This window comes from Argiope bruennichi, chromosome 8, assembly GCF_947563725.1.
Source record: "Argiope bruennichi chromosome 8, qqArgBrue1.1, whole genome shotgun sequence".
NCBI lineage: Eukaryota > Metazoa > Arthropoda > Arachnida > Araneae > Araneidae > Argiope > Argiope bruennichi.
The window spans coordinates 73,036,404-73,097,351 of record NC_079158.1 but is presented as its reverse complement, the minus strand read 5'-3'; the positions used below and the strand labels follow the sequence as shown (position 1 = coordinate 73,097,351).

At 28.8% G+C, this 60,948-nt stretch overlaps 2 protein-coding genes across 2 annotated transcripts; both read left to right on the top strand.

Moving 5' to 3' along the window:
* Window positions 1-428: 428 nt before the first annotated feature.
* On the top strand, window positions 429-33,124 carry LOC129981717 (cytochrome P450 4V2-like). Its single transcript, XM_056092670.1, has 11 exons — window positions 429-650; window positions 8,795-8,907; window positions 10,139-10,224; window positions 10,732-10,919; window positions 15,422-15,491; window positions 17,599-17,725; window positions 19,216-19,374; window positions 21,441-21,614; window positions 23,462-23,528; window positions 29,151-29,330; window positions 32,873-33,124. The coding sequence occupies exons 1-11, from the start codon at window positions 464-466 to the stop codon at window positions 33,043-33,045; spliced, it is 1,524 nt and encodes a 507-aa protein (XP_055948645.1). The 5' UTR covers window positions 429-463; the 3' UTR covers window positions 33,046-33,124.
* A 4,174-nt stretch (window positions 33,125-37,298) lies between these two features.
* LOC129980666 (cytochrome P450 4V2-like) lies at window positions 37,299-50,883 on the top strand. The gene is made up of 4 exons (XM_056091046.1): window positions 37,299-37,304; window positions 41,202-41,298; window positions 46,842-47,021; window positions 50,560-50,883. The coding sequence occupies exons 1-4, from the start codon at window positions 37,299-37,301 to the stop codon at window positions 50,730-50,732; spliced, it is 456 nt and encodes a 151-aa protein (XP_055947021.1). The 3' UTR covers window positions 50,733-50,883.
* Window positions 50,884-60,948: the final 10,065 nt, after the last annotated feature.

Genomic DNA, 60,948 nt, shown 5'->3' with positions numbered 1-60,948 from the left:
AGACAAAGGAATTAACATTAACTTTCTACGTTTATTATATATAAACGCTTCATTTTTATTAAAAAAATGCATCTTGCTACATTTAAATTGAATAGTTATTTGCAACATGGCTAAATTATAGAAAAGATTAGGTAAAATTTAGTTAAATGAGGTAAAACTTCCTTAATTTAGAAGCACTTCGAATAGTTAGAAATGTAATTATCTTTAAATTTCATTATTTATATTTTAAAATCAAAAGTTTAGATCTATTACATTTAATACGAACAATACAAAAGATTGCATATGACTCTTTTATAAAATTTTCCGCTTCCCTTAAGATTACAGTTTGTGTCACGTTAATCGAGTCTAAGATACATAATTTTCCCTTACTTTATGTTATGAAATATTATATTATAAAAGAGAACAATATTAAAGAAGTATACATTAAGAGTTAGTTTGAAATCTTGTGTGCAAGATATATAAAATGCTGCTGCTTATAATTTACATATTTATAGGGATGTTTTTCGCGTTCTTTTTAAAATGTTCTTTTTGGAGATATAAGTATAGCAGGTTGATGCCAGGAAGAAAACCGAGTGTCTTTAATATTCTTGGAGATATTGGGGAATTGATAGATTTTAGACATTTAGGATCTACAGACTCGATACATCTCAGTAAGTATTTTTTTTATTTTGGAAGTTGAACAAAGGTTTCATTTATTAATTAAATCAGTATGAACTTTGAATTTAAATTAGACTAATCTGCACTCAATAATTTTAATATCTTATACTTATTTGGATATTTCATGTAAAAATAATTACATAATTTTTAATCCATTTAAAAATAAATTCTGTTCAGTACTTTGCTACCAACGCGCCAAGTTGGCAAGCGCCCATTCTAGGGTTGCTCCTTTTTTGTAACTGCGCGGGGTCATGACCCGCCAGAACTGTTAAGAACTCGGAACGCGATGCTTACCGTTGGTAGTGGGGTTGACTCCATGCCCCTTCTCATAGAAATAAACCGCATTTTATAGAAGCATCGTTTTCATCCTTATAGCTACACCGCAATTCCTTAGTTTATTTAAATTAGTTACACCGCATTATTTAGTTCTCAATCTCAATTGTGGAGCCATCATAGACCTCCACAACATTTTTGGTCCGTCGGAGCCTGAGCGCACTGGATTTCGATTTGATATCCATTCAAATTAGTTATGGCAAGTGATTTAGTTGTCTTAAATAGAAGAAAGGGGAGTATTAGAGCACAGTTGACAAAATTGCGAACATTCATTGAAAAAAGAGAGCATTTAACTGAATCGACAGTGATTACCCAACTGGATATTCTTTCGAGAACAAGTACAAGATTTGAAGAACTGAGAAACGAATATTATAGGACTGTGTCGGACAATGACTTTGATCAAGTGGAATCCAATCTATCCGAACTCGAGGATGAAATTTTGAAAATAGAGGTAAGCCTCAAATCCATTTTACATGATCTCAAATCTACTTCTGTTTCTAATTCTACAAATGGTGCTATTATTAAAGAGTCCATAGATAAAGTTACTTCAATTAGATTACCGGAAATACCTCTTCCATTGTTTAACGGTAAAATAGAAGAATGGAATTCCTTTAAGCAACAATTCCTAAATTTAATAAATGATAATCCCAATTTAACTGAAAACCAAAAGTGCTACTATTTACGTTCATGTTTGAGAAACGATGCAAAATTGATAGAAACGTCTGAAGATACATATGATTCCCTTCTGAAAGCTTTAGTAGAAAGATTCGAAAATAAACGTGTAATTGTAGACACCCATATCAAAAATATAATTAATCAAGAAAAAATTGTTCATGAATCCGCGAAAGACTTACGCAATTTAATAGATTGTATTCTTAAAAATTTAAGAGCATTAAATGTTTTAAAATATGAACGTAATGAATTGTCAGATGCTATTTTAATAAATATAATTTTGCAAAAATTAGACCGCGAATCTCGAAAGCAGTTTGAACTTTCCTTAGTAAACAAGGAAGTTCCTGATTTTGATGATTTCATAGAATTTTTAGAAAGAAGATATCAAGTTTTAAATGCCATTGGGCACAATATTCCATACAAATCTAAATATTCGGATGTTAGTGAACAGAAAAATAAAGCACGAACTCTATTTGTTAAGCCATCGAATAATCCCAAGTATTGTATACTGTGTAGAAACGCTGATCATCCATTGCATAAATGCGATCAGTTTTTGCAATTATCCCCGCAAAAGCGATATGAAACTGTTCGAGAAAAACATTTATGTTTAAATTGTTTCGGATCTCACAAAATCGCTCAATGTAAATCGAAACACACTTGTTTCACTTGCAAAGCAAAGCATCATACTCTATTACACCGGATGCAGGTGTCCACAGTAAGCGATGACTCATCCTCAATAAATTCAAGGCAGACTCCCTCAGTTGCTGACCCCTGTTCGTCGTGCAACCCTTCCCCCCTGACTTCCTGTTTCGTTACGCAGGAGAAAAGAGTCATTCTAGCTACGGCTGTTGTTTATGTTTTGGATAGTTTCGGAACTGTCAGAAAGGGTAGGGCTTTATTAGATTCTGGAAGCATGTGTAATTTGATGACATCTGATTTCGCCAATGCACTTGGTTTAAAGAAAGAAAAAATAAATGTTCCAATATCAGGGATTTCCGATACTACTCTTAATGTGAAAAGAAAAAGTACCTCCACTACTTTGAACTCGGATGGTTCTTTTACTGCAACACTAGATTTCTTGGTCATTCCGAAAATCACAGATCTAATGCCATCCACATTTATTGATTTAGAAGGAATAGAAATTCCGCCTTACGTCCAATTAGCAGATTCGGAATTCTTTTCCCCCAAAAAAGTGGATATATTAATAGGGGCAGAAATATTCTTTCGTATCTTAAAAGAAAATAGATTTGATATAAATAATTCCTTAATTTTGCAAGAAACTGTATTTGGACATATACTAAGTGGAACAATTCAAGGTAAACAGGAATCACATCATTGTGGTTTAATCTCTCAAATAGATAACTTAGATAATTTGTTAAAGAAATTTTGGGAAGTTGAAAATATTTTAGATACACCTACATCTAAAAACAAAGAAGAATTAGAATGCGAAGAAAATTTCGTGCAAACTTATCGTAGGGATGAGCAAGGTAAATATATTGTTAACCTTCCTCTTAAGAAGAATATGCAATTAGGCAATTCCATTCAAACTGCAAAACAAAGATTAGATAGTCTCTGGAAGCGATTAAATAATGATCCGAATTTTTCTAATCTTTATTGTAATTTTATGAAAGAATATGAACAATTGGGTCATATGCAAAAATTAGATAATAGTGACAATGTAAAATATGTCATGCCTCATCATGGCATTTACAAGGCTGATAGTACTACAACAAAGTTACGTGTAGTTTTCGATGCCTCAGCTGCATCTACTTCAGGTGTATCTTTGAATAACTGTTTGCTAAAAGGAGGTGTTGTTCAAGATGACTTGTTTTCAATCTTATTGAGATTCCGAAAGCACAAGGTTGCATTTACTGCTGATGTCAAGAAAATGTACAGACAGATTTGGGTTAATCCTGAGCAGTGTAATTTTCAATGCATTCTTTGGAAAACTAGGAGTTCTGAGGAACCTTCATTTTATAAGCTTCTTACAGTTACATACGGCACCAAATCTGCTCCCTACTTAGCTACGAGAGTGCTAAACCAATTAGCAATAGATGAGCAACACAAATTTCCTTTAGCATCTGCTGTAACCTTAAAAGATTTTTATGTTGATGATGTTCTCTCTGGTGCAGATGACGTTTCTACTGCAATAAAATTACAGCAAGAATTGATTTCTCTTCTAAAAGCTGGTGGCATGGATTTGCACAAATGGTGTGCAAACAATGAAATGCTTTTAGAATCTGTTCCATCTGAAGATCAAGGTTATCAGTTTGGTGATTCTGATAAAAATACAATTAAAACACTTGGCTTGAAATGGAACCCAAAAGAAGACTGCTTTGGTTTCAATGTCACTCCATCAACTAGCATTCCCACAAAGCGAACTGTTTTGACTGATATAGCTAAACTTTTTGACCCACTTGGTCTTCTAGGACCAGTGACAGTAAAGGCAAAGATCTTCCTCCAGAGATTGTGGCTACGCAAAATTGAATGGGATCAAGTGTTACCACATCAGGAAAAGCACGAATGGGAAATATTCAGATATTGTTTAGGGGATATTACAAAGATGCAGATTCCTCGTTGCATTCTAACTGACTCCATCAAGGAAGTTGAACTACATGGTTTTGCTGACGCATCGAAAGATGCTTATGGTGCAGTCATCTATCTTCGTTGTGTTACTATATTGAATCATGTGAAGGTTTCTCTACTATGCAGCAAATCTAAAGTTGCTCCTATTAAGGTGATGACAATACCCCGTCTTGAGCTATGTGCTGCTGAGCTTCTTGCTAAGCTCGCTTCTAAAACTGTGTCATCTCTTAACCTGAAAATAGATAAAATTTGCCTCTACTCAGATTCGACTATAGTGCTGGCCTGGATTAATACTTCATTGCATCTGCTTAAGGTGTTTGTGTCAAATAGAATTTCCCGCATCCAAGAGCTGGCGAAAGAATTTTCCTGGCACCATGTAAAAACTTGTGAAAATCCTGCTGATATTATTTCCCGTGGTATGACTCCTCATCACCTTATGAACAATCATTTGTGGTGGAATGGTCCACAGTTTCTTCAACAAGTTACTGTTGAACTTAGTGATGAAAGTAACATTCCTACTGATGACGAATATTTTCATGAACTGAAAGGAGAGACTACTAAGACTCTAACTTTAAGTGTGGATGCTACATTTTTAGATTTACTTTTATGTATTACTAACAAATATTCTAAATTAATTCGTATTGTAAGTTTTCTTTTTAGGTTTTGTAACAATTTAAGAAATCCTAAGAATAGGTTGTATGGACCTCTTTCTACAGTAGAATTACAAAGGGGTAAATCATTCTTGGTAAAATCTGTGCAAGAAATTGCATTTCAGAGTGATATAAATTTACTTCTTCATGGAAAACAACCCACAGGTAAGATTAAAAATCTAAATCCTTTTCTTGATGAAGATGGATTTTTGAGAGTAGGAGGTCGTATTCAACACAGCAGTGTAAATTTTGACCAGAGACATCCAGTTATCTTACCTGACAAAAGTAATTTAACAAAAAGTATTGTTATGTATTTTCATTTGAAAAATTTGCATATTGGGCCACAAAATTTATTGTATTGTGTTCGTAGAGAATTCTGGCCCTTAAATGGAAGGAATGTTTGTAGAAAAATTGTCCACAGTTGTATTACCTGTTTCAAAGCAAAACCTTTGACTAATGAACAAATTATGGGCAATTTGCCAAAAGAACGTGTGAATGTAAATTCTCCTTTTAACTGTACAGGTATCGACTTCTGTGGACCGTTTTTCATAAAGTATAAAGGTCAAAGGAAAGGTTTATATCATAAAATTTATGTTTGTATATTTATCTGTATGGTTACTAAATGTATTCACTTAGATATTGTTTCTGATCTAACTTCTGAAGCATTCATTGCATGCCTCAAAAGGTTCTTTTCAAGACGAGGTAAATCGCAATTTATTTTTAGTGATAATGGTAAGAATTTTGTAAGTGGTAATTCTGAATTAAAGAGATTAGCTCTTATTGTAACTAAACATGATGAATATTTATCAAATTTTTTATCTGAAGAGGGCATTCAATGGAAATTTCTTCCACCCAGAGCACCTAACTTTGGTGGCTTATGGGAGGCAGGTGTCAAATCCTTCAAATACCATCTCAAACGTGTTGTTGGAGTTTCAAAGTTAACATATGAGGAATTTTTTACTATTCTGCATCAGATCGAAGGAATTTTGAATTCCCGTCCTATTACTCCTTTGTCTAGTGACATGGACGATCTGGAAATTCTGACACCTGGACATTTTCTCATTGGTAGGCCAATCACATCCATTGTTGAATCAAATTTAACAAACACGGAAAATAATAGATTGAATTTATGGCAAAGAACCTCAAAAATGGTACAAGTCATATGGAAAAGATGGCAAAATAATTATTTAAGTACTTTGCAACAAAGACATAAATGGATAATTAAGAACCAAAATTTAAAAATTGGTGACATGGTTTTGCTCAAAGAAGAAAATCTTCCATGTTGTAAATGGATTTTAGGTAGAATTGTAAATGTATTCTATGGTAAAGACAATGTAGTAAGAGTAGTAAATGTTAAAACTCATTCTGGTATCTATAAACGATCCATTTCTAAAATTGCACTTTTGCCATTGGAAGTCTAATTTCACCTTACATAATTCATTTCTAAATGTGTACCTTGAAATCTGTAAGATTCTCTTTAATATTTGTAGCGAATATTATATCTAAAAACTGCAATATTCATTGTTATTTATCTTTATTTGTATTTTCTTTTCAGTGCTAGTGCAACTATTTGTATTTCTTAAGAATTATTAATGTCATTTTGTTATTTTCATATATTTACTGCATTAATTGCCTCCCTTGTTTTTACAAAAAATGTAATTGATGTAATTATTGAAATGTATATTTCAACGGGGGCGGCATGTTCAGTACTTTGCTACCAACGCGCCAAGTTGGCAAGCGCCCATTCTAGGGTTGCTCCTTTTTTGTAACTGCGCGGGGTCATGACCCGCCAGAACTGTTAAGAACTCGGAACGCGATGCTTACCGTTGGTAGTGGGGTTGACTCCATGCCCCTTCTCATAGAAATAAACCGCATTTTATAGAAGCATCGTTTTCATCCTTATAGCTACACCGCAATTCCTTAGTTTATTTAAATTAGTTACACCGCATTATTTAGTTCTCAATCTCAATTGTGGAGCCATCATAGACCTCCACAACAAATTCATTCCATATTTCCATTTTAAAGGTTCCATATTTCCATTTTTTTCCTTCGTATATAACTTCAAAATGTCTCTGTCTAATTTCATATTATTCATTACTTACAGTTCTGAATATATGTTCATTTATAACATTGATTTTATAAATAGACTAACTGAAGATTACATGCTTTGGTTGTGTGATATATGCGCACACTCATTAAATAGTACCATTTTAGCTCAAGCTTTAAAATGGTTGCCACATTATAATCTTCATCTTTACATGCAAGATTTATTGCTTTAAAAATGTACGTCAAGTGGTAATCAATCACTGTCAAAGTGAGAATGATAATCCATGCCAATTGTAATGTTTTGAGAAAGAAAACATAGTTTTAAAAACACACAAGACATTTATTCACAGACATAGACACAATTAAAATTAAGCATAAATAAAAAAACAGGTTTAACAATTTAAAATCTCTAGGGTTTTCAAAATCAACTAATTAAAAATCTCTAAATGCAACGAGAGTTCAGGATTCGTCCATTACACAGTGAAAAAACCAAAGCTCTCCTCTCTCTCGTCTCACCCTTTCTTTTTATATCAACGAAGCCCAGCTCCCTTCAGTTGAAGTTCCAATAAGGCCGAAGAGGTTCGAACAAATTCGGCTCCAGAGCGACTTGATTTAAATTGAACGGAGGACGGTATACACGAAACGAAGCAACCGTCAAAAAAATTCTGAATACACCTACAGCGTTTCAGACGTGCGTTAAAAATAATAGATAAAATGTTGGACATTTGATTTAATAATTTATTATAAACGAACGCGTTTATAATTTTCCCACACAGAAGACGCTTATAAAAATTATAATTTTGACGGTTATAATACAAATATAATCTAATAAAGCGAAGTAAAATTTTCGGTATTATGATTTTATTTTTATATCTCTTAAAGATTAAGTTTATTTAAAAGAATAAAACAAAATACAAAGAAAGTACTTTAAATTCAAATTCAAATGAATATCAAGAATGCTTAGTTCTAACAATACGTACGTGTGCATGTATGTATACATATTCCACAAGCTGGTACTTGAAATGTGCTAATGTTGAAGTTAAATCGAAGAAATGTCAATTTCACTTTTTTAGCAAAATAATAAGCATTTGGTTAAAAGAAATGAGATAGAAATCAAATGAATCATTTTAAAAACAATTCCGGGTTGATTCGCAGGTAAACAAAGTTTCGATAAAAAATGCTGATAATTACGGAAATTCGTTGAAATCTGAAAAATATTACTTCATTTTCTAACTAATATACTGTTATATTTAAATGAACGACACGTAATTTCAATATCTATACATACTACATTAAAACGCTTAATTCTCAGCTAAAGTATCATGAGCTAAACTTGTATTTAAATGTAAGAGATAGAAACAGTAGAAAAATAAAATTAGTATAAGATTTATGAGGTATTTCAGTTCATAATATGATAAATAAAGATATATGATATGAAAATCCATTTTATGCGTATAACTAAAACTAACATTAATGCTGCGTTATATTTTCTTACAGACATTCAAAACAGTAGAATTTACTACAAATGATTTAAGTTTATATTCTTGTTTTCCTATTAATTATGTGCTGATTTCCTTTAGTATATATAATATATTTTCATTAATAATTTAGTATGGAAATACGATTGTTTAAGATTAAGATATAATTGAGTTGATGAATTTTATAGATATTCCATTTTGAATGCCTATGAAATGCATCAACTCATAATTACTTCCAGCAGAATCTTAGGTAAGAACAGAAAATTAATTAACATGGCATCTCATTTTACTAAATTCTGAAAACAAACAAAAACAATCTTTTTTACAGTATTTGAATAATAATTGGGTTTTTTCCCTTTTTTCTCCCTACAGAATTTATGGAAACAATGAGAAATCTAAATAAAACTTATCAGAAGGACCATTTGTTCTGTACCTGGATTTTATACACGCCTTTTGTATTTCTTGTCAAAGCTGAGGCTGTAAAGGTTCGTATTATATAATTTTGTTGGGGAAGTAAAACCTCTAAGATTTATCAAACTAACATGATTTTCTTTTCAAAAGTATCAAATTTTTAATATAAACTGTTGCCTTATTGTTCTTAATCAATATAAATTACTACTCATTTCAGAATTACGTGTTTATCACTGCTGCACGATTTTATTCCGTATAGAGGTAATACGTAGAGAGTAAGAATGGCATTTCTTTGGAGGCCATTGCTTATCGCACTTTCTCATTTAGCGATTCTACTAGGACGCTGATTTTCTATTTTTTTTAATAATTGTTCTATTTTTCTGTAATTTGAATTTGCCTGATGTTTCTATATATTGCTCAGTATAAAATAAACACTTCCTTCATTTATTATCTACTCTCTTTTCCTAGTAAAATCATATCCGACTTATGCTTATAAGCGAAGAAAGTTTTGGCGTCTGAAAACAGACAATATGCCGAATTTTTACATATTGTCTAATTATTTTAATTAACATATATAATTGCAATAAATCATAAGTGTGTTACAGCAGTAAAGAGTCGTTCAAAAATTTTAAATAATCAAATATATTATATGAATTGAAATTTTATATTATTGAATTATGGATTTAGAACAAAAGTAAGTTTAGAAGAATATCTTCTCCTGAACAATAAGAAATCTTTTTCTTCATCTTCAGAGACGACACATGGGTGGTGGTGGTCTGGTGGTAAGGTCTCGGCTTCGAAACCGGCGGATTTCAGTTTCTAGATCCGATTCCATCGAAGAACCGTGGTGTGAGTGGGTCTGGTGCACGTTAAAATCGTCGGTATCAAACTTCTACCTACGGATGTGGTGCGGAAGTTTGGAGCGTGGGTGCCAGCTAAGGAGTCATCTGCCCTCGGCACAAAATTACGTCCCAAAATAGCCCTTGTGTTGCTTTTAAACGGGTCATTAATATTACGAAACTTACTGTGAACTGAAATCTAATTTTAGGTTATTCGTCAATGTAATTTTTGGAATAATCATATTTTTCATAATTGAGTGAAAATAACAACGACTACTAATTTTTTCTAAGTTAAGTTAAAGAAGACATAACAAATGAACTGGAGATCAGAAAAACTGAGATCTGGCATATAATTTTATAACTGTAACATGAACTGTAAAATAAACATTTCAAAGACAAATATATATTGATAGCAAAGTTAGTTACTTAAATAAATGGTGACAGATTATTCGTTTTTATTCTGTAGGAAGCCCTGAGTGGAAATAAGATGAAAGAAAAGAGTTGGGTTTATAAATTCGCAAAACATTTATTTGGTTATGGTTTAGCTACGAGGTAAGTGCTTTATAAATTCCATATATTATCTTAGATTTAGCAACTCATTTTGAGATATCTTTTATTTCAGTTAGAACTATTCTTTTAGATTTAAAATTATTCGAATTTTAGATTTAAAATTATTTGAATTAAATTTTGTCAGTTATACGAATTCCCCAAATTTTGTATGCTTTTATGAAATATATCATGTGTTCCTTGTCTAAGCTGCGTTTATAATATTAGAAAGGCACTTTAATAAATATACACTGAATTTGTTTATTCTATGAATACCACTTTTTTTATTTATTTGTGAAAAGAATGGCCCGTATTATATTTGAAAAGCGTATTAATAATTTCACATGCAAAAAATTATTAATTATTATGGTATTAATAATTGGCAATTAGCTTTTAACTAAAATATATGCTCTTAAATATGTATCACGATTTCATCTATTTTTTGTAATAAATTCAAGAATAAAAAAAAATAAAAAACTTTGTAAACATTTTATTTAATTGTTTCCTTTCCAGTCCACATGTTATATGGAAGCCACGACGCAAGCTGCTAAACCGTTGTTTCCATCCTGATATTTTGAGAGGCTTCTTGCCGGTTTTTAATGAACATGCTCAAGAACTCGTTAAGGTTTTTCGAGAATCTGAAAATGAATTCACTGAAATATCTCATACGATAGCCCTTTGTGCTCTGGATACAATTTGTGGTATGCAAACAAAAGCCTTTTTTTTTGCATTTACCAGCTGAAAATGTATATGGTTCACATATTAACCGTATTCATATTCAGGTGGTTTCCAGGAAAAACTGGCTATGCTTATCTTCATTTATCTCTAATGTACAACTTAATATTTTTTTATTCTTATATGCATTGAATTATGACAGGATTATAGCAATGTTATTTTATTAGACTGACACCTTTTCTCACCTACAGTATATATGAATACTACGGAATGAATAGTGAATAAAGTCCCATAACCTACAAGATATAAAAATGTGAGCGCAAAATTTATTTACATTTTCACTTCCGAGGTATTGCAACTTCATTTTTTTATTTATTCAAATTTCACAGATAATTATTAGATTCATTTTCTACTAATCGCCAGCAATGGAAGAAAATCATGCAATCATATATATTATGAAACAATTAAAACAATTTAAATTCCGTTTAAATATTGAAATCTATTATTAAAGATATGCAAAAATATAAATGCTAATCTAAACAAAAATAATAATAATGTTATTTTTTGCAAATTCGTTAGCTCTAAGCCACAAAAGTGTTCTGAAGTGCGTCAAACTTATGGAAACTTATAAAAGTATGAATATCAGTATTTACAATCAGCATAAAACCAATGGATTTCCAAGTGTGGCATCCGGATTTTGTGTGGATACAGATAGATACATAGATAGATTCTGTATAGATTTGAAGATCCAGATGTTTTGAAGGAAACATTAATTGTAATTTATTTCATTTATGATTATTATATATTAATTTATGATAACTATTTCCCCTACCCCAATATTTATTACCCACAGATTGCTTTAAAGATTTTCTACTTCTGTAATTTCACATCTTAGTCTTATATCCGTTTCCTTTTGTTTTGACTCGATATTTTAATTTTTCTGTCATATTTCTCGTACAAACTACAAAGCAAAATGCCGAGAATACTTTCATATTTATATTTTCGTATCATTATGATGCTAAAAACTTATTATTGATAGAACTCAAATAAAAATAAAAAGAACCCTTCAAGTCTGATAATAATTCTAACTATTCTAAGTTACATCTGATTTCCCATCCAAAGGCTGAAATAGGTGAATTCCCGCTAAATCAGGTACGACATTTTCAGCATTTAGTACACAAAGAGTACAGAAATATCTAGCAATTATTAACCAAATCATGCTCATTAAGAAAAATATTATAATATCCCTGCTTCAAAGTTCAACAATTTTATTTTGATTTTATTCATTTTTTATTAAGGTTTGTTATTTCCTTTCATCAAAATAAATAGCAAGTACAGGGTTACCAAGAAAAAGGTTTATCATTTCCGGCGCCCAAGAGTAGCCCGTGTTCCCTATAATGCTGACGTCCTTGGTTCAAGTGCTGGCGTGGGCATGATTATTCTCTACTCTGTGTCTATCTTTGAAGTGTGTGAAAAAGTCACCCCCCATGTAAAATGGAGTTGTGCAAGTGAATGCTTGTGTATCATCTTCATATGAGCTAAAAGTCAGACATCTGCCTTCGGGTATTCAGGGGGATTTGCCCTGAGAAGCCATTGAACAGTCGGTTTAAATCGCGGACAGTTCATCCGTTGGCTTGTAAACAGCCATAAATAACAACAAGAAGAATGCTTCTCAATTCAGAGGATTTTAGAATTCCTTATGAGTGCGAAATTATGCTAAATTCTGTTCACATATAGAGTAGCATTGAATTTAAATGAAATGTTGTGAACATAACTTCATGTGTAATTCTAGTTCCAACATGAAATGACTTAAAGGTGAGAAACTACTTCTTACGAGACATATTTTCCATCCATGCCCAATTAATTGTTTCTAAATTTGAGATCGCGTATTGAATCTCAAGTTGATATTTTCGAAAAGCGTTAAATAATACATTGATTAATAAATCAGTCTTAGAACACTCAAAAATCTAAGCTTTTCTGGTAGAATTAATACACCTAGTTTTTAAAAGTAATTGCTAGGAGTGAAATCCAGAAAGAATGAGATTATTTGAACGTTAACTATTTTCTTGCAATTTAATTTTAATCTTTCAGTTAGAATTTAAAAAAATTCCCAGTTACTTGAGAAAAAAATTAATTAAGCGGTCTATTAAACACTAATAAAAAATGAAGATGGCTTCATGTCCATTTTCTAATTGTTTCATGACATACTATAAAAGCGAATAATGGAAACAAAAGTGAATATTTGTGTAAGGGAATTTTTGAAAATTTTAATTATAATCATTTATGAACACAACCTGTGCTTTCGTACGCAATTGATGTTGCACTAGAATTTTTTTTTGCTTGAATCACCCATAAACGGTTACTCTAAATACTATTTCGCTTTTCTACAATTGTAATAATATACATAAAAAAGGAACATTTGAGAAAAGAAGAATATATTCTTATGATATAAAACTGAAACATGCATTATTTTTCTGCATAATCCCCCAGGACTTCAAACCATTTCCCTCAACGTTTCACACGTTGTTGTTTTTTTTAATTTATTCGATAAAAATGTTTTTCGTTTATATCTGAAACCAATTTTGCACCGCTTCAATGACTTCTTCATTGGATGCAAATCTTCTTCCCTTAAAGCTTTCCTTAATGCTCCAAATATATAAAAATTACTTGGAGCCAGGTATAGACTGTATGTTGTGTTTCTTATACTCCGAATCCCATTTCCTTTATTTTTTCAAATATCCGTTCCTTTATTGTTTCAATGTTACCGAGCGTTATCTTGCCGGATGACAGACTTTTGCAGTTTTTCCCCGATTGTTTGTATCTGATTGCAGATTTCAATTTCTGAAGGTTCAACAGCTTGCGTAAACAAAAAGCGAATAACAACTCCATTTCCACCTTGGTGCAGATGGACAATTGAGCTTCCATAACGATTCTTAACTCTTGACTGGCGAGGTGCGGTATGTGAGACTGCTGACGATGGACTTCTGGTCACCCCTATTCTATTTTTAACTGAATAAAATTGATTGACTGTGCAGCTTCCTGTTTCTTGACCTTCAATACACGTGTACTTTATCAACCGGTTTTAGCAAATGATTTTTTAAATAATTCAGCTAATTCTTTGAGCGACGATAGTAAGATCTCACCTCCCTTTTAGTGTTCCATTACTAAACACGGCTTAGCAGACGACTCTAAAACTTGGTGCGCGAAACCTCATCAAACCTATTGATCCTCGTTATGAAGCAGAGCTCCAGAGACTTTTAAAAGTGTCAGAAAGTGAACTGAGTGATGAGGATAATTGTATAGAATATTTTTTCAATTAAAGTTCGCATTGGGGTGACTCCAATATATATTTTCGAATATAATTAATTTTTCTAGTGACAATAGATTAAGAAAAATTTCCAAATTTGTTAATATACCAAGATAAATATTTACAGAATTTATAGGCTGATTTTTATTATAGTACTTAGCCTGTATGTTCAAAATGGCCTCGAAAACCGATGATGGCGAAAAAAAACAAAAAGTTAATTTTACACATTGTCGTTTTTTTTTATTTTTAATATAATTGTTGAATTTCCCCTTATATTGTTTTCTATATAGCTTTATATACTGTAAAAATATATACGATTTAAAAAATAATAAGTTATTTGTCTTGATAGAATATTGTTTGTTGTAATAAGTAATTTGAGAAAAAAATGTAGGTTCAAACGCAATTACTTTTTTCACTGATAAAATATTTAGAAAAAAATTTCTAAAACATATTTATATATCAAGAAAAAATATATTTAGAATATATTGGCAGGTTTTCATACTGATACTTCCAATAGAATATTAAATTTGAGAATAATTATCGCACCACCCCAGTTAAGTCCTGAATTTTCACCTCTCCAGTTAAAGGTTTAATATCTGCTGCACTTCGATCAATAATGTGGGAATAAAAGTGACACGTTGTATAGAAGTGTTGCCGATTACATTAATTCAACTCTACATACCCGCAAAAATCCTGAAAATAGAAACTACAAAAGTCCATTGAAATTTTAATTTTCCTTAATAAATATAGAAGTGCTGTAATTTAAAACTGTCTTCTGTGGGAACTTGAATGTACTAAACCATATGTAAAATATACACCTTCTACATCGATCCTGCAGAAATTTACATTTTTGTCATTACGTATATCATGAGAAATAGAAACAGTTAACATAATGTCGTATTTTGTGACTTTTTTACACCTACATGATCCTTCACTTCCCTCGAGCATTAAATCTTATTAGAATAAAACATATGATTAAAATATAACTAATATATTTGACATTATAAGAGTCTTAAAGTTATCTCCCCTGCCTTACAATTTGGTACAAAAATACTCTTACAATAATTCCCTAATTATTCTTTTTGAAATCCCCATACACTATTCCTTTTATGATTAATTTTTTATATAATAGAGAAAAGAACATGCACTTTTTATGTGTTAATTTTATATGATGAATAAAATTCTTTTTTTTTATGTAATATATATATATTTTTTATTTAGAAACTGCTTTCGATGTAAAGCTTAATACTCTTGGAAATAACGAATCACAATATGCGAATGCAGTTCGAAGGTAAGTGAGAAATATTGAAAAACTTGTTCGATGATAGCACCATTTATCTCCAATAGTGATTGTTCTAAGAGCTACTTTTATTTCATGTGTTATATTTTCTCCACTGAACATGTTTGCCGTGGTAAAGTCTTGGTTGTGGAGTCAGTGGGTTTCAGGTTCGAGTCGTGATTCCACCGAAGAATTGTCTTGTAAGCGGGACTGTAGCACGCCAAGTCCCTCGTGTACGAATATCCTCCCGCTGCTGTGGCGTGTAGTCGTGGAGAGGGTGTCTTACCTACATGAAAAAACCGTTGAATTTCATCTAGATAGAATTTATCTACTGTACAGCTCATTCATTTAAATAGAGGTTTATCTAATTTCTTGAATAAACAAATGTGCAGCAAAAAATATTTGTAAATTCGAAGTAGTTTAGTGTAAAGAGCAATTTTAATTCTTCAAATTTTTGAATTATTTAAAATATTTGAATAAAATATAACATCAAAGTTGAGCGAAAATATCAATTTTGATGGATTTCCTCAGTATTTAATTATATTATAGAAGTACATGAAATTATAAAATATATATATATTCAGATCATTTGATACTATTGGACATTAGGTAGCTACATCTATCTTTCATAGAATATCGATTCCATCTATTTATAAGAGAAATATCTAACAAATAAAACATTTTTTTGTTTTCGGATTTGCGATCAGAAAGCTACTTTTTCCAATCTCTCGTTTTCTTTCAATAAACACTATACGTCTGTTATTCTGTCTGATTTTTATTTATTGTAAAACCACGCATTATTTTGCTATATTCATTTAAGTATATATACCATAGCCTATTTATATCTCGCAACTATTTTATGTCTTGCATGGTCTTTTCAGATTAATAAACATTCAATGTTAAAAAAATATAATAAATTTAGCAAGATCAATATCAATGTTCTTCATGATTACTCGGAATGCGATCACCTCTTTTTGAATACCCTTCAATTTCAAGAAAGAATATGAATACAATTTCTCTATATGAAATAATAGGATATATTTTCATAAGAATAAACATACAAGACAAACATACACATACATTTACATATATATGTTTGTGTTTGGTTTAAAGATATAATATATGTGTAAGACCCATAAAATATTTTAAATTGTTAAATTATTCAATTTTTATGATTATTATTTTAGTTACATATATAAATATTTCAATTTTAATTTCTAGGTTAAACTTTTTTTTCTTCTTATGAATATTTTTTTATCTAATTTAATCAGTAAAATGTTTTAGTAAATAGTTTTTCGGGATTTAAAACCTTGGTAGAAAAAATATTATACAATATACGCATCTCAACTTTGTTGAATTTGCTCTTTAAATAAATACTTCAAAATTTTCCCAATTTGTATGTAGTAATCCTATATTTTAATAAATAGATAAGTTTTGAAATTATTTAATATAAATTTTTCAAGAAAATCATAAAATGTGCATAAATAATTAAAAGTAAATTATGTATTAAATGAATTTATATTCAGAAATAAATAACGTTTATTCAAGTTTCTGTTTTTCTAAAAGTAGCCCAAACCCCAGAAAAAAAATAAAGCACCTGAATGAACTACTTAATGAACTACTTAAAAATTAGAAGCCTGATTGAAATATAATTGGTATCTAGTAAAATAAATTTATAAGCTTTCAATAAATAAATAACAACTTTCAATAATCCAAATCGATTTTCATTATTTTATTTTTGATCTATACGTTTCCTTAAAAGACTTTCTGCATCGGTTAAAATTGTTTTTGGGTAGAGAGAAAGATTTAAAATAATTTTTAGTCACTATTGTGCCCAAAGATGTCTGCATTGACATATTTTCTCTATTTCATTCATCGTTATAATGTATATTTTATTTTATTAAAGATAATTATTATTGCTTTAGTAACACAATACATAACTTTTTGGTTCTAATTTTTAATGTTGAATTTATTTCCAAATTTAAAAAATGTATATATATTGCAATTGGTTTATCTTAATTATGTAAAGTATTAACAATTAAATTTGGAGAAATATATAGCTTTATATAGGAAAATTTTTCTATCTAATATTTTCTAAGCAAATTTATTTTCTGTACAGGTTGTGCGATATTGTTCTGTACAGACTGTATTCATTTTGGCTGTGGCCAGAGGTCATAGCTTGGAATACGCCACTCGGTAAAGAAGCCAAAGTTCACCTTAAATTCTTGAGCGAATTCACAGAAAAGGTATTAAACGAACTGAAATTGTCTCTTTACTTTCCGGATATTTTTTAAATATTTTAGGTTTTAATAAACCTTTTAGTTTTTCTTAGATGTAATTAAAAGAATTTTCTGCCTTTAAAATAAATAAAAATATACCCTTAATTTTAAGAATAATTCATAATAAATAGTTTCAAATTTAACTAGTTTTTTCAAAAATAATCCATTCAAAAGTAAAAAGGTTTCAAACTCGATGCATTAAAACATAATATATTGAAAGAAAATATCTATATATATAAATTTATCTATCTATATTTTTATATATTACATACAACTGTGCGCGTTCATAGATCATTAATCTTAAAAAAAGTAAAATAAGGAGTCACGACACAGATATTGAATTAATAAACCTGAAAATGTAAAGTGTATATCAATAATTACTATAAAATATCCTTCATTTATTCCCTTTAATGACTGTAAAATATGAAGTAATAATATAAAAAAAGTAGTGGAAATCAAATAAACACATTTTTGATAAAGTATTATGTAAGAAAGTAAAGGAAATCAAATGTACAAGAATGTAAAGGAAATCAAATAAACACATTTTTGATAAAGTATTATGTAAGAAAGTAAAGGAAATCAAATGTACAAGAATGTAAAGGAAATCAAATAAACTTTGATTAAGTATTTGGCTATAAAAAGTACTTGAAGTGTTAGATGCCAATGTTATGATTGATAGTTGATCGTTCTTGCTTAAAAGAATAGATATGTTTCATGATTACCGAAACCACTAAATTTCATATGTATAATTTTATTCACAATTTAGGATCTTTATCACTATAAATTTCGTTAATTTTACACAAAGTATAGTAATTGAGTAATGCAAATCAATACCTGCGACGGAATAGAAAATTTTATATACCTGCTTGATTTGAGGATCATTTTCGTTCATCGAATAATTAAAATATTTAGTTTGCTTGCATATGAAACTTTTTCTAAACCAAGCTTTCCTATTCTATTTGATTTTCAACCACACCATTTTGGTAAAAATATTTATTAAAAAATATCTACTTTCGATTTTGACTTTCGTTATACATTTTTATGTATTCTTCAAAGTTTTCCTAACATATTTAAAAATGTTTTCTTGATATATTAATATCAATCAATGTTAGTAACTCTTCAAATGAAAATAAATATATTTTATTAAAATAAAAGTAATAGATATAGTGTAAACATAATTGATGATTTGAAATTTTCAAGCAATTAACTCATTATGAATGACACATAATACGTTATGAATATGCAGTTTGAAATTTACATATTCTGCGCCAATTTTAAACTTGTTTTAATTAAAAGGAATAATTACAACTTATTCAGTTTTTCAGCAGAATAAAACTGATGTGAAAATAATAATGGTCTTATGTGAAAATAATTGCTGTGCACTGTATCAATATATAAATATATATAAGAGTGTATAGTTATGAAAAAACTAAAAAAACAATTTGGTATTTCTGAAGGTAATTCGTGAGAAGAAAGAGCGCTATTTATCTCTTGGACCTGGAGCTGACAAAGGAAAGCACCAAGCATTGTTAGATGTAATTCTGAAATTGCACTTAGTTGAACATGAATTGACAGAAGAAGATGTCAAACACGAAGTAGACACATTTGCTTTAGCGGTAATTTTTTTGTTTTTGTTTTTCCAAATGAAATTTTAATATGTTTTTTTAATAAGAAGAAAGTATTAAATTTTCTTATCTAAAATTTCTTTAAATAAAGAAGGTACAGATCTATGAATCCCGAAAGATCTCAAACCCCCATTTAACAAAATTAAGGCGGGAGTCCAAAATACCCGAATGTCATTGCGAAATTTCCTGCGAATTTCTTTCAACGTGAGTATTGACTGTGAGTCATGCATTCTATTTTGGTTCAGATTTTCCCCAGATGGACTTGAGGGGCGGGGTGGTTTTCGAAATAGCTCAAAAATGTCCGATCAAATATATACTTAACAGCTATAGTATAAGCGTGATTATCTTATAGCAATGTCATAAGAAATGAAAAAGGGTTGTCAATGTGGATATTGTGAATTGTTCTTATCATCCGAGAGAAATTATTCAGAGGTATAATCTGGGGCGAATGAGAAAACTTTGTTTCTAAATTACGATCGAGGAAACGCAGTCTTTTAATTTTTTATTCGATTTAAGGGCAGAGGTGGCCGTTCATCTATCAATTGTACAACTGACACCTGTTTTCAGACATGAAATCTAAGAATATCACTTTTCCACGGAACAAAATATGTTTTATTAAATACATAAAGAATCAGCTGTAAAAAAAAAAATCTCACGTTTGTGGCCTGTTGGAATAAAATATATTACAAAGACAAGTGTATACGGTGAAATATTCGACATGTTTACGAAATCCCTAATTTGATTTGTCTGCTGCTCAAAAATAAGCTATTCATAATATTTTGAAATTAGCTTATTGTACCTGTTGACACCTTTAAAAGATTTCAGGAATAAATTTCCGTTCTTGCAAACGTTTTCCGTGAGCGTGTATGAAATTGTTGAAAATAACTATATTTAGATGTCAGGATAATTTTTAATCAAAGTCGAATTCATAAATTCTTATTGACGAATTCACTTATATTTATCTATTTAAAAAAGCGTTTGCGGTCTGAAGCATAGTCATGCTTGAAGGCGTGTTTTTTTTTTTTTTTTTTTTTTTTTTTTTAATTTTTGCTAACTATTTTTTTATTTGCAAACTTCAGATTGTACATTATTATTTTAATTTAAGGCAATTTTTTATATTTCAGGTATATATTTTTATGACAATGAGTATTGTGAATCTTAAATTTTTGGACTTGCATTGGAACACAAAAAAGAAACAGTAATAATATATACTGAATATATATAATATGCTCTATTAAATAATACGACAATCAAAATTGCCATATTTTCTGTATTTAGTGTTATTTTTATTTAAAAAATGCTATTATAGGGAAAATATGTACAAAAATAAACGTATCTTACATATTTCACCATAAAAATTAAAAATTAATATTTTAATTAAAAATTAATATATATATATCAGAAAATATTATGAAGCATAAAATATCTGCTTCTATTTGAATATATCTATAGATTTACAAAAAAATTAACTGGTTGAAAACTTTTTAAAACTCAATGGAAATTTTTGAATCATTCGGAATACTCACTCGATTGATTTTCAATTGTCAGACTTCTAAATACATCACTCATTCTAATGTCTTTGTACAATAAAACACGCAATACAAATCAGTCTCTAAATATTTACATTGTTTAAGTTACGTTGTTCGGTAAAAGCATGCTTGCTCAAGTAAAAAGGACTTCTTGTGAACGGAATTATGCAACTCCTTTTGAAATAGAAAGTAATAAGAAATAAATAAATAAAAGTAATATTGATTAATTGGTTTTAATTTTTCATATATAAATTATCTTTGAAGAAACACCATCATGACATTTAATGAAATCCAATGACCAATCAAAGTAATATTGATTAATTGATTTTCATTTTCTACAAAAAAATGTTTTTTGAAAATAAAAATACATTATAACACAACTGAAATTTCATATTACAATTATTTAAGTATACAATTTATGTTCTGTAAAGGATATTATATAAGTTATTGAACTTTTGGTGTTTATAATGTGCATCTCAAATTGTTTTCGTAGAATTGTAAAATCTCGTATTTAATTTTTACGTTTAGGGCCATGATACAGCAGCAGTTACTGTTACCTGGGCACTCTACCTCATAGGTCTTTATCTTGATGTCCAAGTAAAGGTTCACGAAGAACTCGATAGAATTTTTGGCAAAAATATTGATAAAGATATTACTGAAAATGACTTGAATGATCTCTGTTATCTGGATTGTGTCGTAAAAGTTGGTTAAATTTTAGTATTTTATATATCATTAATACAGTTTTTACATATAATGAATATCAAATGCATAATTCAAAGCATGAGAACATTCTAATAATTGAATGACAGGTTATTATCAGAAGCAGAATTAACTTTCGGAAGTTATTAAAAAAGGTGGTATTTTATATTACATTAAACCAAATGTTTAAAATGACAGAAAGAATAATCAAAGCAAACAAAGAAATAATATCATCAAAATAGATTAGGAAAAATTATATATTCGCATATATACTTTATGTCACAGAAAGATAATGGTTGGAATTTGGAATAAGCTAATATTTATTAATATGTATATGCTCTGAAATGTATGTGCATATTGAATTTCATGTATGCAATACTCAATTTCTTGCATATATTCATATTAAATCAAAGATAAGTTTTGACTTTTCTCGTCAGTGCAGACTGCCTTCGATTGATTTGGAGAGCAATACACTGAAGCAATTGGACGGAAAATCCTTATTTAGTAACTTATTAATTACTTCTCTTACAGGATGCTTTAACTTGCACAAACAACTTTTACTATAACTTGATTCAAAATAAATAAATTAACAAAATATCACCCCACCTTTATATTGCCGAATTGTGTTTTGGTCCAAGGAAATTTAGCAACTTCCCACTGGTAGATTTCTTGTTTTATTTCCCCATCCACAAAAATCAAAGATGCCACCGCTTGCTTTGCCGCCTTGACCGACAACGCCCTCATCCCCCAAAACCAGAAATGTTTTGCCGATTGCGCAAATTCCACCCCAGACCATGACCGACTTTGGATTTCCGCGATGTTCAACTCTTGCTGAAGTGCTTGGAACGTCTACAGACTGGATCCTATAGTTCTAGAAGTTATGAGCTGTTGGACGGTAAAGAGATTCTAATTAGTGAAAAGGAATCTCGCTCAACGCTGTCTTTCGATGTCTTTGGAGCCGTACAAGTTTCATTTCTTCAGAGAGAAGCTGAACATTTAGGAACTTATTAGTTCAAGTTCTGCTTTTGCCATTCGTTGTACTCATCGATCCCTTATTCCAGTTCACAAGCGTCCTTTCTCATGATAACCCTAGAATTTCATTGAATTCGCTTTTTTGACACCCTTATGGCTTTAAAAGTGTTCATCATACGATTTTGCTCCCTTCCTGGACTTTGACCATCATTGCCAAGCCTTTTGAAATGACAGATTGCATCAGACACTGTTTACCGAGGTACAGTAAGCAAACGAACGACTTCATGCAGTTTGTTTTCCAACTCTAAAACAGCGTATCTTTTGCTAGGCATGGTAAAAAAGCCAAAACTGAGTACGTAAGCTAAAAGATGCATTGTAAAAAATGTTATAATTGAAGTGGTTGACAAAAAGAAAAGAAAAGAAAAATAAATTAATTAATTTCCATTTTTTGATGCAATAACTTTGTCCGATTTTTTTTCCACACTCTGAAATATGGTCAAAATACAAAGTCTGCTCATTGAAGTTATGGACTCCTCCTGAGTCATCTGGATATCTGTATATATCTCCTTTTTTTAAAAATATTATTGAGTGATTTCCCATGACGCGTGCTTTGCTTATTGCAGATGCTCGCCTAGGTTGATTTGGGAAATAGGAAGTTTCCTAAGACCCCTCATAGGATGTCTAATCATACACCTAAGAACGTGTCTCAATAACACAGGCTGTCATTGCGGGTTTGAAGGAGCAGGGTTCTCTTATTTTTCTTTTCTTCGGACATTTCAGTTTTCAGAGATATCTGTATTAAAATAGTCTCTGAAACGAAACGATTAATTTAAAGATTAATTAACTAGTTTAGTAAATTATTAATATCCTTTTTAAAGGAGACCCTCAGACTGTATCCTGCTGTGCCAATCTTCGGAAGACAAGTCGAAGAAGATACCACCATTTGTAAGATTTTTTTTTTTTGTTATTGTTGTTACGTTTATAGCTAAAAATGCATATTTCTCGACCATTGTTTAGAAAGAAATATCAGAATACAGGGTTTTCAAAAATTTAAAACACCTCTATTATTTAAAAAAGTAATAAAAGTTTAAACAGAAAATTTTTGATTTTTTTTTTATTATGTAGAAGTAAAAAAAATATATTTCTGGAATTTTCTTTTATTTAATTTCAAATTAACATCATTTTTATAAACGCGCATTGGAAGCTAATTTCACATTTGCATAAATGAATCTAAATAATGAAGTTTTTACCTAATTTCTAAAGCGCAAGAAATTTGAAATTTCATATGCGTATGCATGGTTTGTGAAAATATGTTTCAGAATATTGGTTTATCGAATGATATTGTTAAATTTTGATTATATATCAGTGGTATCATGTTTTATGAATTATAGAAAATATTTATGATAATGAACTATTAATTAAAAACTAACAGGTGATAAATTATCTTAATTAAAAATACAGCTGCTATTTTTAGTGCACAAATAAAAATGATTTTTTTAATATCAGTTTTCTGAATTTAATTTTAAATAAACGAAGTGAAATGATTACATTGATGTTGCTATTTAACATCTGATTGTAACACATTCTGTTAAAGTAGCGAAAACGGAACGAAACGACATTAAAAAGTCTACTTTAATCAAATGAAGGGAGGGATGTTTTGTCAAATGATAATTATTCGGCTTGCTTTGATATTTGTATCTCAGACGTTTAAAACCTGATTTTGTTAAATATTTAAGCACCTCTTATCACACGTATATTGAACAATCTCCACGCCTTCTTCAATAAGTGCCTCCAACTGCAATGCTTCCCTACTCCACTCAAAAAAGGAATGATAATACTGTTTCACAAGAAGGGTAAGAACAAAATAGACATCAGTTCTTATCGCCCCATCTCTTTTCTTCCCACCATTGGCAAAACCCTTGAGAAACTCCTTTTGCAGAGACTTAATCATCAACTCAGAGTAAATGACTTGCTCCATCCAAACCAATTTGGTTTTAGGGATGGAAAATCCACAGACCACGCAATACAGCAATTAACAGAAAAAATCCATAATTTCAAACAGCAAAACGAACACATTCTGGTAATTTCTTTAGACATCCAAAGAGCTTTCGATAATCTGCAATTCTCTTCCATCCGCAATAGCCTCGATAAACTTAAATTCAATTCAAAAACTACAGAAACACTTAAAGATGTCCTAGAAAATAGAGAAGTCCTTCTTCAAACATCTCAAGGTACTGTCGCCTGGTCACAGCAGAAAGGCTGCGAGCAAGGATCCTGTTCTGGACCAGTTTTTTGGAATCTTGTCGCAAACGAAATTCTTTCTGAAAAATGGCCACCTAACATTCACCTCCAGGCATTTGCAGACGACTTTGTTTTTGTAGTAGCCGAATCAACAAGAGCAAAATTGAAATCAGCCGCCCAGGATGCTCTCTCAATCTTCAAGCGCTGGACCGACAAGCATCACCTTCAAATCTCCGTAGAAAAATCATGTAATATCTTGATAAGCAAATTAGTCAATGGCCCAACAATTAAATGGAATAACGTAACAATAAAAAGGCAACAATCTTTAAAATATCTCGGTGTTACTATCGACAATAAGCTAAACTGGATTCCTCACCTCCTTAACACCAAAACGAAGGCGATTCTCTTATACCAAAATCTCTGCAGAATTGCTGGTTCCACATGGGGTCTGAAAAAAGAATTCAGGCGTCATCTCTACTTCACCGTTGCCGAGAGAATGATCCTACATGGAGCATCAGCTTGGGTCTATCCTCTCTCATCCCGACAACAAAGAATCCTAATCTCAATACAGAGAAAATTTCTCCTGAGTATTTCTGGAGCATTCCGAACAACATCCACGGCAGCACTGCAAGTTATAGAAGGAATTCTTCCACTTCACATCAAAGCGCAAGCAGAAGCAACCTATGTAAGAGTAAGTCGTCTTCAATTACCTAGCCATTTTCAGAATATAATATTCCATCGTGAGAACTTCGAGATGAAATGCTCTCACACAAAAATCTTCCCCTCAAACTTTCTTCTTGAGGACATAATTTCCTTCAAACAAGAATTCCAACCTACAAACAAGACGGATATTTTTACAGATGGGTCCAAAATCGAGGGGAAAACCGGCTTTGCCTACTGAGTATTCCAAAACGGACAAATTACTCATCAGTGGCTCGGCAAACTGAACGAAAATAATTCTGTCTTTCAGGCAGAGCTGCTGGCCATTAAGGAAGCATGTAAATGGGCTAGCAAATACGATCATAACGCTAAAATATGGAGTGATAGCGAGTCCAGCTTAAAAGCGATCAGTTCATTCTCCACCTCAAGCCCAATTGTTCAGGAAATTCAAGCCATTCTGCTCCCCCAACCTTCTATTAAGTTAGGATGGGTTAAAGCACATGTAGGCCCCAACGGAAACGAGGTTGCAGATTCCTTATCTAAACAGGCCATTTCTGCAGGTACGCCCGTTCAATACCCAGCTCCTAGAAGCCATCTGAAAAGTATTGTAAATGAATTGAGCCTACAGCGATGGCAAGAAGAATGGGATAATGGCTCAACTGGCAGAAACATCCATTAAATCATCTCGAAAGTGTCCTTTAACCCATCATCTTGGAATAGGCTTGACATTATCTTTGCAACTGGCCATGGCCCTTTCCCTTCATATTTCAAGAGATTCCATATTAAAGGATCTGATCAATGTGGCTGCGGCGAAGTAGGCGATCCCCTTCATTATGCCACTAGTTGCCCTCTCAACACATCTTTTCATCTCAAAAAACCCATCCACGACCTAGAAAATATCTGGTGGACCAACATTATGAGAAACAAGTTGTCCAAGGTTAAAATTAGAAATCTTGTGCGGTTCCTACAAGAGAACGAGGAATTGATTTCTCCAGACCCAAGCCCAGTATAAATTTTCGTTTCATTTCTCAACCAAGCTCTTCTCCAGAATATATTACCTTCAATAGATTTCATCTGCTCATACTCCCCACCGAACACCTCAATCATCATTATAATATTGTATATAGTTACTTTTTATGTGTATTGATGATATTTTATGCCTTTTTATGTGTATATTGATATTTTATGTCTTTTTTGTGTATATTGATTTTTTTTGTCTTTTTATGTGTATTTCTTTTATCTTAATAAATACTCCCACGTATATCCTTTCAACCGACAGGGAATCCTAGAGATTCCAAGTTCGGGGATATTCTGTGGCGAAAGAAAGTATATAAAATTCAACTGTATTCGCAATACTGCATAATATTATAGAATATATAATAATATATGATATCACATAATATTATGCAACAATCTAAACTATCTGGTGTAAATTCGCTTATTGCGCATTATCACACACATATTTGATGCAAAAATCATCTCAATATTTGATGCAAATATCATCTAACCGTGCATCCCTAACCCTTTCAGGGTCTTATTAAAAATGTCACGTAAGAAATTAAAGTTCTTACCCTCAAAATTCATTGCATATAATTTTTCCTTCTTTGCATTTCTCACAAGGAACTTTTTGTTATTTAGCATTTTTTGTTTGTCCCTTCATTATCTCCCAACAACCATCCACATCTCTTGTTGTCATCTGACCATTTGTTATCTTCCATTTGCAATGGAATAATGAAATTGGTTACTTATCCCATATCTTTCAAATGATTGTAATCGGTCTTTGTAACTCTGATTGTCACAGACATTTTTTTACAATAAGGACACAAAATTGACCTTCTTTTATACTGACACACACGCACACACATCTCTCTCTCTGTGTGTGTATATATATATATGATTTTTTATGCATTATTGTTTTTATGTCTGTATTATAAATCATATAATTTGAAAGCCTAAGAATAAGGTCGATCTCAACGATTTACTTTCAAACAAATTCCATTCTTTCAAAAATTGGTTTAAAAATTTTTCTGCCTGATGAAGATAATAGAAACAAATGTCCGCTAATGGATACTTTCAGGGAAAATCATCGATGGAGGCATTGTCTCTGTAGCAATTTATTCCCCAAAGAAAAATTGCACGGACTTTCCTTATAATATATTCAGCAGCCTAATTTTACTAATATAGTAAAATATATTTTATAAAACATGAAATAATTTTCAAATGCATATGAAACTATTTAGTCAAAAGACGCATGATTACGTTCAAGGAAATCCTAGTGTATTTTCTGGGAAAAGAAAAGATTAACAATTAAGATAAGATTTTCGCATGAGATGTGAAAAGAAATATATATATATGTAACGATATTTTAAATTTTAATTAATTCAACTGAAGCTTTTTAAAAATAATTGCATGAGCGGTTCTCACGTGCCGAGTGAATTCATAGAGAATCACTGATGTAGACAGATTCTTCTAATGTATTCCTCTGTTTCTCTTTTCAAGGTCGACACGTGTAAGAAATTCCAATTAGAAGCGACACGTGTCTGAAATATCATGTTATATAACACAGGGATAAAATGTTCAGTTGGCTTTCATTTTTCTTTTTTCGTTCTGTGTGTGCTGTCACTCCTTGTAAATAATTATGCCTTCCACGGATAGATTGAAGAGAATAAAACGAACTTAAAAATGCAAAGTGTCTTCTCTATCGTCGAAACTGCCTTATGCTTTTAAAATTATTATGTTTACATTATATATATAAATTTATATTATTACTAATATATATATATATATATATATATATATATATATATATATATATATATATATATATATATATATATATATATATATATATATATATATATATATATATATATATATATATATATATATATATATATATATATATATATATATATATATCCGAAAATGGAATATACTCGCCGACACACTATAGATGGATGTCAAGTATTTCTGTTTCAACTATCTCAATTTCAATAGTTAATAAGAAAATTTTATTTTTAATGCTGAATTTATTTTGGATATATTCATTAAATCTTAAGATTTATGTACATAAATAATTGTATGAGAAAATAACATTCTTAATTTTCAAATAAAAAGGAATTCGTGAAGTAAAAAGACATGGATTTAAAGATATTTTTGATTTGTTATAATTATTATCATTATTTCTCTAGTATATGAAACCTTCGAACGCCTTTAATATGTTTTTATAGTAAAATGAAAAAAGAAACAGTTTATAAATAAATGTTAGAGTGTAAAAATCGCTATACACCGTCTGAGGAAAAATTAAACCTGGGTTTTAAAAATTAGTTTTTAAAGTGAATACATAATTATTTACCGATAAATTAATTCAATAAACGGGTAATATCAAACATTTAAATTCTCGTGTAAAATTTTAGAGTAATTTATTTCTAGAAAGATTTATAACATTTGAATATTTAGTAAAATACATTCGGCTTTTGAGAGTACAAAGTGATTTGTATAAAAATATGAGGTAAACTATTTCCTAAACTAACTAAATTAATTAAAACTATTTCCAATTAGCTTTTCTAGATAACTGAATTATATTATCTGAACTGAATTATATTATCTGATAACTGATTTTTTAACCTTTAAAGCACTCATTAATGAAAGAGCATTTATTTTCAGGCGGATATACCTTACCCAAAGGAGCATCTTGCTTTATCTTAAGTTACTTCTTACACAGAGACGAAGACGTATTTCCCGATCCAGAAAAGTTTGATCCAAATCGGTTTTCACCAGAAAATGCCATAAAAATACCTGAGTATGCCTATATACCTTTTTCTGCTGGTCCAAGAAATTGCATTGGTAAGAGACATTTTACCATTGTAAGCATGCATTTTTAAGATATACAATTTCCTCTTATCATAAACAAGCAAAAATAGATTTTGAAAATTTGATCAATTACTTTGAATATGTATATATTGTTAATAAGCCTGAGAGACTGAATCTAACTGCCTTAAAAATTAAATTTTTACAACATAACAAATAATATTTATCTCTATATATAGAAATCTTTTAAAGTTATTTTGGAATAAAATTTAGAAAGAAACATTTTAAAATATCCGTTACCGAAAATTCAGCAAATGAAATTATTTATTTTGGAAATTATTATTTTGGAAATGATACTGGATTCCCTGAAATTGTGGATGTATTATATTAAATGGTTTTGAATAACAACCAAACATTTTTCATCTCATAATATTAAAAAAATATTTCAGAGAAATTAAAAATGACTCCCAAATTCTCTTATGTCAGAGTAATTATATTTAAGGATTTTGTTTACCTTTCAAATAGAAAGCATTTGCTTCATTCTTTTAAGTTATGCAGTATCTTTCAAGACAATATATAGTGTAAATTTCGGAAATAAAATAACATTATTTTTTTTTTAAATTTGTTAAAGCCTTTATTCAATAGACTGTTCAATCTCGCTACCTACAAAATCCGAGAATAAAATCACATTGAACTTGAACAGAAACCATGTAAGTTATCAAACATATATATATATATATATATATATATATATATATATATATATATATATATATATATATATATATATATATATATACATGTGGTGTTCAAAGGAAAAGGTACGAAACGATACTGCGGATATAAATGAAGATTTTATTCAAAATTATCCACCACAGGCCTGAGTACAACGATTCCATTGACTAACGAACCAAAGGATTCTTCGTTCCCAGAATTCCTGTAAACGTGACTAGGCCGAATCCTTCACAGCGTTCTCATGGAGCCGAACTACATCCTCCGTGAGTAACCCCGGGCTTTTATTCTTGATGTACCTGTGTAGTCTTCGGAGTGTCTCATCGGAGTTAATGGTTCTTCTGTGCTCGTGGAATTGAACAATTTTCGGACCTTCGGCGGCGCTCTTTATAAGAGCCTCAGCTCTTTTCTGCTCATGCGGTCATCCGCGCATACTCCGATCAACGCCAGAGAATCCAATCGCATCCCAAAATGACTCGCTACGTTCTCCAATCGAGGCACAGACATATAGTTAACGGTTACGTTGTTAAGACGTTTCGTAAATTTTCATTTGAACACCCCTTATATATATATATATATATATATATATATATATATATATATATATATATATATATATATATATATATATATATATATATATATAAGAATAAAATAAATAAGCAAATAAAATAAGAACAGCTAGTTTAGCAAGGAGATGTAAAAAGTAATAATCCGAATATAAATAATATAAATATCTCTATTCAACAATATTAAATTTACAAATTATCAAAAGCAGAATTTTGATTCTTAGGTCTCTTTTAAAATTATTTAGAAAACAATATATCATCAATAAGTAACATGAAGTCACTGGGAAAAAATATATTTTTAAATGAAATCACTAAATCTAAAAGGTAAGGAATTTTGAACGACAAAAGTATATATGTGGAGGGCTGAATTCAAATTCTTCTGAATTCATTCTTTCACAAATGTCTTATTAAATGTACCAAGGGAAATTTATATTTGCTGTGATTAGAAAATAAGACCTGTAAACGAAGCAAAAAAAAAAAAATCTTCATCGGGAATAAATGGAAACGATGCTTCTTGTATTTCCAATGTTTTATAGAAATTGTGTTCACACAAAAAAACACATACATTTTTACTTTTATTAATATCTCTTTTATATTACAGATGGAATCGGTATTGGTGTAAAATCTTTAAAGATTGAAATGGGCTGTAGTAAATGATGACACAGGTTCTTTAGATTAAAGTAATTTAATTTATATCAAAATAGGACGGATTCAAATGAATAAAGACTTATGCTAACATAACTCAAAACTGAATAACAATAGAGCATGAACTATGAAAACTAACTGTCTATACATGGCCTTGCCGTTTTAATCTGTTCTATATATAAGGTAAAAAAAAACTAAAATAAAAAGACTTTTACATTTTAATACTTTAAGATTCAAATTCTTAAAGACTTTTAATCTAATTTCTTTCTTACCAAAGATTTCGAATAAATGAAATTTTTAATCTCAAATTTCGCCCACATATATGAAGTTTGCTAAAAGCTTACTAACAGAATTTGTTACTGCCAGCGCTCACATAAAAAAATAAATAGGATTTTGAAAATATTTTTGGTTATGTTTATTAATTTCATTTTTAAGAAAATATTTTTTAGCTAAAAGTAAATTTTATGCTCTGCATTTACATGGCATTAAACGAATTTAGTTTTCGCAGCATCAATATTTTTAGCTAATATCAAATTTTATGGATAATAACACGAATTGCAAAATCGCAGAGATATTATTACTCAATATTTCGGTTTTCCTTTCTATATTTCAAGCCTAAAAATGGTGAATGTCTTGAAAACCCAAAATATCATTTATCTCATGTGTTTATATAAACATAATATATCTATTGCATTTTCTAATTACCGATTAAGATTTCGTTTTCCAATATCTTTCTGTAGCATTACGCAAACTATTCGCTAAATGGAATTGAGAAAATGCACGGAACATTTCTCAGAATGTTGCATTTATAACAGTGATTTTATTCAATTTTATTATTGTTATTTGATTTCAAAGATAAAAAATCCTTCTTAGAGTAAATTTATCATATGTGATATTTTTTTTTCAATGAAAAAATATAAATTAGTGTTTAAGTTGGAATGATGTGAAGGCGATATTAATCGAAATGATGAATTAATTGAAGGATCTGATATCTAAAAGTTACCAATGAAATTTTCGACAACATAAATTTAAGTATTTTAAGGATAAAATATTTATGAACAATAAATTTAAATATATTGCAATTTAATTGAATTAATTACTTTTGCTTTTTCTTTCCAGAAATCATCGCAATAAGTGAAAGGAATTGAATTGAACACATTTTATTAATGGAATGTATGAAGGGGATGGACATTTTTAAATAATTTAAAGTGCTATTAGCAACTGCATTCAATTTTGGGGATTTCGAATTGCATATATCATTAAATAAAAACTAACTTCCGTGACCGACATATACATGATACATTCAAGATACAGTTTTACAAGATTCTATACATGTCTCCTCCTAAAAAAAGGGTCTCAATCATAATCTTTCTTCTTCAAATACTATTTCAAAGTGTAATTCCAGAAAATGTATTTATTTACAAAATTTATATATGTTGGTCTCTTTTTATATTAATTTAAATTTGCATCTCATATAAATAATTTAAAAACTATTTTCCCGAAGACTGCCGTGATTTAGCAAAAGTCGTTATAAGTTAATGTGTTTCAATCAATTACTTTCGAAAACAATTAGTATGCTTTTTACAATAATGTTCTATTTTAATCTAAATGTGATATTTTTACTGTATTTAGGGTACAGATTCGCAACAATGGAAGTTAAGATTCTTCTTGCAACTATCTTGAGAAATTTCACTGTTGAATCTTTAGAAGAAAGGGACAAAGTGCTACCAGTAATGCAAATTGCATTACATCCCTCATCACCAGTTTATGTCAAATTTAGATCACGGTCAACACAGGAGATTTAAAGATCATTGTATTGCTTATCTGTGAAAAAAATGTAGAATAAAATAAGGATTTCTTTTTGTCTCACATAAATATATAATGAAAGCAAAAATGTTTAAACTTACTCTACCTTCATATGAGTGAGTTAAATTTTTATCATAATTCTTTAAACTGTAAAGTAATATATAAAGATGTATATAATTTGTAAATTGCAAATATATATTTAATTTATTTAATAGTTACATAAAATTCTGATATTTTATGCTAAAAATTCTGAGAAAAAAAAACACAAATTAGTTTTACAGCAGTGTAAAATTTTAAAATTATATATTTATTGATTAGAATCTTGTTGCCATGAGATTTTTGCATTTCTCTTCTTAATTTTTAAGTATTTTTAATAATATATTCATTTTTTATTAGAAAAGAATAAAATCTTTTCGATTTTGAAAAAAAAAAGTTATTCCAGATTTTCTTTTATTTTTGGTAGATAAATTATATCCCATTTATTTTTGAATAAATAGGAAATGAAAAATTGAATTTCAAAGGGAGGGAGATTTTCCTTTATTTAGAAATATGTTATCGACTAAACAATTCCATAAATGCAAATGTAGAGCATTAATTGAAGTTACACAGCTGAATTGTCGGTATTTCATCTCCTTTTTTGCGTTTACGTATACTTAAAGGTTCTCAAGAGGCCTTTTCTTCCTTCAAGTTTACCTTTCTCTGCTATTTCTGTTTTCCTTTATCCGCTTCCATCCATAGCTTGCAAGCGAGAGAGCCCATTTTGAGAAGCAATAGCTGATCTTTATACTTCTTCATCGGAATGTCTAACTAAACAGATCCATTATATAGATGAGGCAATGTGATGCCGGTTTTTCAAACTGACGGTGACTTTTAACCAGAATGGATACTTGTAATTAATAAAAGGAAGGAATATTTTTATTGGCGTGGCATTAAATGTGGTCATTCCTCTTCGGAATGTCATTGGAATTCTTCATTGGCAAGTCAAAAATCTACAGATGCGTGACATAAATGAGGCAATGTGATGCACGCGTATCAAATGGACGGTAGACAAGTAACCTAAATGTTTGTTTGAAATTCATCAAAAGAAGGAATTACTTTACTGGTCACGGCGTTAAATGTGGTAATTCTTCATTGGAAATTTCCATATTAAAGTCCAAAATCAACAGATCCATTATATAGATGAGGCAACGTGATGAAAATAATGAATATTTTCATTAATTATATGAAATATAATTTAATATAGAAAATTTATAGAAAAAATAATGAAAACGTTGTAGTCTAGGAATAAAAATAGTTATTTCAAATTCACTTTGGAATTTGAATAACAATATCAGATTAATTATAGAATACATTATCATATTATTTATGAAAATTGATACATTGAAAAACATTACATGATTCTTCTAGTTCATTAGTTTATAGATAATTAATTTCTTGCATTAAATATTACAAATACTGTCTTTTACTAAAACCCTGTTATCGTTCTCTCAGAACTAAATCGATTTCAAAGAACTATAACTTTATTGTTCCAAAAAGCCTAAAGGATGAAAAAGAAATGAAATTTAAATATGCTTTGATGTTATTTCCAAATAGTAAGATTTACGGAGTGAATAATGAATGTATTTTCTAAAGGGAAAATTTCCTACAATTGAATTCAACCATCTCTCTACACGCTTTTTATAAAAACATAAATTAACAATATATTTAATCCCAATTTAATAAGAGGGGAATAATATTAATGCCAACATTGCACATTTGAAATTTTAATATGATTTCATTGTTTTGGAATTGTTATTCTTTCGATGGAAAGATTTATAGAATTTAAATTAAACTAAGAAACGAAAGGAATCTTCAACATTATCAAAATGTTGCTTTAGCACTATTTCTAGGAAAAGTAAGGATTCTGGCATCATCTGACGAAACTCCTTAATTTAAATTTCAATAGCATGCAAATGGTGCTTATGCATTCTTTGGAATTCAGGAATTTCGTATAATTTATTTTAAAATACTAAAGTTACTAACAAATAGAATTTATTCATCTTGTTATGAATGTAATGTTGATAAGTTTGGTAATACCAGCTTGTGTATTTAGATTAATGAATTAATTGGGAAACTATATTTTTATTTAAGAATTCAGATTTTTTAGCTTATCTTTTTTCCTTGCCTCTAGTAAGCCGATGGAAATATCTGAAACCAATAAATGATATTTTGAAGGCAAAAAGATTACTCAAAATTCATATCCTGTCTAAAGCTTTCTTTTCTCTTTTATTTCTCTCTACAAGGAACAAAAATTATTAAAAGTATATTATAATTATTAAAAATATGTCTTATAAATTTACTGTATATAAGAATTAAGTTGTATAAAATATTATTAAATATGATGGTGAATATTTATTTAATTAGCAAAATTACATTGCCACAATTTAAAGCAATATCTCACTTTAATCAAGACAGCAATTACTTCAGAATCAAAAGTGTCCTCGAATATTCATTAATTCCGGCATATTTAAATAATTTGTTTATAGAAATAATTAAATGAAGAAATGGTTTAAAATTTTATCTTAATTTAAAATAAAGATTTTAATACTTTTAATGCACAATTATTTTTGGAATTTATTCTTAATTGGTATCCTGGGTCAAAATTTGATTATTCTCTATTTACAAAAGTATTATATGAAGCAAAACTTTTAATGTAAAATATATTATCGTGAATGTTGCAAATTAACATAATTAAATTGCGATATTTAAAAATAAATTTTGCATTGTAATGAAGATAGTAATTATTTCATAATCAAAAATGTCCTAACATATACATTAATTCAGGCGTTCATAAAGAATTTGTGGTTGAAACCATTAAAATGAATAAATATTTTAGCATTTTATCTTAATATAAAATTCTGAAGCTTACTTTTTTATTAAAGAATAATTTTTGAAAATTACTCTCAATTGATACCAATTGACAAAATTAGAAAAATTTATATTATCAGGAAAATATTTTAGTATACTTATGTTTTATAAATATTTCTTTCAAGAGTATAATAATTTACTCATTAATCTTCTTTAAATGGTGGCTCATACATTCGAACAGGTTATTTAATCAATTATCTTACAATGTAGAAAGGGTGACATATTTTTCAAGAATGTTAAACTCTATCATCTAAAATACCAATGTGACAAATTTAATATTTTTAATAGATAAAATCTGATAAATTAATCAATAAATATATTTAATTTATTTATTTACCATAAAATATATTCATATTATATATTATACTTAATTTCATATATATTAAATATAATATATATAATATTAAATATAATATATTTTATAATTATTAATACTTTCAAAGTTTAATATATTTTAAATATATAAATCACATTTTATAATTTAATGAAAATTAATTGTTAAACATGGCTAAAATTATTTTGTTCCTTGTTCTTCTTTCTGAAAATATAATTTATGCATCATTTCAGTCATTTCAAAATTTTGAAACAGGTGAATAATTATGTATTAATATGAATTGTCATAAAACAAGATGAGGGCATCGAAATTGAATTCTGATGTTTACTGGTGAGCTTTAAGTTAAATCGCTCTACTTCTTTTTTTTTTTTTTTTTTTTTCGAATTTTTACTTACTCGTATTTTATGCTTCGTCGAACTTACAGAAAAAGTTAAAATTTATATATTCTTGTCGAATTGCGAAAGTTATCATATTAGCATTGTAATAAAGTATAATTACTTTTAGAAGTCTTAAAAATAATATTTCATTTATGACTGATTTCGAAACTAGAAAAAGAAAAATATTCATTCCTATTTTTCATATTTACAGTGGCAATAGTATCATGTTACTTCCATTATGTTTTACCAATAGTACATTTTTGAGTGAAAGTGAAAGGAATGAGAAATCGTTTTGAAAAACTATGTTACATGTAATGAATTGTTTTAATTAAAGTGCATTACTGTAATCATTTAGTTCGAAATACAATATCAGGGATCTATTTTTTATTAAAAAAGAGTAAATATGCCCATTGTTGTCTTTACATCTAGCTTTTGACTAAAAAAGAAAATTTATTTGTAAAATAGGATTTTATAGAAATTTTGCCAATAAATGTATTGGCAATTCCAAATTATGTAAAAATTTATTCGAACCTAAGGGTAATAAATATTGCTACATTAATTACCGCCATTTCGTCGTTTTATGTAGGCGGTGGAAAGCATCCATCTGTGGTTAAAGTATATGATATCATTCGGGATGAAGGTTTTGAAAAAATTTCATAAATAGCTATAATTTTAAATAATTGTATAAAAAGGAGTGGGATCTATAAAACCAAGATATATAATTTAACTGGAAATTTTTTATGAGACAATTGAAAGAATGAACTTCTTATTTTTTTAGCAAAAAAAAGAAATATAAAGCAAAAATCTTCTATTTTAAAGGTATATCAAATGGTTTGCAAATTACTTAAGAAATATATTATCTACTTTCAGAACTAAAAAAATAAGCTGCATTTCTATTCAATCTTTATGTATTGGTGTTGTTCACTTATAAATGCCACAAAATGTTCTGTTTTTTTCACATTGTGAAGCACTAAAACAACAACAAAAAATATTTCTAGATCAGTCGATTACTTATTCTGTAGTTTAGAAATTGAGAATGCTGAGAATGTATACAAAATTTTAACAAAAATTTGTATTTATTCATGTATTTTAATTTATGAGTGTTTTCGTAAGAAAGTTTTTATCAAAGATTAGAATTTAAGGATATACCATCAAAAGAAGTTAAACAGCATTAAAATAATGTAAGCATGTAATGCAAATATAAAAATCAATGTCACTTCGGAACAAATAGACAGAAACAAAATTCTAATGATTTTATAAAAAAATCCCTTCGAATCCAAATCCATTATCTTATTTCAAAAATAAATTTTGTTGTTAGTATAAGACTGCACTGAAATGGTTAAAAGACCACAAGCGAAAATATGAACAAAAATCATAATTTTTTCAAGTTTTATGCATGAACTTTTATCATACATTAAATTGTACTCACACGTTGAAAATTATTTTATAAATTTCTGGCCCTAAGCTATTTTAGTAATTGTCCTTCTGGAGAAAATATCTCTATTTTTGTTGTTAAAAGTCAGATTAAAACATTTTTCAGCCTTTGTGTAAAGCACTTAAGGAAATATAATGCTAAAATAAAATAAGATAAGAAATAAATGAAGCAAGTTATTATCCTTGATATTTCTTTGTTTTATTTTTATGCTTTTATCTTTTCTGTTTTTTTGAAAAATATCAGCTCGATAATGAAATATTTTCGAAAAAATTTATAGGATTTTTTTGTAAAAAAAAAGTGCTAGTTTTCTTAAGCACCAAGATAATTTTTAGAGGAATGGAATATTATGCATAATGCTTTACCAAATACACCAAGGAATAAATCCGACTAAGCATAAGCATGAATTAACTTATACAAAAGCATAGAAATATTTACATTTTATTCCCTATCAATTGAAAGAAACTAATTGGAACAAGAACTTAGTGTAAGGTGTATGAATAAAAGTAAATATTTTCAGTTAACATTATAAGAGTAAATGACTTTAATTTAATTCTGCAATTATTATGCAAAGTAATTACAAATCATTGGTCGAAAATTTAAAAGTTACTAGGGGCAAAAGAAAGAACATTTTCCAATGTCATAAATCTTCGAAAATAGTACTTGCGATTGCTTTCACTTGAAGAAGATTTCGATAACTAGTAATTAAGACAAACAATTAAGGCCAAAAGAACAGATACATTTTTTATCCCAAATTTAGAGATGTGGCATAGGGAAGTGTAAAATCTAATTGTAACGCCAAAATCCCTATAGTAGTTGTACATTGCTAAAGGTAGCAATCATTTACAATAAATCATGTTGATACTGCTATCTTCAGTGGTGTTGGGGGGTTATCGGTTGTAAACAAGAAGAATTAGTAACACATGCTACTTTAACACAAAAGCACTAATTGTTTACCACTTATTATTTTATCCCAAAAATATTGTTTATTTCATATACATTTCCTGTAAATGATACTAGCAGCAACAACATTGAATTTATTTTCATCAATTTCAATAGGACTTTTGCAAGACATGGTGAAAAACAAAAATCCGAGCATGTAAAATCGTGTAATAAGGGACCCCTAATAAAACAGAGAATAAAACAGTTAACATTATAAGAGTAAATTACTTTAATTTAATTTGCGATTACTATGGAAAGTAATTGCAAATCATTGGTGGAAAATTGAAAAGTTACTAGGGGCAAATGAAAGAATATTATCTAATGGCATATATCTTCGAAAATAGTACTTGCGATTGCTTTCACTTGGAGAAGATTTCGATAACTAGTAAATAATACAAACAAATAAGGCCAAAATAACAGATAAACTTTTGATCCCAAATTTACGGATTTGGCAAAGGAAAGTGTAAAGTCTTCTGTAACGCCAAAATCCCTCAGAGAAAGTCGTACATTTCTAAAGATAACAATCACTTACAATAAAACCTGCCGATACTGCTACCTTCAGTGGTGGCGGGGTTTTCGCTTGTTAAGAAGATTTAGTCATGCATACTAGTTTAACACATAAGCACTAATTGTTTACAACTTATTATTTTATCTGAAAAATGTCGTATATTTCATATACATTTCCTGTAGAAGATACTACCAGCAACAACATTGAATTTTTTTCATCAATTTCAATAGGACTTTTGCAAGACATGCTCAAAATGCTTTCCTACAAGAAAAATCTAAACATGTAAAATCGTGTGAAATGGGAGCCCTAATAGAACAGAAAAGCAAGATAAACTATATATTCCAGATTCGTTTCAAAAGACGCCCTTTTAAATATAGCAAAAGAGGTTAAAAAACTGAATTAGTATACTAAAAATAGTAGAACAAATTCTAAATTTTTTAATGCTTTTAGTTTTTACTTTTACAATATGGCAATGATAAATTTTGCAATGTAACTATAATTCAGGAATGGAAAAATCCCCAATTCTTATTAATTAAAAAATAGAAAAAGTTGATATTTAAAAAATTTTGAATATTTTGAAGAAATAATGAAGGAAGATTTATTATTATTATTTTTTTTTTTAGCATTTGAAGTATAGAAAGCGAAATTATTGCAAACGTCAAAAAATCCGAAATAGAGATTTTGATGAACTTTTGCACTTTAAATAGCAATGAACTGCCAAAGACATATTTTAGGTATTTTAACCCCCCCCCCATAAACCGGATAACACAGATATTTTGACTACAGAGCCGTACAAGTTTCATTTCTTCAGAGAGAAGCTGAACATTTAGGAACTTATTAGTTCAAGTTCTGCTTTTGCCATTCGTTGTACTCATCGATCCCCTATTCCAGTTCACAAGCGTCCTTTCTCATGATAACCCTAGAATTTCATTGAATTCGCTTTTTTGACACCCTTATGGCTTTAAAAGTGTTCATCATACGATTTTGCTCCCTTCCTGGACTTTGACCATCATTGCCAAGCCTTTTGAAATGACAGATTGCATCAGACACTGTTTACCGAGGTACAGTAAGCAAACGAACGACTTCATGCAGTTTGTTTTCCAACTCTAAAACAGCGTATCTTTTGCTAGGCATGGTAAAAAAGCCAAAACTGAGTACGTAAGCTAAAAGATGCATTGTAAAAAATGTTATAATTGAAGTGGTTGACAAAAAGAAAAGAAAAGAAAAGAAAAATAAATTAATTAATTTCCATTTTTTGATGCAATAACTTTGTCCGATTTTTTTTCCACACTCTGAAATATGGTCAAAATACAAAGTCTGCTCATTGAAGTTATGGACTCCTCCTGAGTCATCTGGATATCTGTATATATCTCCTTTTTTTAAAAATATTATTGAGTGATTTCCCATGACGCGTGCTTTGCTTATTGCAGATGCTCGCCTAGGTTGATTTGGGAAATAGGAAGTTTCCTAAGACCCCTCATAGGATGTCTAATCATACACCTAAGAACGTGTCTCAATAACACAGGCTGTCATTGCGGGTTTGAAGGAGCAGGGTTCTCTTATTTTTCTTTTCTTCGGACATTTCAGTTTTCAGAGATATCTGTATTAAAATAGTCTCTGAAACGAAACGATTAATTTAAAGATTAATTAACTAGTTTAGTAAATTATTAATATCCTTTTTAAAGGAGACCCTCAGACTGTATCCTGCTGTGCCAATCTTCGGAAGACAAGTCGAAGAAGATACCACCATTTGTAAGATTTTTTTTTTTTTGTTATTGTTGTTACGTTTATAGCTAAAAATGCATATTTCTCGACCATTGTTTAGAAAGAAATATCAGAATACAGGGTTTTCAAAAATTTAAAACACCTCTATTATTTAAAAAAGTAATAAAAGTTTAAACAGAAAATTTTTGATTTTTTTTTTATTATGTAGAAGTAAAAAAAATATATTTCTGGAATTTTCTTTTATTTAATTTCAAATTAACATCATTTTTATAAACGCGCATTGGAAGCTAATTTCACATTTGCATAAATGAATCTAAATAATGAAGTTTTTACCTAATTTCTAAAGCGCAAGAAATTTGAAATTTCATATGCGTATGCATGGTTTGTGAAAATATGTTTCAGAATATTGGTTTATCGAATGATATTGTTAAATTTTGATTATATATCAGTGGTATCATGTTTTATGAATTATAGAAAATATTTATGATAATGAACTATTAATTAAAAACTAACAGGTGATAAATTATCTTAATTAAAAATACAGCTGCTATTTTTAGTGCACAAATAAAAATGATTTTTTTAATATCAGTTTTCTGAATTTAATTTTAAATAAACGAAGTGAAATGATTACATTGATGTTGCTATTTAACATCTGATTGTAACACATTCTGTTAAAGTAGCGAAAACGGAACGAAACGACATTAAAAAGTCTACTTTAATCAAATGAAGGGAGGGATGTTTTGTCAAATGATAATTATTCGGCTTGCTTTGATATTTGTATCTCAGACGTTTAAAACCTGATTTTGTTAAATATTTAAGCACCTCTTATCACACGTATATTGAACAATCTCCACGCCTTCTTCAATAAGTGCCTCCAACTGCAATGCTTCCCTACTCCACTCAAAAAAGGAATGATAATACTGTTTCACAAGAAGGGTAAGAACAAAATAGACATCAGTTCTTATCGCCCCATCTCTTTTCTTCCCACCATTGGCAAAACCCTTGAGAAACTCCTTTTGCAGAGACTTAATCATCAACTCAGAGTAAATGACTTGCTCCATCCAAACCAATTTGGTTTTAGGGATGGAAAATCCACAGACCACGCAATACAGCAATTAACAGAAAAAATCCATAATTTCAAACAGCAAAACGAACACATTCTGGTAATTTCTTTAGACATCCAAAGAGCTTTCGATAATCTGCAATTCTCTTCCATCCGCAATAGCCTCGATAAACTTAAATTCAATTCAAAAACTACAGAAACACTTAAAGATGTCCTAGAAAATAGAGAAGTCCTTCTTCAAACATCTCAAGGTACTGTCGCCTGGTCACAGCAGAAAGGCTGCGAGCAAGGATCCTGTTCTGGACCAGTTTTTTGGAATCTTGTCGCAAACGAAATTCTTTCTGAAAAATGGCCACCTAACATTCACCTCCAGGCATTTGCAGACGACTTTGTTTTTGTAGTAGCCGAATCAACAAGAGCAAAATTGAAATCAGCCGCCCAGGATGCTCTCTCAATCTTCAAGCGCTGGACCGACAAGCATCACCTTCAAATCTCCGTAGAAAAATCATGTAATATCTTGATAAGCAAATTAGTCAATGGCCCAACAATTAAATGGAATAACGTAACAATAAAAAGGCAACAATCTTTAAAATATCTCGGTGTTACTATCGACAATAAGCTAAACTGGATTCCTCACCTCCTTAACACCAAAACGAAGGCGATTCTCTTATACCAAAATCTCTGCAGAATTGCTGGTTCCACATGGGGTCTGAAAAAAGAATTCAGGCGTCATCTCTACTTCACCGTTGCCGAGAGAATGATCCTACATGGAGCATCAGCTTGGGTCTATCCTCTCTCATCCCGACAACAAAGAATCCTAATCTCAATACAGAGAAAATTTCTCCTGAGTATTTCTGGAGCATTCCGAACAACATCCACGGCAGCACTGCAAGTTATAGAAGGAATTCTTCCACTTCACATCAAAGCGCAAGCAGAAGCAACCTATGTAAGAGTAAGTCGTCTTCAATTACCTAGCCATTTTCAGAATATAATATTCCATCGTGAGAACTTCGAGATGAAATGCTCTCACACAAAAATCTTCCCCTCAAACTTTCTTCTTGAGGACATAATTTCCCTCAAACAAGAATTCCAACCTACAAACAAGACGGATATTTTTACAGATGGGTCCAAAATCGAGGGGAAAACCGGCTTTGCCTACTGAGTATTCCAAAACGGACAAATTACTCATCAGTGGCTCGGCAAACTGAACGAAAATAATTCTGTCTTTCAGGCAGAGCTGCTGGCCATTAAGGAAGCATGTAAATGGGCTAGCAAATACGATCATAACGCTAAAATATGGAGTGATAGCGAGTCCAGCTTAAAAGCGATCAGTTCATTCTCCACCTCAAGCCCAATTGTTCAGGAAATTCAAGCCATTCTGCTCCCCCAACCTTCTATTAAGTTAGGATGGGTTAAAGCACATGTAGGCCCCAACGGAAACGAGGTTGCAGATTCCTTATCTAAACAGGCCATTTCTGCAGGTACGCCCGTTCAATACCCAGCTCCTAGAAGCCATCTGAAAAGTATTGTAAATGAATTGAGCCTACAGCGATGGCAAGAAGAATGGGATAATGGCTCAACTGGCAGAAACATCCATTAAATCATCTCGAAAGTGTCCTTTAACCCATCATCTTGGAATAGGCTTGACATTATCTTTGCAACTGGCCATGGCCCTTTCCCTTCATATTTCAAGAGATTCCATATTAAAGGATCTGATCAATGTGGCTGCGGCGAAGTAGGCGATCCCCTTCATTATGCCACTAGTTGCCCTCTCAACACATCTTTTCATCTCAAAAAACCCATCCACGACCTAGAAAATATCTGGTGGACCAACATTATGAGAAACAAGTTGTCCAAGGTTAAAATTAGAAATCTTGTGCGGTTCCTACAAGAGAACGAGGAATTGATTTCTCCAGACCCAAGCCCAGTATAAATTTTCGTTTCATTTCTCAACCAAGCTCTTCTCCAGAATATATTACCTTCAATAGATTTCATCTGCTCATACTCCCCACCGAACACCTCAATCATCATTATAATATTGTATATAGTTACTTTTTATGTGTATTGATGATATTTTATGCCTTTTTATGTGTATATTGATATTTTATGTCTTTTTTGTGTATATTGATTTTTTTTGTCTTTTTATGTGTATTTCTTTTATCTTAATAAATACTCCCACGTATATCCTTTCAACCGACAGGGAATCCTAGAGATTCCAAGTTCGGGGATATTCTGTGGCGAAAGAAAGTATATAAAATTCAACTGTATTCGCAATACTGCATAATATTATAGAATATATAATAATATATGATATCACATAATATTATGCAACAATCTAAACTATCTGGTGTAAATTCGCTTATTGCGCATTATCACACACATATTTGATGCAAAAATCATCTCAATATTTGATGCAAATATCATCTAACCGTGCATCCCTAACCCTTTCAGGGTCTTATTAAAAATGTCACGTAAGAAATTAAAGTTCTTACCCTCAAAATTCATTGCATATAATTTTTCCTTCTTTGCATTTCTCACAAGGAACTTTTTGTTATTTAGCATTTTTTGTTTGTCCCTTCATTATCTCCCAACAACCATCCACATCTCTTGTTGTCATCTGACCATTTGTTATCTTCCATTTGCAATGGAATAATGAAATTGGTTACTTATCCCATATCTTTCAAATGATTGTAATCGGTCTTTGTAACTCTGATTGTCACAGACATTTTTTTACAATAAGGACACAAAATTGACCTTCTTTTATACTGACACACACGCACACACATCTCTCTCTCTGTGTGTGTATATATATATATGATTTTTTATGCATTATTGTTTTTATGTCTGTATTATAAATCATATAATTTGAAAGCCTAAGAATAAGGTCGATCTCAACGATTTACTTTCAAACAAATTCCATTCTTTCAAAAATTGGTTTAAAAATTTTTCTGCCTGATGAAGATAATAGAAACAAATGTCCGCTAATGGATACTTTCAGGGAAAATCATCGATGGAGGCATTGTCTCTGTAGCAATTTATTCCCCAAAGAAAAATTGCACGGACTTTCCTTATAATATATTCAGCAGCCTAATTTTACTAATATAGTAAAATATATTTTATAAAACATGAAATAATTTTCAAATGCATATGAAACTATTTAGTCAAAAGACGCATGATTACGTTCAAGGAAATCCTAGTGTATTTTCTGGGAAAAGAAAAGATTAACAATTAAGATAAGATTTTCGCATGAGATGTGAAAAGAAATATATATATATGTAACGATATTTTAAATTTTAATTAATTCAACTGAAGCTTTTTAAAAATAATTGCATGAGCGGTTCTCACGTGCCGATTGAATTCATAGAGAATCACTGATGTAGACAGATTCTTCTAATGTATTCCTCTGTTTCTCTTTTCAAGGTCGACACGTGTAAGAAATTCCAATTAGAAGCGACACGTGTCTGAAATATCATGTTATATAACACAGGGATAAAATGTTCAGTTGGCTTTCATTTTTCTTTTTTCGTTCTGTGTGTGCTGTCACTCCTTGTAAATAATTATGCCTTCCACGGATAGATTGAAGAGAATAAAACGAACTTAAAAATGCAAAGTGTCTTCTCTATCGTCGAAACTGCCTTATGCTTTTAAAATTATTATGTTTACATTATATATATAAATTTATATTATTACTAATATATATATATATATATATATATATATATATATATATATATATATATATATATATATATATATATATCCGAAAATGGAATATACTCGCCGACACACTATAGATGGATGTCAAGTATTTCTGTTTCAACTATCTCAATTTCAATAGTTAATAAGAAAATTTTATTTTTAATGCTGAATTTATTTTGGATATATTCATTAAATCTTAAGATTTATGTACATAAATAATTGTATGAGAAAATAACATTCTTAATTTTCAAATAAAAAGGAATTCGTGAAGTAAAAAGACATGGATTTAAAGATATTTTTGATTTGTTATAATTATTATCATTATTTCTCTAGTATATGAAACCTTCGAACGCCTTTAATATGTTTTTATAGTAAAATGAAAAAAGAAACAGTTTATAAATAAATGTTAGAGTGTAAAAATCGCTATACACCGTCTGAGGAAAAATTAAACCTGGGTTTTAAAAATTAGTTTTTAAAGTGAATACATAATTATTTACCGATAAATTAATTCAATAAACGGGTAATATCAAACATTTAAATTCTCGTGTAAAATTTTAGAGTAATTTATTTCTAGAAAGATTTATAACATTTGAATATTTAGTAAAATACATTCGGCTTTTGAGAGTACAAAGTGATTTGTATAAAAATATGAGGTAAACTATTTCCTAAACTAACTAAATTAATTAAAACTATTTCCAATTAGCTTTTCTAGATAACTGAATTATATTATCTGAACTGAATTATATTATCTGATAACTGATTTTTTAACCTTTAAAGCACTCATTAATGAAAGAGCATTTATTTTCAGGCGGATATACCTTACCCAAAGGAGCATCTTGCTTTATCTTAAGTTACTTCTTACACAGAGACGAAGACGTATTTCCCGATCCAGAAAAGTTTGATCCAAATCGGTTTTCACCAGAAAATGCCATAAAAATACCTGAGTATGCCTATATACCTTTTTCTGCTGGTCCAAGAAATTGCATTGGTAAGAGACATTTTACCATTGTAAGCATGCATTTTTAAGATATACAATTTCCTCTTATCATAAACAAGCAAAAATAGATTTTGAAAATTTGATCAATTACTTTGAATATGTATATATTGTTAATAAGCCTGAGAGACTGAATCTAACTGCCTTAAAAATTAAATTTTTACAACATAACAAATAATATTTATCTCTATATATAGAAATCTTTTAAAGTTATTTTGGAATAAAATTTAGAAAGAAACATTTTAAAATATCCGTTACCGAAAATTCAGCAAATGAAATTATTTATTTTGGAAATTATTATTTTGGAAATGATACTGGATTCCCTGAAATTGTGGATGTATTATATTAAATGGTTTTGAATAACAACCAAACATTTTTCATCTCATAATATTAAAAAAATATTTCAGAGAAATTAAAAATGACTCCCAAATTCTCTTATGTCAGAGTAATTATATTTAAGGATTTTGTTTACCTTTCAAATAGAAAGCATTTGCTTCATTCTTTTAAGTTATGCAGTATCTTTCAAGACAATATATAGTGTAAATTTCGGAAATAAAATAACATTATTTTTTTTTTAAATTTGTTAAAGCCTTTATTCAATAGACTGTTCAATCTCGCTACCTACAAAATCCGAGAATAAAATCACATTGAACTTGAACAGAAACCATGTAAGTTATCAAACATATATATATATATATATATATATATATATATATATATATATATATATATATATATATATATATATATATATATATATATATACATGTGGTGTTCAAAGGAAAAGGTACGAAACGATACTGCGGATATAAATGAAGATTTTATTCAAAATTATCCACCACAGGCCTGAGTACAACGATTCCATTGACTAACGAACCAAAGGATTCTTCGTTCCCAGAATTCCTGTAAACGTGACTAGGCCGAATCCTTCACAGCGTTCTCATGGAGCCGAACTACATCCTCCGTGAGTAACCCCGGGCTTTTATTCTTGATGTACCTGTGTAGTCTTCGGAGTGTCTCATCGGAGTTAATGGTTCTTCTGTGCTCGTGGAATTGAACAATTTTCGGACCTTCGGCGGCGCTCTTTATAAGAGCCTCAGCTCTTTTCTGCTCATGCGGTCATCCGCGCATACTCCGATCAACGCCAGAGAATCCAATCGCATCCCAAAATGACTCGCTACGTTCTCCAATCGAGGCACAGACATATAGTTAACGGTTACGTTGTTAAGACGTTTCGTAAATTTTCATTTGAACACCCCTTATATATATATATATATATATATATATATATATATATATATATATATATATATATATATATATATATATATAAGAATAAAATAAATAAGCAAATAAAATAAGAACAGCTAGTTTAGCAAGGAGATGTAAAAAGTAATAATCCGAATATAAATAATATAAATATCTCTATTCAACAATATTAAATTTACAAATTATCAAAAGCAGAATTTTGATTCTTAGGTCTCTTTTAAAATTATTTAGAAAACAATATATCATCAATAAGTAACATGAAGTCACTGGGAAAAAATATATTTTTAAATGAAATCACTAAATCTAAAAGGTAAGGAATTTTGAACGACAAAAGTATATATGTGGAGGGCTGAATTCAAATTCTTCTGAATTCATTCTTTCACAAATGTCTTATTAAATGTACCAAGGGAAATTTATATTTGCTGTGATTAGAAAATAAGACCTGTAAACGAAGCAAAAAAAAAAAAATCTTCATCGGGAATAAATGGAAACGATGCTTCTTGTATTTCCAATGTTTTATAGAAATTGTGTTCACACAAAAAAACACATACATTTTTACTTTTATTAATATCTCTTTTATATTACAGATGGAATCGGTATTGGTGTAAAATCTTTAAAGATTGAAATGGGCTGTAGTAAATGATGACACAGGTTCTTTAGATTAAAGTAATTTAATTTATATCAAAATAGGACGGATTCAAATGAATAAAGACTTATGCTAACATAACTCAAAACTGAATAACAATAGAGCATGAACTATGAAAACTAACTGTCTATACATGGCCTTGCCGTTTTAATCTGTTCTATATATAAGGTAAAAAAAAACTAAAATAAAAAGACTTTTACATTTTAATACTTTAAGATTCAAATTCTTAAAGACTTTTAATCTAATTTCTTTCTTACCAAAGATTTCGAATAAATGAAATTTTTAATCTCAAATTTCGCCCACATATATGAAGTTTGCTAAAAGCTTACTAACAGAATTTGTTACTGCCAGCGCTCACATAAAAAAATAAATAGGATTTTGAAAATATTTTTGGTTATGTTTATTAATTTCATTTTTAAGAAAATATTTTTTAGCTAAAAGTAAATTTTATGCTCTGCATTTACATGGCATTAAACGAATTTAGTTTTCGCAGCATCAATATTTTTAGCTAATATCAAATTTTATGGATAATAACACGAATTGCAAAATCGCAGAGATATTATTACTCAATATTTCGGTTTTCCTTTCTATATTTCAAGCCTGAAAATGGTGAATGTCTTGAAAACCCAAAATATCATTTATCTCATGTGTTTATATAAACATAATATATCTATTGCATTTTCTAATTACCGATTAAGATTTCGTTTTCCAATATCTTTCTGTAGCATTACGCAAACTATTCGCTAAATGGAATTGAGAAAATGCACGGAACATTTCTCAGAATGTTGCATTTATAACAGTGATTTTATTCAATTTTATTATTGTTATTTGATTTCAAAGATAAAAAATCCTTCTTAGAGTAAATTTATCATATGTGATATTTTTTTTTCAATGAAAAAATATAAATTAGTGTTTAAGTTGGAATGATGTGAAGGCGATATTAATCGAAATGATGAATTAATTGAAGGATCTGATATCTAAAAGTTACCAATGAAATTTTCGACAACATAAATTTAAGTATTTTAAGGATAAAATATTTATGAACAATAAATTTAAATATATTGCAATTTAATTGAATTAATTACTTTTGCTTTTTCTTTCCAGAAATCATCGCAATAAGTGAAAGGAATTGAATTGAACACATTTTATTAATGGAATGTATGAAGGGGATGGACATTTTTAAATAATTTAAAGTGCTATTAGCAACTGCATTCAATTTTGGGGATTTCGAATTGCATATATCATTAAATAAAAACTAACTTCCGTGACCGACATATACATGATACATTCAAGATACAGTTTTACAAGATTCTATACATGTCTCCTCCTAAAAAAAGGGTCTCAATCATAATCTTTCTTCTTCAAATACTATTTCAAAGTGTAATTCCAGAAAATGTATTTATTTACAAAATTTATATATGTTGGTCTCTTTTTATATTAATTTAAATTTGCATCTCATATAAATAATTTAAAAACTATTTTCCCGAAGACTGCCGTGATTTAGCAAAAGTCGTTATAAGTTAATGTGTTTCAATCAATTACTTTCGAAAACAATTAGTATGCTTTTTACAATAATGTTCTATTTTAATCTAAATGTGATATTTTTACTGTATTTAGGGTACAGATTCGCAACAATGGAAGTTAAGATTCTTCTTGCAACTATCTTGAGAAATTTCACTGTTGAATCTTTAGAAGAAAGGGACAAAGTGCTACCAGTAATGCAAATTGCATTACATCCCTCATCACCAGTTTATGTCAAATTTAGATCACGGTCAACACAGGAGATTTAAAGATCATTGTATTGCTTATCTGTGAAAAAAATGTAGAATAAAATAAGGATTTCTTTTTGTCTCACATAAATATATAATGAAAGCAAAAATGTTTAAACTTACTCTACCTTCATATGAGTGAGTTAAATTTTTATCATAATTCTTTAAACTGTAAAGTAATATATAAAAATGTATATAATTTGTAAATTGCAAATATATATTTAATTTATTTAATAGTTACATAAAATTCTGATATTTTATGCTAAAAATTCTGAGAAAAAAAAACACAAATTAGTTTTACAGCAGTGTAAAATTTTAAAATTATATATTTATTGATTAGAATCTTGTTGCCATGAGATTTTTGCATTTCTCTTCTTAATTTTTAAGTATTTTTAATAATATATTCATTTTTTATTAGAAAAGAATAAAATCTTTTCGATTTTGAAAAAAAAAAGTTATTCCAGATTTTCTTTTATTTTTGGTAGATAAATTATATCCCATTTATTTTTGAATAAATAGGAAATGAAAAATTGAATTTCAAAGGGAGGGAGATTTTCCTTTATTTAGAAATATGTTATCGACTAAACAATTCCATAAATGCAAATGTAGAGCATTAATTGAAGTTACACAGCTGAATTGTCGGTATTTCATCTCCTTTTTTGCGTTTACGTATACTTAAAGGTTCTCAAGAGGCCTTTTCTTCCTTCAAGTTTACCTTTCTCTGCTATTTCTGTTTTCCTTTATCCGCTTCCATCCATAGCTTGCAAGCGAGAGAGCCCATTTTGAGAAGCAATAGCTGATCTTTATACTTCTTCATCGGAATGTCTAACTAAACAGATCCATTATATAGATGAGGCAATGTGATGCCGGTTTTTCAAACTGACGGTGACTTTTAACCAGAATGGATACTTGTAATTAATAAAAGGAAGGAATATTTTTATTGGCGTGGCATTAAATGTGGTCATTCCTCTTCGGAATGTCATTGGAATTCTTCATTGGCAAGTCAAAAATCTACAGATGCGTGACATAAATGAGGCAATGTGATGCACGCGTATCAAATGGACGGTAGACAAGTAACCTAAATGTTTGTTTGAAATTCATCAAAAGAAGGAATTACTTTACTGGTCACGGCGTTAAATGTGGTAATTCTTCATTGGAAATTTCCATATTAAAGTCCAAAATCAACAGATCCATTATATAGATGAGGCAACGTGATGAAAATAATGAATATTTTCATTAATTATATGAAATATAATTTAATATAGAAAATTTATAGAAAAAATAATGAAAACGTTGTAGTCTAGGAATAAAAATAGTTATTTCAAATTCACTTTGGAATTTGAATAACAATATCAGATTAATTATAGAATACATTATCATATTATTTATGAAAATTGATACATTGAAAAACATTACATGATTCTTCTAGTTCATTAGTTTATAGATAATTAATTTCTTGCATTAAATATTACAAATACTGTCTTTTACTAAAACCCTGTTATCGTTCTCTCAGAACTAAATCGATTTCAAAGAACTATAACTTTATTGTTCCAAAAAGCCTAAAGGATGAAAAAGAAATGAAATTTAAATATGCTTTGATGTTATTTCCAAATAGTAAGATTTACGGAGTGAATAATGAATGTATTTTCTAAAGGGAAAATTTCCTACAATTGAATTCAACCATCTCTCTACACGCTTTTTATAAAAACATAAATTAACAATATATTTAATCCCAATTTAATAAGAGGGGAATAATATTAATGCCAACATTGCACATTTGAAATTTTAATATGATTTCATTGTTTTGGAATTGTTATTCTTTCGATGGAAAGATTTATAGAATTTAAATTAAACTAAGAAACGAAAGGAATCTTCAACATTATCAAAATGTTGCTTTAGCACTATTTCTAGGAAAAGTAAGGATTCTGGCATCATCTGACGAAACTCCTTAATTTAAATTTCAATAGCATGCAAATGGTGCTTATGCATTCTTTGGAATTCAGGAATTTCGTATAATTTATTTTAAAATACTAAAGTTACTAACAAATAGAATTTATTCATCTTGTTATGAATGTAATGTTGATAAGTTTGGTAATACCAGCTTGTGTATTTAGATTAATGAATTAATTGGGAAACTATATTTTTATTTAAGAATTCAGATTTTTTAGCTTATCTTTTTTCCTTGCCTCTAGTAAGCCGATGGAAATATCTGAAACCAATAAATGATATTTTGAAGGCAAAAAGATTACTCAAAATTCATATCCTGTCTAAAGCTTTCTTTTCTCTTTTATTTCTCTCTACAAGGAACAAAAATTATTAAAAGTATATTATAATTATTAAAAATATGTCTTATAAATTTACTGTATATAAGAATTAAGTTGTATAAAATATTATTAAATATGATGGTGAATATTTATTTAATTAGCAAAATTACATTGCCACAATTTAAAGCAATATCTCACTTTAATCAAGACAGCAATTACTTCAGAATCAAAAGTGTCCTCGAATATTCATTAATTCCGGCATATTTAAATAATTTGTTTATAGAAATAATTAAATGAAGAAATGGTTTAAAATTTTATCTTAATTTAAAATAAAGATTTTAATACTTTTAATGCACAATTATTTTTGGAATTTATTCTTAATTGGTATCCTGGGTCAAAATTTGATTATTCTCTATTTACAAAAGTATTATATGAAGCAAAACTTTTAATGTAAAATATATTATCGTGAATGTTGCAAATTAACATAATTAAATTGCGATATTTAAAAATAAATTTTGCATTGTAATGAAGATAGTAATTATTTCATAATCAAAAATGTCCTAACATATACATTAATTCAGGCGTTCATAAAGAATTTGTGGTTGAAACCATTAAAATGAATAAATATTTTAGCATTTTATCTTAATATAAAATTCTGAAGCTTACTTTTTTATTAAAGAATAATTTTTGAAAATTACTCTCAATTGATACCAATTGACAAAATTAGAAAAATTTATATTATCAGGAAAATATTTTAGTATACTTATGTTTTATAAATATTTCTTTCAAGAGTATAATAATTTACTCATTAATCTTCTTTAAATGGTGGCTCATACATTCGAACAGGTTATTTAATCAATTATCTTACAATGTAGAAAGGGTGACATATTTTTCAAGAATGTTAAACTCTATCATCTAAAATACCAATGTGACAAATTTAATATTTTTAATAGATAAAATCTGATAAATTAATCAATAAATATATTTAATTTATTTATTTACCATAAAATATATTCATATTATATATTATACTTAATTTCATATATATTAAATATAATATATATAATATTAAATATAATATATTTTATAATTATTAATACTTTCAAAGTTTAATATATTTTAAATATATAAATCACATTTTATAATTTAATGAAAATTAATTGTTAAACATGGCTAAAATTATTTTGTTCCTTGTTCTTCTTTCTGAAAATATAATTTATGCATCATTTCAGTCATTTCAAAATTTTGAAACAGGTGAATAATTATGTATTAATATGAATTGTCATAAAACAAGATGAGGGCATCGAAATTGAATTCTGATGTTTACTGGTGAGCTTTAAGTTAAATCGCTCTACTTCTTTTTTTTTTTTTTTTTTTTTCGAATTTTTACTTACTCGTATTTTATGCTTCGTCGAACTTACAGAAAAAGTTAAAATTTATATATTCTTGTCGAATTGCGAAAGTTATCATATTAGCATTGTAATAAAGTATAATTACTTTTAGAAGTCTTAAAAATAATATTTCATTTATGACTGATTTCGAAACTAGAAAAAGAAAAATATTCATTCCTATTTTTCATATTTACAGTGGCAATAGTATCATGTTACTTCCATTATGTTTTACCAATAGTACATTTTTGAGTGAAAGTGAAAGGAATGAGAAATCGTTTTGAAAAACTATGTTACATGTAATGAATTGTTTTAATTAAAGTGCATTACTGTAATCATTTAGTTCGAAATACAATATCAGGGATCTATTTTTTATTAAAAAAGAGTAAATATGCCCATTGTTGTCTTTACATCTAGCTTTTGACTAAAAAAGAAAATTTATTTGTAAAATAGGATTTTATAGAAATTTTGCCAATAAATGTATTGGCAATTCCAAATTATGTAAAAATTTATTCGAACCTAAGGGTAATAAATATTGCTACATTAATTACCGCCATTTCGTCGTTTTATGTAGGCGGTGGAAAGCATCCATCTGTGGTTAAAGTATATGATATCATTCGGGATGAAGGTTTTGAAAAAATTTCATAAATAGCTATAATTTTAAATAATTGTATAAAAAGGAGTGGGATCTATAAAACCAAGATATATAATTTAACTGGAAATTTTTTATGAGACAATTGAAAGAATGAACTTCTTATTTTTTTAGCAAAAAAAAGAAATATAAAGCAAAAATCTTCTATTTTAAAGGTATATCAAATGGTTTGCAAATTACTTAAGAAATATATTATCTACTTTCAGAACTAAAAAAATAAGCTGCATTTCTATTCAATCTTTATGTATTGGTGTTGTTCACTTATAAATGCCACAAAATGTTCTGTTTTTTTCACATTGTGAAGCACTAAAACAACAACAAAAAATATTTCTAGATCAGTCGATTACTTATTCTGTAGTTTAGAAATTGAGAATGCTGAGAATGTATACAAAATTTTAACAAAAATTTGTATTTATTCATGTATTTTAATTTATGAGTGTTTTCGTAAGAAAGTTTTTATCAAAGATTAGAATTTAAGGATATACCATCAAAAGAAGTTAAACAGCATTAAAATAATGTAAGCATGTAATGCAAATATAAAAATCAATGTCACTTCGGAACAAATAGACAGAAACAAAATTCTAATGATTTTATAAAAAAATCCCTTCGAATCCAAATCCATTATCTTATTTCAAAAATAAATTTTGTTGTTAGTATAAGACTGCACTGAAATGGTTAAAAGACCACAAGCGAAAATATGAACAAAAATCATAATTTTTTCAAGTTTTATGCATGAACTTTTATCATACATTAAATTGTACTCACACGTTGAAAATTATTTTATAAATTTCTGGCCCTAAGCTATTTTAGTAATTGTCCTTCTGGAGAAAATATCTCTATTTTTGTTGTTAAAAGTCAGATTAAAACATTTTTCAGCCTTTGTGTAAAGCACTTAAGGAAATATAATGCTAAAATAAAATAAGATAAGAAATAAATGAAGCAAGTTATTATCCTTGATATTTCTTTGTTTTATTTTTATGCTTTTATCTTTTCTGTTTTTTTGAAAAATATCAGCTCGATAATGAAATATTTTCGAAAAAATTTATAGGATTTTTTTGTAAAAAAAAAGTGCTAGTTTTCTTAAGCACCAAGATAATTTTTAGAGGAATGGAATATTATGCATAATGCTTTACCAAATACACCAGGGAATAAATCCGACTAAGCATAAGCATGAATTAACTTATACAAAAGCATAGAAATATTTACATTTTATTCCCTATCAATTGAAAGAAACTAATTGGAACAAGAACTTAGTGTAAGGTGTATGAATAAAAGTAAATATTTTCAGTTAACATTATAAGAGTAAATGACTTTAATTTAATTCTGCAATTATTATGCAAAGTAATTACAAATCATTGGTCGAAAATTTAAAAGTTACTAGGGGCAAAAGAAAGAACATTTTCCAATGTCATAAATCTTCGAAAATAGTACTTGCGATTGCTTTCACTTGAAGAAGATTTCGATAACTAGTAATTAAGACAAACAATTAAGGCCAAAAGAACAGATACATTTTTTATCCCAAATTTAGAGATGTGGCATAGGGAAGTGTAAAATCTAATTGTAACGCCAAAATCCCTATAGTAGTTGTACATTGCTAAAGGTAGCAATCATTTACAATAAATCATGTTGATACTGCTATCTTCAGTGGTGTTGGGGGGTTATCGGTTGTAAACAAGAAGAATTAGTAACACATGCTACTTTAACACAAAAGCACTAATTGTTTACCACTTATTATTTTATCCCAAAAATATTGTTTATTTCATATACATTTCCTGTAAATGATACTAGCAGCAACAACATTGAATTTATTTTCATCAATTTCAATAGGACTTTTGCAAGACATGGTGAAAAACAAAAATCCGAGCATGTAAAATCGTGTAATAAGGGACCCCTAATAAAACAGAGAATAAAACAGTTAACATTATAAGAGTAAATTACTTTAATTTAATTTGCGATTACTATGGAAAGTAATTGCAAATCATTGGTAGAAAATTGAAAAGTTACTAGGGGCAAATGAAAGAATATTATCTAATGGCATATATCTTCGAAAATAGTACTTGCGATTGCTTTCACTTGGAGAAGATTTCGATAACTAGTAAATAATACAAACAAATAAGGCCAAAATAACAGATAAACTTTTGATCCCAAATTTACGGATTTGGCAAAGGAAAGTGTAAAGTCTTCTGTAACGCCAAAATCCCTCAGAGAAAGTCGTACATTTCTAAAGATAACAATCACTTACAATAAAACCTGCCGATACTGCTACCTTCAGTGGTGGCGGGGTTTTCGCTTGTTAAGAAGATTTAGTCATGCATACTAGTTTAACACATAAGCACTAATTGTTTACAACTTATTATTTTATCTGAAAAATGTCGTATATTTCATATACATTTCCTGTAGAAGATACTACCAGCAACAACATTGAATTTTTTTCATCAATTTCAATAGGACTTTTGCAAGACATGCTCAAAATGCTTTCCTACAAGAAAAATCTAAACATGTAAAATCGTGTGAAATGGGAGCCCTAATAGAACAGAAAAGCAAGATAAACTATATATTCCAGATTCGTTTCAAAAGACGCCCTTTTAAATATAGCAAAAGAGGTTAAAAAACTGAATTAGTATACTAAAAATAGTAGAACAAATTCTAAATTTTTTAATGCTTTTAGTTTTTACTTTTACAATATGGCAATGATAAATTTTGCAATGTAACTATAATTCAGGAATGGAAAAATCCCCAATTCTTATTAATTAAAAAATAGAAAAAGTTGATATTTAAAAAATTTTGAATATTTTGAAGAAATAATGAAGGAAGATTTATTATTATTATTTTTTTTTTTAGCATTTGAAGTATAGAAAGCGAAATTATTGCAAACGTCAAAAAATCCGAAATAGAGATTTTGATGAACTTTTGCACTTTAAATAGCAATGAACTGCCAAAGACATATTTTAGGTATTTTAACCCCCCCCCCCCCATAAACCGGATAACACAGATATTTTGACCTAAGTAAATGAAATTTTGTGTACGGGCTATACATTAAATCTGTGAATTTGGGCCATATATTAAATATGTGGATTTGTGACAAAGCTTTTAAAGAAATCAAATTTAGAGTTATCCTGTCTATCTGAATTTTTAATTATAAGGAACCTCGATAATTTAAAAACGTAAAGAGATAAACAAATCATATTTTGTGCACAAGTTTATTATCTGAAATATCGCAATTCTTATATTATGTATGCACACTTGAAAAGTGAAGATTAACTTTCCAAGATTTAATGTAGTTTAGTAAAATTATCGTCAATCAAAGGTTAATTCAAATTTAGTGAGGGATGCGTAATTTTAATTAAATTATATTTAAGATAAGAATTCAAAACACAAAATTTTCGGAGCTTGTATATTATCTTACCATATATAATCAAAATTAACATACAGATTTATGTTTTTGATTATTTATATTCAAAAATTTCATTGCCAGAAAGATAAATAAAAGAAATTGTACATGTTTATAGATTTGATATAAAACTAATTAATTGTGTTATTTACTAATAAATATGAATTACTATAAATTTTTTCATTCACCATATTTTGAAAAAGATATTTTGTTTTTATAAAAAGATAAAAAGCAGGAATTATCCTTCCCCTATTTTACTGATATTATAACGTTGATAACGATTTTATTTTAATATTTAATCTTTGCAATAAGAATAAAAATATATTCTGTAGAATATTTTCCTTCCTGAAAAATCATTTTGTCTACTATGAAAACTATTTATGACAACAATTTTATTTTGAAATAAAATCATTCTTAGTTTTCATTTTTACGATAACCTTATTTAACAGCCTCTGATGTATTTAGAAAGAAAAAAATGAAAACCGATTATTCTATGTTATGCATACAAACGCTAAATTTTTCTTCATAATTGTCGTGGTAATATAAGAAAAATATACTGCAATGGTTTTATATTTGTTTATATTAATCAAGTATAAATGCCTTGGTCAGCAACAGGAAAAAATGATTTTGCACGTTAGATCTTCCTGTTATTATTAATGGTTAATAAATGATGTGAAATATTTAAAAAAAAAATTTGATCTATTTTGACTATGAGAATTTGAACTATTTTGACTATTAATGACTACAAAAATATTTTTCTGAAGAAATATTTTGCAAAAATATTTTGATACAAATATATTTGACAAATATATTTTGCAGGCCAAATTACATAAACTATTTAGTTAATTATTTTAGCTAGCGTTGATCTCGCAGAATTAACTGGTAGCAAAAAACAGATATTTATAAATAATGATTCAAATTCTTCCCTATATTAAAGTAATTTTCAATAATTTAAATGCAAATTATTTTATTTTAATTGAAGCAAAAAGACTCTCTTAAGCTATTAGTAGAATAAAATTACTTAAATGCATTTGAGGTTAATCAGATTCAAGTGCGATTATTGAAATCATATCATAGAACGCTGTTTATTGCTTTTAATTTGGACTACTTAAAATATTTGCAATTTTCTGCATTTCCATAAACATTTCAGAAAAAATGAAACAAACAGTATTTATCGAAGAAAATCCTTGACTTTTATGAAAGATTATAAATTTAAACTATACAAAAATTATTTTTGAAAGGAAATCACTTTTATTAATTTGTAACAAGAATATATAACTGCTTTATTGTGTTTAGTACTGTTTTATTCTTTAAAAGTTTCCGTTTAACCTTTTGCACAAATTCGCAGATTTAGTCCCAGATTAATGCATTAGCTTTGATTACTTTTGTTTATTACAGATGAAGGGAAAAAAATTAATATTCATAGATGTAACTTCACGAATAGTTAAATTTGTCGCAGAGACAGTATTTTTATGCTATAGTACTTATAATATTACAATAACCCTACAGGTTTTACATGTTTCTGTGATAGCAAAAGGTCACTGAAACAGAATAGTTTGGTATAAGAAAAGAATACATATATGAATCAACTAATGCGAAAAGAAAACGTCTTCCGAAGAAATATGACATGCTAATATTAGACTAAGGGAGCAACAAAATTTGGAATGCTTTATAAAACTCAAAGACAAAATTTAAAATACTTTAAAATGTTGTGGGAAAAACAATTTTTTTTAATTATCAAATATCTTAAAAAACGTTTTGCTGTTGACATGCAAATGGAACATTGTTCTTAAAGACATCTATACTCAAAATGAAAATGTGAATTATTTCTGTTAAATTTATTTTGCTTTAGGAAATAGTAGGACGTTTTTGAGAATTAATATCTGAATAATCTGTTTCATACTGCAGAGTACTATTGGGAAAAGTTGAACTCAGTCGAATATTTACCTATGATGGCACAAATCTCTTACACTGGTAGAAAATAACTTTGGTTGAGTCATTTGATTGCTGATAATGATCTGCATGCTTCTAAACACAAATGCAAAAAATATGCAAAAAATCCGAATCTACTAATAACTATTCAGGCATTCAACAATTAAAAAAAAATTCTTTGGGCTTAGGATTTGACCTTCCAGCTGAAGATCTCTTTAGCCGAAAAGAACACATAGAATTAAATTTCTGAAATAATATATATTAAATAAAAATCAAGCAAAAAGTCCGAATAAAGTGATAAAAAGTGACAAAAATCAAGCAAAATGAGATTTAAAATTCTTAAAATATAATATAATAAAATTCTTTTTAAAATAAACCGAAATATAATAGATACAACAAGTATCATATTATAGTATATAAGTATATGTAAATAACATTAAAACACTACAAACTGTAACAAGACATTTGGCATTGTTAGAGTGAATAAATAAAAATACGACATATTCTAACAAGAAAAAAAAATAAAAACTAGAAAACCAAAGCAGAACGTATTAACAAACATTAGGGCAGACAAAACATTAAAATAAAGACGTATCTAAAAGGCAGAAGA

Bases quoted from the DNA above. Each gene is read 5' to 3' on its own strand.
- LOC129980666 (XM_056091046.1), top strand. The intron at 41,299-46,841 runs GTAAGATTTTTT...ATTTATTTTCAG, and splicing joins CGAAGAAGATACCACCATTT to GCGGATATACCTTACCCAAA. The intron at 47,022-50,559 runs GTAAGAGACATT...TACTGTATTTAG, and splicing joins TGGTCCAAGAAATTGCATTG to GGTACAGATTCGCAACAATG.
- LOC129981717 (XM_056092670.1), top strand. From the start codon at position 464: ATGCTGCTGCTTATAATTTACATATTTATAGGGATGTTTTTCGCGTTC. The intron at 19,375-21,440 runs GTAATTTTTTTG...TTTTACGTTTAG, and splicing joins TAGACACATTTGCTTTAGCG to GGCCATGATACAGCAGCAGT. The intron at 21,615-23,461 runs GTTGGTTAAATT...TCCTTTTTAAAG, and splicing joins ATCTGGATTGTGTCGTAAAA to GAGACCCTCAGACTGTATCC.